At 34.1% G+C, this 72089-nt stretch overlaps 2 protein-coding genes across 2 annotated transcripts in view; one reads left to right on the top strand and one right to left on the bottom strand.

The window, feature by feature from the left end:
• The window catches only part of LOC129220615 (importin-4-like), a 53855-nt gene extending 42986 nt beyond the window's left edge, over window positions 1-10869 (top strand). The window contains exons 16-18 of the mRNA XM_054855045.1: window positions 2821-2925; window positions 8137-8206; window positions 10700-10869. Coding sequence (XP_054711020.1) covers window positions 2821-2925; window positions 8137-8206; window positions 10700-10827 — 303 coding nt within the window. The 3' untranslated portion in view covers window positions 10828-10869. The remainder of the gene's footprint in view (window positions 1-2820; window positions 2926-8136; window positions 8207-10699) is intronic.
• Window positions 10870-15711: 4842 nt separating this feature from the next.
• LOC129219823 (synaptic vesicle membrane protein VAT-1 homolog-like) lies at window positions 15712-44691 on the bottom strand. Its single transcript, XM_054854128.1, has 10 exons — window positions 44442-44691; window positions 37898-38027; window positions 32681-32896; window positions 32120-32262; window positions 30213-30316; window positions 24217-24272; window positions 21960-22154; window positions 20007-20090; window positions 19816-19903; window positions 15712-17809 (listed from the first exon to the last, which is right to left on the bottom strand). Coding segments are annotated over exons 1-10 (1218 nt in total). The 5' UTR covers window positions 44642-44691; the 3' UTR covers window positions 15712-17807.
• Window positions 44692-72089: the final 27398 nt, after the last annotated feature.

The raw sequence follows: 72089 nt of genomic DNA, 5'->3' as shown, positions 1-72089 counted from the left end.
AAAATATAGATGGCTTTACTTGTAACTTTTAACTTGTTTTCAATAAATTCTTTTTCTTTTAATGAGTTTACTTTGAAATTTTAATAGTATAACATGTTAGCTTTAAGTGTACTGCTGTAAAGATTTTTAAAGCTTTTCATTTTGTCACATATAATCTTACATGTAGTTCAAATGACCGATTGTAGTTCAAACGTTTGTTTTTGAAAATGCCCTGTACAGATTTTGGTACCAATTCAACTTTGAGTACTTCAAATTTTTCAAAGCTTGTAGCTTGCTGATAAAATGCAACTATCTTTATGAAATAAGTGTGATTTTATAGGATTTTGTCTGTTGTTTTAAAATATATATCCATAGAAAAACATTTCAATATTTTTCCATTTTGTGTGTAGGTTTTCCAAAAATTTCAAAAAACCGTCCTCATCTCAGAAAAATTTTTTCGGCTCATTTTTTTCTATCTACTCGGTTACGGTTACAAATTGCATAGGATAATGGATGGTTCTATGCTCCACTTGGGCTTTTCGAACATCCCTTTCGTTTTGGCAGATTAGGTCAAATTCAAACTTGATACATGTGTATACATATATTTATACACACGCATTAACTGCAAGTTATGGATAATGTCATTAGAGTGAGCGACAGGTAATTGCATCGACCACTTTAATGAATCAATTTCTCAAAAAAGAAATGAAATCCAGTTTTAACTTTTGAAAATTGCAGAATATTTGAATCAAACACACCGCTTAAATGAAACAAGCGTGTGAGACTGACCATTTCTCTTTCTCTCCGAGAAAAGTGATGCATTAGAGCAGTCTTTTTTCTTTGACTTTGTTTGGTAAAATAAGTTTTTTTTTGTTTTTCTGTAAATAGTGAAACAAAGGGGAGGCAGAGTATTGCACACTTTTTGTAACGATTGTCTCGAGACATGGAGTCGACGGGACTTTTCATCGTTAGTGTTAGCATTGAAACGATGAGGTACCAATACCAAAGACTACGGGTAGATTGATGACATTGAAAAAAGAATGTTTAAATTAATTATTACCTAGTTTTAGCAACCAAAAAGAGATGCATTTTTCGAAGCACATAAGTTAAAATCTAAACTTTGTATTTGCTTTTTCATACTGTTTTGTGATTAAATTCTTAAAATAATCAGAGAATGGATATTTTGGGTGTGAGGTATACTTCTGATGACACCTCGTAAGTTCTCTGAAATTGTATGTAGAATTCCATGTTTAAAAAAAAAAAAAAAAAACATGCACAATTTTGCTTAATTGAATTAAAATTGTCTTAAACAAACATGATTCATTTTAGCGACGGTGCATACAAAAATTCATTTGCTCTCACATCTGTGACTCATGCAAAATAGAATTATATTGATACTGGCGCTCTGTGTTTTTATACAGTGCTCCAAACATATTTGATGCTACACTTTTTCGAAATTCCTATATATTTTTCTTCAAAACTCCTATATTTTTCCTTTTAAACTCCTATATTTTTTCATTTTAAACTCATATATTTTGCTATCAAACTCCTATATTTTTCCTTTCAAACTCCTATTTATTTTTTCCCACTTGCTATGAGCCCTGCTTCAGTGACTAAATATTGTACTTTTGACTGATGGAAACAACCCCATTAGATTGGTGTGTATCTTTCATGATTTGAGAATTCTAACTAATTTTGTGTTTCGATAGATAGAGAGAAAGATAGCATTGAGAACAAAAGCAAGAAAATTTAATCTTCCCTGAAAATTTATTAAGTCAGTTTAAAATTCAAATAAAAACTATAAAACCTTAATAATTCGAAACTTTAAAAAAAAATCTACATGAATCTGGGAGAAATTGAAAAAATGCTGATTTGCCCCTTTGTTTTAACCCCTCCCAAGAAAAACTCCTGAGTGTGCCACTGTTCTACTCTCATATTTTCATTTTCTGTTTAATTGCATTATTACGTTTACAAATTTACCAAAGTCCAAAAAATTTCTTCCATCTCTTTCTTTCCTTCTTGGTGTGGTAAATATGCACACACATTGGGCAAAAGCTGCAGCTACTTTGTGGTCCATTTTGTAAACAAAGTGGATTTGGCATTGACAGTTGAAAAGTGCGGGAATGCTCGTGACGCCTTTGCGCCCAAAACACTCGCCCGAGAGTATGTACGCCTCTCTTATTCTGTGCTCCCCTCTCCAATCTCTCGGCCGTAAGAAAAACCTCTCGTGCTCTTGAGGGAGAATGTGGAGCTGGCCTAATAAGTTGCAAATATATGGTAAGCCCAAAGTGGCTTTGAAATCTGTAAAAGAATACATTTTTGAAGTGAAATTTTTTTCTAGATTTAATGTTTATATCTTGCTATGGTACAATATAAAACTACTTAATTTTTAACTTAGGAGATGTAGTGCTGTCAAAATGTTGGTGCTCTGGGTCCCTGCCTCATGTGCCCATGTCTTAGCAGTCATGTGTCCCCAGTTTGCAAAATTTCGTTTCAACGGTTGATGGAAGAGTTATGACGTCAATCCGAATCGGAGGGATTACATGCAGAAACTCAAAAAATCCTCTTAATTTGGCCCTACTTATGGATGAAAAAATTGCTTCTGTTAAATCTTTTCACCTACAAAATCGTTGCATTGAGAAAAAGTTTTCCATGTGTTCCTGACTCGCATGTTTTCAATTTTTATTGCTACTTGTGCATAAACTGTGTAATGTCTTAGAATTAAGTGCATTATAAAAGCAATATTTGAATTTCTTAAAATCATTTTTTTCTGTTCATAAGAAACATTCACAGACCAAAATGGATTTATTTCTCATTTTCCCTTTTTTGTGCAATCTATAGGTGTTTCCAGCGTTGATCCACTCTCTTCCCCTGCAGGAAGATTTAGAAGAAAATTCTACAGTTTTTGAATGTTTGTCATTTTTGCATAGCATAAGAGCAGAAGAAGTAAGTTTATAATTTTGTGTGAATCTTTTGAATGCACTCTTTTAATGATTTGATGCTGTTATTTTAAGCAACCTTAAGAAAATTTTTCATTGAAAATTTGATTTAATACTGCATGTGTTAAAAATGACAGCTTATCCCTTTGGGAACCCATAAGCTCTGAAGAAGAATATTAAAGTTTGCAGTGTTTTCTATTTTTTCAAAAAGCAGTTAGTGTATCACATTTTGTATCTCATTTTCCTGCTTAAATGACAGCTGAAGGTTTAATTTACCTTAAAAAGTAGCATTCTTCTCAAATTTAAGAAGAATAAATAAATTGGGATAACACAGGGTTAACCAATATATATTGTCACCTCAGAGCAATAGTAAGACATTTCAATCACAGGAATAACAGTAAGGTATCCTATTGTTGCTTTGAGGGGAAGATAAAGTATTGCCCATACAATGACGAGGATTATATGAAAATAACCAAAAACTTGTCAAGATTTGGAATTATGATGCTAATACAATTGCATTATTTTTTAAATGGTGACAAAACAAAGAAAGCTGTTTGGAGGGGGGGGGGGGGGGGTCTTGATATTGTTTAGGACGGATTTCCCTCTTGACAAAATTGCCGAGATTAAGAACAGAACTAAAAGGAAATTTGATGATCTTCCATCAGTTTTTGCTTTGGAGAAGTGAACGAAATAAGAAAAAGAGGTGTTCGAAAATATGTTTTAATCATTCTCCCATTCCTTAACCATGCATTTACATCTTCCCTTACTCTCCCACAAGCTCTAAGCTTTCCGCCCCAACCATACTCTTTTTTTTTTTCGTAGCTCGGTTACTGCCAACTAAATGATTGATTATAGGCCTCAAAGTTCGTTACTATTTTCATGAGTTTTGGAATTTGTCCCGGTTTGTCTTTATTTGAAAACTTAGTATTTTTTCTAGCATTTTAAATCATTAACTTTTTTCATGCTTTATTTATTTTTTATTTTATTTATCAATTTATTCAAAAAAAAAAAAAAAAACATCTTACTAAGGTTATCTGAAGAAGAAACTCTTAAAATAATTGTACAAAATAATCACCATCCTTTCATATATCCAAAGAAGGGATTCTAACAAATATCTTCAATAAAAAAATGAGCCTAGTTTTTTGAGCAATCACGATTGCTTATTGTTCTCATTTGACCGTTTTTGGTGTCCGTGCCTTTTTCAACTTGGACCAGAAGCCTATGAAGCACCACCGCCCACCGTCCTCTGCTGGCGGGCGGTGCGGCTGCTCCGGTTTTGAGCTATCCGCTTCTCCTGGTCGGAGGCGTCCATGTCCTACACACACGCACATTCACACACATACACACACACGACTTCACACACATACGCCAACGTGCATACACGCAGGTCTACGCACACACACAACTAATGCACACGTAACCGCCCAGGAGGAGAGGCAAGCTTGGGGGTGGGGGGACAGGTGCCGTTTCTAGAAACAATAACTCCAATGAGTAGGGTCCTGCCTCAGTTTGTGATTGAGAAAAACAAAATTTGAATTCAAAATTTCAGAATTCAAATTAATTTTTTTTTTTATAGCAATCATGATTGCTTATTGTTCTCATTTGACCGTTTTTGGTGTCCGTGCCTTTTTCAACTTGGACCAGAAGCCTATGAAGCACCACCGCCCACCGTCCTCTGCTGGCGGGCGGCGCGGCTGCTCCGGTTTTGAGCTATCCGCTTCTCCTGGTCGGAGGCGTCCATGTCCTACACACACGCACGTTCACACACATACGCCAACGTGCATACACGCAGGTCTACGCACACACACAACTAATGCACACGTAACCGCCCAGGAGGAGAGGCAAGCTTGGGGGGGGGGGGGGGACAGGAGCCGTTTCTAGAAACAATAACTCCAATGAGTAGTGTCCTGCCTCAGTTTGTGATTGAGAAAAACAAAATTTGAATTCAAAATTTCAGAATTCAAATTAATTTTTTTTTTTTTTTATAGCAATCATGATTGCTTATTGTTCTCATTTGACCGTTTTTGGTGTCCGTGCCTTTTTCAACTTGGACCAGGAGCCTATGAAGCACCACCGCCCACCGTCCTCTGCTGGCGGGCGGCGCGGCTGCTCTGGTTTTGAACTACCCGTTTCTCCTGGTCGGAGGCGTCCATGTCCTACACACACGCACGTTCACACACATACACACACACGACTTCACGCACATAAGCCAACGTGCATACACGCAGGTCTACGCACACACACAACTAATGCACACGTAACCGCCCAGGAGGAGAGGCAAGCTTGGGGGGGGGGGGGGGACAGGAGCCGTTTCTAGAAACAATAACTCCAATGAGTAGGGTCCCCCTACTTCGCCCAAATTCTATGCTTTAGAAATCCCTAAAATAAGAAAATTTTGTGGAATTTGAAAAGTTAATTTTACATATATTCAGTCAGTATCGATATGTAAAGGAATTGATGAAAAGTGTTGCTATATTAATAAATTTTAAAGACATGTTTTGGATTTTTCTGATTGTAATGATTTTCAAACAAATACTGTTTTTCCTTGATTTTGTTCATTAAAAGCAGTGAGTGTCTTATATCACGACTGCATATTAAATTTTAATGAATTTCATCAAAATCATGTTATGTGTTAAAAAGCTTGTCCAATATTTTATTCACTTGAACCAATGCTGAAATTTTCATTCTTTGATTGATGTTACACACTTCATCGTTTTTTACTAGAAAACAATTTCATTGTTTTTTTTTAACCCCCGACACCCAAAGGAAAAGGGGATAAGTTTGACGTGTGTGTATCTGTGTGTCTGTCTATGGCACTCTAGCGCCTAAACAGATGGACCGATTTTGAAAAAATAAAATTTATTCAAAAGTAGAGTTGAGAGTGTTCTTAGCTAGCAGGGTTCGTACGCTCCGGGAAAACCTGGAATTGTCAGGGAAAATGAAAGTTAAAAATGTCAGGGAATTTTTCAAATTTGCCCCCCAATTTTTTTTTTTTTTTTTTTTCCAATTTTTTCCCAGGGAATTTTGTTTCATGAGATCTATAGTTCCTTTTTATCTATTTTTCCTAAATTGTAAAAATTTTGAGGCAAAATGAAACTGGCAATTAAAAAAGTGCGACCCAAAATAAACTTTCGCAGCTGCCATTTTTGACCCTCAAGAAAATAATTCCTCGGGTGAATAAGAATTATGCACAAACTCAACAGGGAAGTGGACAATTTACTGCTTCGGAAGCACAAGCCTGAAAATGGGGGTGGATGATCTGGGAAAATCATTTTTTTAAATCAGGGTCTTCTAAGTTACGTATGAAACGTAAGGCACGATCCTTAAGTGCCAAAGTTTCCAAAAGCAAAGCATAATTGGATGTTTTCTTTAACTGCAAATTAATGAAAGTATCACAAAATGTGCTGAAAACCGTTTTTTTATTATTATTTTAAATAATTTTCTTGAGAAATGAAAAATTTTGTTCTTAAAACTTAATTTTATCTTCATTTCATTGGATGCAATTTGTGGTAAAAACCTTTCAACTGAATTGTAGTTTCATGAAGATTTATTATTTTTAATTTGTTTTCATGCTATAAATTCAAAAAATTACTTCTTATTTTTGGGCGCAGTCGCCATATTTGGTCATTCCCAAGATGGAAGTACACAAGACTTTTTAAGTGCTGAAGTTCCCGAAAAAGGCATTGGATGTTTATTGCTATGCAAACTATTGAAAACAATGCAAAATGTGCCCTTTTTTCGGATAATTTATAATTATTTTCTTGAAAAATGTGAAAATTTATCTTCAGAACATTTTTTTTTATTCTAATTGAGACCCTTATGGGCTAAAAACTAACTATTTTGACTTAACTGTAGTTTTTTAAGGATTTATAATTACTTTTATGCTACAAATTCAAAAATCTACTTATTATCTTAAGTTTTTCACTTACTCGCCATATTTGGTCGTTTGCATGATGGAAGTAGACATAAACTTCCAAAAACAGAATTGGATGTTCATCTCTAGGTAAACTATTGAAAGTAACATAAAATGTGCAGCAAATTATGAATTTTTAAAAATTAATTATTTTCTAGAAAAGAAAAATTTTAATGGAAGCATTCTTTAATTAGCAAAAGAGAAAAAAAAGATTATTGGCATTGGCCTATAATCGGCGGATGTTGATTTTTGTTATTATGCATTTTCTGGTATGGCGATCAATGCAACAAGTTAATCATATTTATACTGGAAAATAGCTTTGTATTTTGCTCAATATGTTTTGTGTTACATGCTAATAAGAAAATTAAAACAATTTTGAACAAAGTGTTTAAAAAAAATTAATTTGGGAAAGAAAAAAAAAAGATTTTTTTTTTTTTAATCTAAGGAGAAAAATTTCAGTTCTTCCGCATTGCTACTTTTAACAATTTTAATTATTTTGAAAATATTGCTATTTAAACTTAATTTTGAATGGAGCGAGTAACCTGGAATATTTTAATAAACAACCTGGAAAAGTCAGGGTATTTTTTTTAACCACAAGTGTATGAACCCTGGCTAGGTTGCATCTTTGGATGACATTAATTAATGAATATATTAATTAAAAACCTCTAAAAAGTTTTTTTTTTTTTTTTGCAGTGAAAACCTAGTTAAAAATTTTTAAATTTAATTAAAAAAATTCTGCGTCAGATAGATTGTGTTTGTAACTTCCATGTTTCATAGAATTCGAAGTATAACGTTTTTTCAAAGCCGATTTCAATAACGGCTAAGCCTTTATTCACACGATTGATAACCAAATTAATTGTTGGCCGACAAGAAAATAAAACGCAATGATTTACAATTTTTATCTGTTGCCAGTTTCTATTTAATAGCAAATAAAATACCTGATATTGATTTTTAATAATATAAGGCTTTTAAACGGATTTTCAATTTTCCATCTTGATTCTACAGTTGCAACTCAGTCGGGGGTTTTTTAATTTTATTGTTGCTTGTTATTTATCTGTTGCTTGGTTTTGATGATTATCAATGAAATGATTGTTACTGAAGCATAACAGGTAGACTCATTTATAATGTATGTTTTTATCAAATAGTTGAGATTCATATTTCATTCTTCTTCTTCAACTGCTCTATAGATTTCAAACTTGAATATTTTGGATCAAATGCATTAGAATTATTTATATTTTAATTTCTTTTGATAATTGCTAAGTTACAAATTCTGTACGTTTATTTCTTAATTTATTTTTATTCTAGTTCTTTCAAAATTTACCTCATGTTGTGAAAGTTTTATGTGAAGCTTTAAGTAGCAGTAAACTTAATGAAAGTAAGTTTTTGTTGAAAATTGGTATTTTGGTTATATTTTAATTGTTAGCTTTTGTTTATATCTATTTTATTGTCACAAAAAAAAGAGCCATGTTCTATATCTTCTTCGTTAATGTTATCAGAGTTACTGTATTTAACATGCTGACTGGAAACTAAAAATGTTAAGCTAAAATTGTCATCCATTTAAATTGAAACTAATTTGTTCAAAACTAATATTTGCAGCTGTAAATTGAAAAGTATCCATTGAAGGAAAATGTTTGCATTTGTGGGTGTTTCAAGGCAATCTGTCGAATTATTATTGATAGTTTTAGAAAATTAAGGAAACATCTTACATATAAATACATAGAAAAAGTTGCATTATTTTCCCTCTCTTCTGTGCAATTTTTTTTATTCATATTTTTTGTAGACCCTCGTTTTATGCTGTTTTGATTGTACACAGTTTAAGATTTAACACCCCTTATTTTATTTTACGCGGATGAGTTTTGTTTTTGCGTGATGCGGCAATACAAATAGATAAACATTTTCCCCTCTCTCAAATTCCAAACTCCATAGATTGCAGATTACTCGGAATAAACTGCATTTTGGCATGCTAATAATCGAGCTGGGGATACTGGAGATATTTATTGTAATTGGTTCCAGAGCTCTTTCCAGAAGTTTTTTTCCCAATGGCTGGCAGCAAGAAAAAGCGACAAAGAACGAAATAGCAATAACAAACACAATGCACAGAACAAGGAACAATACAGTGAAATATCAGTTGCCAATACGCTCTCTTGCCTCCCGATGATGTTCGAATAGTCTGTCTGGAACGCTGTGTGCAGGTGGTGAATGTCCATTTCTTGATTTGATTTACAAAGAGGACAATTGGGACTCTCGACAATCGTGAAGATGCTTTGACAAATAGTCATGGCCAGTTAAAAGTCAAACCATGTACATGCAAGTCTATGGGTGCTACAAGTTTATGCAGTACCCATATGGTATTTTCAGAAGTTAAGTTATTAAACTTACACACATCAGAACTCACTGGAAGAAGAGCTTTTAGGAGTGACAAAGGAAAAAAAACCAACAAGGATACTAACATTGATGACACACTACCAAAATGTTCACATTGAAAATTTGAGCCATTCCTTGACAATAGCAAATGATCTTTCTGATTTGTTAGGGAAGGAATGGAAATGATGCAAGGGATCATGGGAAAGACTGTCATAGCCAGCTCCCAGATTATTAACACTAAATTAATTTATGTTTTCTTTATACATGTTGTGCATATATTGTCGCCTCAGAACAACAGTAGGATATCTTTCTATTGTTTGAAAGCAGATGTCTTAGGGTTGCTCTGAGACGATGATATATCAAAATAAGTACACATTAAACTTATTATAAATTTAGTCATGACTAGAATTTTCCGTGGAACGTAACCCCCACGTAAAACGAGGATTTACTTGACTGCAAAAAATAATTTACCTGCTTAAAATTAATCATTGCATTGACATTCAGTTGTAACATTATGTATTATATTCTTGAAGATATAAATTGTTTCTCTAAGAAAAAGAAAAAATATTTTCATATCATTACATAATAGATTTGATTGCTGAACGTTTGACTATATGATGTAATGAAAAGGGGCCATTCTCTGGAAAAAGAGGGATGTATGTCCCACACTAAACAGCTATATTTTAATTTCAAACAACATGAAATGCTGCTGTCATAAATGCCTTCTTTGTGAAAGATAGTCAAACCACAGCAAAACGGAGAGGAAGTAACTGATGAATTAAGTCTACTAGCTCAATATTATTTCATGTTAAAGATGTACTAAAAGTTAAATATTATTATTTTTTAGTTTTATTAATTTGTTTTATTTATTTTTTAATATCGATATTCACAAATTGTGCATGATCTGCTTGAGGATAAATTAACTCATTGATGTTAATAGTAACTAGCAAAAAAAAATTGTACATGTTTCCATTTTAACAGTTTTTAGTAGAATTGGTTTGTACTTGCCAATGGAAATGCAAAAGAGTTGAACCAATGTCAAATATCATAAAAATGCAAATAAAGTCCTATATGTTTCCAGATGCAAAAAGCTTTTATGGTGTATTCGTCAAATAACCCTAAAAACACTAAAAAAATAATTACTTTTCTTGAAAGATGAAATATAAAAGCATCTGTTAAATTCAGTAACTGAAATGTCACTTGAAGCCATGTTAAATTTTAACTGTAAAAAACCTTTTTTCTTCATTTAAACTAAATTCAGCTTCAAAACAATTTTAGTAAGTCAAAAAAAAAAATTAACAATTTCAAGGTTGCTGTTAAAACCAAAAAAAAAAAAAACTATTGCACTCGAAAACATTGCTTTAATCGTTCAATATGGTTAAAGATTATAATTGTATGTTGTTGGTCAAGTACATTGACTTAAATGCGAAATTATTTTTTAATTCAAAAAAGGAAAAATGAGTTTATTTCAAATAATTTTGTATAACATATTTTTATTGTGTAGGTACAGTTCATACAGCAACATCTTTACTGAAAAACTTATGCTCTGAATTTCCTCAACAAATGGACTCTTTAAAAAGCTCTTTCCCTCAAGAAAGTATTGAAATTATTGAAAAAGTTAAATCCATATAGCATTTATGTAAAAAGATATTAAATAAATTCTTCATTTCATAATGTCTTGCTTTTCTTGAAAATCTGAGATTTGTCTTGTATATAAAATATCTAGAACAGCGGTTCCCAACCCATGGGCACCCCTGCTAGGCACTGTAGCGCTGCAGGGAGTGGGTAACAGAGCGTGTAAATTGGAGAAGAAATGAATGGAGCAATATTCTTTTTTCTGACGATTCCCGTTCTTCTCTTCATCCTGATAGTGGCGTATTTCATCTAGAGGGAACGTGGCACTAGAAACAATCCAGCGTTCTTGCATGAAAGTGTCTGATTTGGTGGTGGTGGTGAGATGGTACATGCTGGCATCTCCAATGATAGGCGCACCGCTCTGCTCGTCATTCTACGAATGCCCCCCCCCCCCCCGGTCATCAAACTAGAGGTGAGATCCTCAGACCTATTGTACTCCCTTACCCTGCAGCAATTGGAAGCTACTTCATGTTAATGGACAACAACTGCAGACCATATCATTCTAACGATGAGCGATTTTCTTTTGGAGGATGGAATCTACGAATGGAATGGCCAACGTGTTCTCCAGATATGAACCCAATAGAACATGTTTGGGACATTCTAGGCGATGAGTTACTGGACGTCTACCACCTATACAAACTCTCGGAAAACTGGAAAGAGCTCTTCAGGAGGAGTGGAGCAGAATACCCCAGCCCCTCATTAATAGCCTCATTGATTCCATGCCTCAGAGGTGTTTTACACTGCTGACTGTCCAGGGTTACCATAACCCCTACTAGAAGCGATTTTCATTTAAGGAAACCCCAGTTTTTATTTGTTTTTCTCATATGACAAAGTAAGTTTTTTTTCCTTTTGTTCCCAAAAGTTTTTTTTTTTTTTTTTTTGTAATTTTTCTGCCAAACGAATGTAATTTTTGTCTCACATAGTTTACTACATCTGTTGATAACGTATCAAGTTTACTACATCTGTTGATCATTGTTGCCAGATGGTCAAATCCAGATTTCCCCAATTCCCTTCCAACTTTTCCCCAAAAAAGGATGTTTTCTATCAAAATTCCCCAAATTCAAAAATTATTTCCCCACTAATATTTTCATAAAATGAATAGACTTCCTCCGATATTTTTGTCTCTTAAAAAAAATGTTTTTTCCCCAAATAGCCAAATTTTCTTATAAAATTCCCCACTTTTTTTTTTCTTCCCATTTTCGTTTTTTTTTTTTTTTTTTAATCTTTTTTTTTACCTTTACTATTGATAAAGCTGAAAGTCTCTGTCCAGGATTCTTCCTCTGTCAGAATCTATGTCAGGATCTCTGTGACGTGCATAGCACCTAGACCATTCGACCGATTTTCATGAAATTTGGCAAAGAATTAGCTTGTAGCATGGGGATGTGCACCTTTAAGCGATTTTTTGAAAATTCGATTTTGTTCTTTTGCTATTCCAATTTTAAGAACATTTTCCCAAGCAAAATTAATAAGATGGACAACTAAATTACCAGGTTATCATAATGTGGAACCGTAACGTGGGCAAGCCAATTGGCGAGAAATTCATCATGCATTATTTGTAAATATGCAGGTGAACCAAAATACCTCTTAATTTTCTACTACGGGCAAAGCCGTGCGGGTGCCACTAGTCATAAATACAAGTGCCTGACCGAGAGATAAGAAATAACCAAATATTTTTTTTCTGCTCGCATTTACTACTCTGCTTCTGTATGTACATTTAAACTATGATTTTTGTATGTATATTTATCCAAGAACATTCTTTATCACACTTATTTTTGCCTGTTTCACGTGTCAATTAGTTTCACACGCAGAACTATTAATGAGAATTCCGTAGCGTAATATTCCACATAATGCGAAATGCGAATTCCATAAAGTTGAGCAAAGCTAAACCAACGCTGTTTGATACAAACAATGTAACTACTAGATGTCAAGATGCGAATTTAAATACGAAAAGAAAAACCCCAGGTTCCCCCCGCCCCCAAGAAAAAAATTTTCCCCCAAAGAATTCCCCTCAAAACCCATTTCCCGAGAGAGCACCAGATTTCCCCAAAATGGGGAAATTTCCCCCAATCTGGCAACACTGCTGTTGATAACGTATCAATCATCCAAAAAGTTCTCCAGGTGCAAGATCAACCCAAAACCTCAATATCCTTTAATTGCTTTGAGCAGTATATATGAATGCCTCAATTGCCAAACTGATTAATTCCACTTTTTGAAAAATTCCTCATTTCTGCTTTAATAGTGCTTTATCAATGCTTAACATGTGAATTTATAATAAAGTTTTGGTTCAATACATTTCTACCATCTTCATAACTATTCTCTTTTTGTTCAATGGATTTTAAGTCGATTTAGTGAGGCATTCATATAGTACTAAATACTACATTCTTCACGCAGGTGGTGACAACTCTGCATAAGGGAATATCCGGCTCAAAATGGAAAGAGGCGGAGGGTATTATGTAAAATTACAAATTATACCTCCAACGTTGTTTTGGGGAGTTGAAACACAATTGTTCACTTTTCATATTATCAAACAATTAAATGAGCAATTTGGCTTCCCACCATGAATTTCATTAAATATTTCTCATCATTCCAGTAACAAGTTCAATTCATTTATACAACTTTGTAAAGCGAACCAACAAGCCCTGGGTATGTTGGTCTTCATTACAAAAATTACAATTTTAACGAAAAATATTATCCAAAATTGTTACTAACATTGTTTTGTGCTTACAATTAAACCAAATTAAAAGATTAATGTAGCATTAAATTAAACCAAATATTAAATCAACCAACTGAACCATCTGCATTTTCTCAAGAATCAATACAACTTTCAACTTCACTGTTGCTAACTCTAGAATATTGTTGTTATCTAATAAGTTTTTTTTTTTTTTTTTTTTTTTTTTTTTTTTTTTTTGTGGGTTTTCTAAAAGTGGACTAACGTACCCAGTTTCTTGGTCTGAAAAAATGCTATATTTTTTCTCTTGACTTCAAAAAATTAAAGAACTAAAAAAAAGCTTACTTCAGGAAAAGAAATTCAAATACTGCTACATTCATGAAAACCATTTTAAAAAAATAAGTTGAATACTTATGAAAGTGCTATATAACTGTACAATGCCATTTCATTATAGACTTAGTAGGACTACAGTTGCTATTTATTGATAACAGTATCAAATGGTCCACTGAGCCCTGAATGCCCCTACTCAACTGCTTTCTGCATTTTAAACTTTTCCAGTTTAGGTATGATATTCTTCGGCTTTTCGAAACTAATTAAGTTAAAATTGTAAAAAAACTACAAGCCCTCAAAGATCACAAGCGACAAAAAAGAAAATAAACTTATAAAAATTGCAACTGATCTTATTTTTAGTTACTACGGGGCTCTGCTTCTGCAGGACACCAACCCAGAAAAATTGCTTTGCAATTTTTTTCAGTTCTAAGATTTAAAGTGCCTGTTAAGAAAAATCAGATTAAGATACAGTGAAGCACCGTTTATATGTTTCTCTTTTATACGTTTTATCAATTACACGTTTTTTAAATTGGTCCCTGCAGAGTCTAATACACATTAACGTACACCTATTATACATTTTTTCATTTATACGCTTTTTTTATACGGTCCCTTCAAAAACGTAGAAACGGTGCTTCACTGTATATATTAATATTTTGGAACAAAATAAAAAATCTCTTCCCTTCCCCCCTAGAAAATAGAATTTCATCAAAGAGCTCAGTATAATTATTAAAGATTAAGATCACACTCCAACTCAAAGACAAAGCTTAAAAAATATGCATAACGAAGTTGTTTGTAAAAAAAACCCTCCAAGGTCCAAAGTAACTTGTGCTAACTTTTACAGCTATTGGTGCTAAGGGACTAATGAGCGTAGCAAAATGGCAGTTTTGTTAGTTTGAAAAGTTGTGGTCTCTAGTAACATTTTGCTTTTTAGCTCTGGGGGTGAATTGAGTTGACGCAAGACTTTAGAAACCCATACAGCTGCTGTTCTAAAGAATTCAGAAAATTGGAACAAACTGAATCTGATGCAGAAAAGGAGCCCTTTCAAATGAGATCAGGGGTCGGAATTAATTGTATATTGAGTTTGCTTTGTGGGCACTTCAAAAAAATTTTCTTAGAAATAGAGCTTTCACAAAACTACATTTATAAAAACGTTTTTTTATTACTACTGAGCTCAGTGTGTCTGAAAGCAAAACATCAGTAAAAAAGAAAAAAAATCTTTCAAGCCATTCCCAGTGAAGTCTTTTAGGCCAAAGAAATTTTTTACATGATTTGTGATAGTTAAATATGCTCTTTTACACAAAAGATAAAAGTACACTTTTTTCACAAAATAAGGACCTAAAAATAAAAACCTCAGTTCCATACAAGAACTCTTTGCTTGTTCTTAAGTACCTCGAAACCTAAAGAATCCCCAAGTTATCTTGTACCGTTCATAATATGGATTGATTTACCTGTATGATTCCTATAACCAGGGTATGCAAAGGAATTTAGACAAGTGAAAGACATGGCCAAAAGAATTCACTAATCCATTAAGAAACATTTGTTAGATTATCATAAATGTAAGTTTAATGTAGCATATTCAAAAATGTTATATATTGATAAAGATTTGTTTTTTGGTTGATGTATCAATACCAACAATGCTTCAACTCTACTGAAAACACATTCTAAAACTGAAAAATTAAAAAAAAACTTTATTACAATGATTTTTGTATACTAATTAGAAGAGACTTTGTATGGGGGGGGGGGGGCGAGCTTCCTCATAGTTTCCGAAAAATTCACCATCTTCAGAAAATTTTACTTGATTCATCATCACCCGAGATGGCTGTCAAGGGAGGTTCACTGTACTCAATTGAGTCAATGTATTTAAAAAATAAAGACACTTGAGTCACAGAAATTTAATTAGCATATAATTTAATACATTGACAAAACAAGCAACATTTAACAAATATCCATCACAAAAATACATAATTTTTCGATATGTTTTTCATTCCTGAAAATATTGAAAAATTTGCAAGCTGCAGAAAGCCTGTAAAGTAGATTTAGCAAAAGCATATATATACTTATATGTTTTAGACTTATCAAAGTTTAATACGCTCATTTCAAAAATTTAGCCTAATTTATTACAAAGTCACAAATTTGCTAAATACAAAGCAATGCTTCAAAAATATAAGAACATTCAATGCAGGATTTGACAATGCTTTATTGACAAATTATTTTTCTCATATTTAAATTTCTTGGTAAATTTTCGCATCATAAAAATAATTTAAATGTAAATTTCACAAGCATTCAAATTCCTCAAGACTTTTAAGCTGAGAAAATGGCTTCATGCTCAGTTCATAAGTGAATAATCAGGAATTTCAAATTAACTTTGTTCTCTGCATGGAAAATCATTTTAGCAATGTTGTAGGGGAGTTCAATAACAAAGTCCTCAGCAAAATCTAAGGTTAAACTTTTAAGTTATCTAAAGATTCATAGATCAAAATAAGGAATTGCAGGCATAACCAGTGTTTTGTCAAACTTTTTAACAGTACTAAATACAAGTTTATAGTTCTACATATTCGATTTTAAAGACAAAATAGAATAATGATGCTTCTAAGCAAAATTTATTTTGCCACATAGATTACATCTTTCATAATCGAAAGAAAGATTTCCAGTATCAAGCAAAAACATTGAATGGAAAAAGACTTCAGTGGATTTGATGCTATTCTACTAATTTGGAATTAGAGACATAAGTTTTTTTTCCCCCTTCTTTAATGATCGGTTTATGTCTATAATCTGCTTTATTATACTAAACTGCAAATTATGATTTTAACCTGTTGATATAAAATGCTTTTTTTTTTAATTGATAGAAAAACATAAGTGGATAAAGTTGGTTTTTGTACTAGTAGGCTTTTAAAAGAATATTTTAATTAAGCAAAGAATTTTCTCAATTGTTTTCCTCTTACAATACAATAAAATAACAAGTGCAAGCCAGAAAAGAATGAGATTCAGCGTTTTTGATCAGATTAGCAACAAAAGTGAGGTTTTCTTCGGTGAAATTTTCTTTAGTAAAATAATTTTAAGATAAATATTTTAGATTGAGAGAGACAATTAAACATAAATATAAAAATTGTAATACAGCTAAATAATTAGCATCTGCAATTAGCTAACATTACTTACAATTTGAACAGCATGTCGGATGACAATAGTTTTCTATTTTAATACAGAAGTACTGACATTTCAAATGCATTTTTAAAAGCACTTTCTTTTAAATTTCTTCTTTTGTATCAAGAAGTTTTACTACCACCACTTAAATGATTTAGTTGTGAATCATCATAAATCGTGGATTACCAATCAACACTTTTTAAGTATAGTTTTAATTTTAAAAAATATAACTGATTTTATAACTGTGCATGATTTCTCCATACTTTTTTAGATAAGATTTCTTTTACTATTGTAATGTGCATTTTAATATTTCAAGAACATTAAAAACTTTTTTTATACATTGCAGTTTTTGCTAAAGAATTTGCACAACTTTTTAAATGCTTGCCCTAAATCATTTACAGCAAGGTAACTTCTGGAAAAGATTCAGATTGGTTTAAGCATGTAAAACATTTTTACATCAACTATTTGAAAAATTAATTTTTGTAATGAATTAAATATTTAAAAGGACATAAACATCTATTAAACATGACTAGATATTTTGTGAAGACAAAATAAATATATAACTACTCAAAAATATCAACATTTCAAAGAAATAATCTAGGATAAATAAAATTTGGGACGCTTTGGTTGTGCCTATTTATATAGATGCACCTCCAAAGTAACAATAAATCAAGCATCTCTAACATTAACTGCAATTTTGGAAAGAAAAAACACCTGCCAAGCATCCACACATTGAAACAGTATCAAGCCGAATTTATCATGAAAAAACATGTCCAACGAGATTTCCATTCATTCAAAGATGAAGACTAATATTAACTACAGGAATAATCTGTCACATTCCTGAAAGAAAGAAAAAAGGTTTTTAAACATTGGTGCTCAAAGTATAAACCTTAAGAACTGAAGATGAATGCAAATATCCTAACTCCTTTTCGGCACTACTTCATGTATGTTTAGCAAAAAATTCAGATACTCCTAGTCTTGCTGAAGAGAGCTATACTGTCAAGGGCAGTAACTGCAAGTTTTTCTTTTCCTTACATTTGTCATCTATTGTATGTTAGCTTTATTGTACAAGCTTGCTTGTTTGGTTTCCGCTGAAAAAAAGCACCAAAAAAATGTCTAACAGTTTCTTCAAATACCTCGAAAACTCATTCCTACAGATACTGCAGTTTACCTTCCCATGGCAGTATATGGTAATGATAGGGATAATTGCAATTCTTTGCTTTAGAAAAAAAAAGTATTGATGCATGCAGGATTTTTCAAGCAATCATAATAGCTTATTGTTTTCAGTTGGCTATTGAGTGAATTCCTATCCATTTTGAGAGCTCTACTGGCCTCCTTGTACGATGATTTTTCAGGCTTCTCATCCATCCGCTCGGAACAGACTTTACTCAATCTTCGACAAAAACCACATCCAGCCCCTGGCATTACCGAGTTTTGACATCTGGAATTAAAATTACTTTTTTGCTGTTTAATTGCAATAGGAGCCATTTGTAGCAGGGTCGGTATGAAGTTCTTTTTTACATTGGGGGGGGGGGGGGGGGGGGGGGGGAGGATGAAATTAAAAAAAAAATTTTGAAAAAACTACTTGGTTTAAACCAAACAACCTAATTTGAATTCAAGATGCCTGAATTCAAATTAGTGCCAGGTGCTGGATGCTAGATAAGATGTTTCTATTGTAATTTTGCATATATAATACACACCCAATGGGTTCATATAGATTGTCTTCTCCCACCAGGAAAGCTCTAAAATAATAGACTTGACCTTCACAAAAAGTGCATACTGTTGGGAAAATAATTTTGAGCATCTAATAAGAATTCAAACCACATGCAGAAGTTATCCTACCTGTAGGTTATTAGAATTTGCTGACAGGGCATGGTATGAATTATCCATTTTTTAAATTTTATGTTATTCTGTTTCAGTTTCTCTATTCCCCTTAGCTACACTAGGATAAAATATTAAGGCTACTTTTTTGTTTTAATATTTATATGCGCACCTAAAAAAGATTTCTGATGATATCCTAATCAATTATGAATCAAACATGAAATTTTTTGGAAAGGAGCGGCGGAGCGTTAGAATGGGCTTTGTCGACACTAAATATTGGTTTCATGAATGGACTTTCGTAATTTAGCATCACTGAAAGCGGAAGTTCACACACTGTGTTAGTTTAGCCTTGTTTTAATTTTATACAAATAACCGCTCTGATTCTTAACGTTTTTTTCCTTCTACAAATGAACGTTGATAAAACAGAATAACTCCCAAACAAGCACTTTCATCTTAATAGTGAAGCTCGCAGAGTAGTGTGAGCAAAATATAAACATCATGAAAAGGGAAATGAGGCCAGGAATAGGGGTGTTCCCACACTGCATAAACCATCATCTTCGTGATTTTAAAAATTATAATTGAAATTACGATATCTACTGTTCAGTGCTATTATAAAACAGTAATGTACTTAATGTAAGTACCGTTCTGTTTAAGTACATGTATCTTATTGATCATAGATTTCATGCTTTATAACAGTAATCGTGTTAAATAGTAACGCTTTTTCTAAAATACAGTAAAAAGTCAGTTCTTTATAAAAGATACGGTAATATATAGTTAAGAAATGGTTTGAAACAATTTGAGGGTTGTTAACACATGTATGAACTAATTGGGTATGCTTATAAAAATTTTCATAACATAAGTTGTTCCACAACGCGAAATTCGGATTTGCGCGAGGGGTCTTGGAACGCATCCCTCGCATAAGTCGCGATCCGACTGTAAGTGAAAACTCTTAATTTTGAATTTAAGTTAAATTTCAAGTTGAGAGATAACTCAATCTTGAAACTTCCAATTTAGAAATTACTCACATGGCGGAGGTGTTTGTTCATCTTTCACATCTTTTTCTGTGTCAGTACTTTCTCCACTAGTAATGGTTTTGCCATCTTTGGCTTTAGTCTGAAAAAAGTCAAATGCATGTGTGGTAAATACACAAAATTTACACAATTTTGATATTAGTACAACATTTAAATTGTTACTGGAAATGAGTTAAAACGTTTACCGGAGGCTTTGGCTCCATGTCTGGAATTAAAGTAATTTTGCCAATATTTTTTCTGTCGTGCATTTTCTGCATTGCTTCCGCGACCTGTTGATTAAAATATTTATAAATTTCATACTCAAATGCAGGAACATCAAGCATCAAAATATGCAGGTTTTCCTGAAAATAAAGCATCCTCAAACCCCAAATGGAGAAAAAACACAACTAATAATACATCTGTGCTCCATTACGAAAAGTTAAATTGTATGTATATAAATGGCCACTTTGGATGAATAAATTGAGCTCGTTGTTTTTAATATTTGTTTAGAAACTAATTTTCATCATCATGGTTACAAATCATCTTCATTCATTCACGCAGACTTTACAATAAGGGTGAGAGGGGGTAAAATTTAGGTTTTTCAGGAAAAATACCTATAAGCATGAACTTAAAAAGCAAAACTTCATCTTAATATAAAATTTCCAGATTATTAATTCATACCATTTAAGATTGATCAGAAATAAAAGTATAACCAGGGACGGATTAACATCTATTTAAGCCCTAGGCCAAACTTTGAGATTACGCCCCATCTCTCATATCCGAACTCTGTCAAAATAGTACCCCCCCCCCCTCCCGCAGCCATTACCAGAGACATAGTAGCGTCCAGTGACAGTTTAAGATTTCGTGCTTCCCCCTGTATAAGAAAATGAGGGATGGATTACTTTCTTTTTGTTTACCTTCGATGATGTTCAAAAGAGGGGAGTTTGGGGGTGCTTTCCCGGGAATTTTTTGAAATTGAAGCATTAGAAATGCATGTTTAGGCAGTCAAAAGCTATTTAACGGGAAGTGATAGCATTCGGAACTTGCACAGGAAAGTTTTCGTACCTGAAGTCCTACATAGGTAATTGTATGTTATCATTGATGATGTTGAAGAAAGTGACGAGTTAAATCGGGGTTTGACTTATATATATAACATGGTTTAACAAGAATACGCATCTCTGTGTTAAAACTCAATTTTGAAAAAAAAATTACAATCAAAGGTATGTAAAAATTGTAATGTCACAAAACTTTCATTTTTGTGTCACTGATTTACAGCAACATTCAGTTATACATCCATATAATTTTAACACCTCTTTTTCTTATTTATTGCTGTTTTTGAAATTAATTTTGTAGAAAATGTTGATTAGCTTAGTGCACAAACGTCTAAAAATGAATTATGCTTTAGTGCATAAAAAATTGTTCAAAATAATGTGAATTATTTTAAGTTATGTGGAAAAACAATATAACATTTTTCATTTTTGAAACATTTAGAAAAATTAACAAGCATGTAAGTTTTGTAAATTTTATTTCAACTTGAATCCTGGTGACATTATCTTCACTGGCAAATTTCTTCATTAAAATGAAGCTTTTATTTTTACACTTGTTCTTATGTTTATCTTTAATCTTAATTTGAACCTTAAATAGAGTTGAAGTTTGTTGATAGTTGTCACTTTTTTTTTTGTCAGTTTCTTGTGCTTATACATAACAATAATGCAATCAGGCCTGATAACTGAAGGATTGAGAGGATATAATTGTCATCCTGGCTTTTAGAAGCATAATATTAGAAATGTTTGTAAGTATTTCATTGTTTTTCCCCCATATAATATGCATTGACCATATATCCTTTGCAATTAGAAAACGTGACAAGTGACTTTATTCTCAATGAAATTTTTTTTTGTAAATTTAACATTTGCATTTCACGTGACAGAGAAAGCAGAACAAGAATCTGAAACTTGTGGCGAAAAATAAGCAAAAATCTGTTTCCATTTACTGTATCTTACAACAGGTAACATGCTAATAAGTTAAATAGATCAGTGTCCATAACAGATCATATGTACAGTACACAACTGATATTAAATCCTATACTGTTAAAAAAATTTTAAGTAATTTATTCACCGCAAAATACTTAAGACAGAGAAGCCAAAAAGCAAAAAACTCACGTCTTCAAAGGCCCATCCTGAGTCAATGATAATTTTGATTTTCTGAGTCTCCCAGAGTTTGAGCACTTTCTCGACAACTCCACGCACATAGTCGTGACATCCCTGCTGATAGAGAAGGTGGCGCAGGTGGAACCCAGCCAGAATCTTGTTTTCGTCAAAGAGCTTGATTGGGCTTACTTTGTCCACTTGCCACCACTAAAAAGGATTAAATAGTTACATAAAATGAAATAGGAATTCACATACCTGATATTTTAGTAGCAGAATTTTATCTGAAAAGAATAAAAGGTTAACAGCTAAAAAGTGAAAATTGTTTTATACCAGATGGTGTGAAAATAATTAGTTCTGACAAAACTTTTGATTTAAATGTTATTTAAAGTTACATTATATTTCATGGAATTTACATTTAAAAAATTACTAAAATCAAAACATTTGTCGAAAAGTTTTTTTTTTTTTTTTTTATTTTATTTATTTCTCTTATTTATGGTTTAAATTCAACATTCATTATACTTGCATAACTGAGTTTCTTGTATTATTACATTGAAATTTTATTTCAGTTTGTACCAAAAATTAAATATTGAATTTATTTATCCTTTTTTATTTATTTATTCTTTTTTTGAGTACATTTAATCGCATAAACACTAAGCCCAGTGCCCTACTATAGCTGGATCTATCCCTGGGTTTAGGCAACCGCTTTGCCCTTTCTAAACATTTAACCATATAGTGTCACATTAATGTGCTTGCCATTCATAAAATAACTGAACTCGACAGTAAAAGAATCAAGCATGCTTTTATGCCATGTTCGGAGTGCAGCGCACAAGAAAAAGGTTAGTTCATGCACATTTCATGATGTGTTTTTCCTCACTGAGCAGCATTTTGTGAATCATATACTACAAAATAACTTTTCACTTAATTTTACTAAAGTTTACAAACATTAAATTAATTCAATAATAAACTTTTAATTTGTATAGAAATAAATTGAAATAAAATGTTCTTCACAAATATAAATCTATTTTAAAAGTTTCAACACTTTTCTTAAAAACATTATTCATTAATAATTTTTTTTAACGAGAAATAACATTAATTTACCTAGAGAAAGTACATCTAAAATACTTATCACTTGATTGTGATCAATGCAGATAGCTAAGTGTTAACACATACCTGCAAGTTTCAATTTTTGCTTAGGACAACTCAGGATTATTTAAATCCTATGTATAGTTTAGATAATTATAGATTTCAGGTTAGAACGATATATATATCAAATTTTGTGACCATTCACTAAGACTTACAAAGGTTCATTGTCATAAAATTGACAAGCTACTATACGATAATATTAAGAGTTTCATTTCAATATATTTATATTGCACTTGAAGCTCAAGGACTTGACCGCAGTGCTTTTCAATCTCAAGCCATGTGTTATCAGAAGACCGAATCCACAAAATGCAGTAGACAATCAGGATAATTTTGTGATTCAATTTCTCTGCTTTAAATAATCCCACTCATATTTCAATAATGCTTTTGTACAAGTTGGCATAAAATAGAAGAAACGCTCCTAAATCTTGTATAGTTATCAAAACATTTAGAAAGCAATTAAATCTAATGAAAAGAAATTAGACTTAAGCCACGTCAGAAACGAGATGCAAAATTAATAGTTTTTAAAATAGCAGTGAATTTTGACTAAGCAAGATAAAATTTCTGGAATGCTTAAAAACTCCATTTGTATTTTACTACACTACAAGACTTTTTTCATTTATAATATGGCATAGAATTTTAACATGTAGGAAGAACACTTGCAACAACTTTAAAAATAGCTTCCAAAGATTCATTTCAGAATTATTGGATATGCAATGAGTTGTGCAAAATATTTCCAACTTTTTTTTTTCTTTTGTAAAATAAAGAGTGTAAAACCTATTTCCTAACATTACCTGGAGAGTACAGTATTGTATAAAGTATACTAAAAGATTCTTTAAGAAATATATAAAAATTGAGGAGACGCAAAGTAAACTGGTAGGTTCTAAGTTTATCCTACAAAACTTTATACTTTCGATTCTTAAAGTTTTATCATACCAATAAAATCCCTTTCAGCTATGATAACTTTACAATAACCGTAACTCTTTAAAATTTAATGATGTCAAAGAGATTAGTGATGACACAAAATGAATGACACCAAGGAGACATTGCATTTGTGCTACTATTAACTGATATCTATGATATCATTACATGTCATGGGATCACTATTTCAACAGAACTGGTTACTTACTGACTTTGCGAAACTGAAAAAGCTTTTTGTTTCTCCAGAAACAATGCTAGAGGTACCTGGAAACAAAATGGAGATTTAGGAAGTATAGGCAGAAATTATATTTTATTGTTAATAATTCAGGAAATAAACGTACACATAAAGTTAATGTCTTTAGTTGGAAATATAACAAGTACATATAGTTAAAAATAACACCTTAAGTAAATTCCTGAACTAAATGAACATTATTTTCTATCAGATTACTTATATATCTTAAAGCCCACAACTTATTATGCAGGGTGTTCCATTTTAACCTGCAAGACCTTTATTTTCGCAAAACGTTAGTTCTAGGTGCATACTTCCAATTGCAAATATGTTCAAAATCAGATGCAGAGTTAGGATATTGAAAGTTTGAAGCAAAACCAAAAATGAGTCAAAAAATAAAAAAGTTAACTTTTTATATGGGCTCCAGGTCCTCTAATTTATATTTAGGGAAATAATCTTCATTGAAAGATATTACTAAAACAAAAAACTTGACATTTTCACGATCAAAACTTGGGGAGATATTCCAGTTTAAAGTTTTAAGGGGCCATACAAAAAATGAAATTTTATCTTACAGCCCTTTCAGAAGAATGACAGGTTATAAAAGTAAGAAAAACAAGGTATTTATATTTTTCATTGCTATTCAAAAATAAATGCAAATGTTATGCCGTGATACGCAAAAACACACGACAAAACCTCGAACAATTTGAAAAACCACACTATGTACACTTATAATTTTAAACACATGTTAACTACTATATTTTCCCCCAAAAGGCGTTATTGACGGTGAGTGAAAAGTGGTGTAAGTGGAATTGTTTTTCCCAATGGAGATTATTTCCTTAAATATGAGTTAGGGGATATGGGGCCCGTACAAAAAGTTAAATTTTATATTTTTTGATTCATTTTTATTTTTACTTCAAACTATCAATATCTTAACTCTGCATCTGATTTTGAACATTTTTGCAACTGGAAGTATAAATCTAGGACTAACGGTTGCGAAAATAAAAGGTCTTGTAGGTTAAAACGGAACACCCAGTATAGATAGGATTCCTTATAATTTCCAAGACCTGTAGCTTCAAATTCTTTTTGCACATTTATACTCTAAAATGTTTTTTTAACATTCTTTTGGGAAAAAAGTAAACTTCCCTTTCAAAGGAATTCTTTAAAACTTAATTGAGCTTGGTGTGAAAAAAAAGATTTAACAGACAAACTATAGTTAAGGAAAACCTTAACCTGGCAAACAATGTGCCTAAACTTCAGTAAGGTTTCGCCTCACTGAAATAGTTCCTCAGTAAATCATAACAGCACTTTTAAAAACTTCATTTCCATACAAAAAATTACAAATATATTTTCGAAATGAGAAACCGAAGTCATGAATATTCAGTTAAAGCATCATATTTAGCGTTTTTAAAGAACAATTATAACAAGCTTTTTTTTACATCATGTTATTTTCTGACCATTAAAACAATTCAGCTTTAATGCCAATTATAACATTGCGTTTCCGTCCGGAGAGCAATGGAGGGATGTGCAGGAAATCATTGGCAAGCACATGAAATCTGGTTTACAGATGGTTCCAAGACAGCATCTGGAACTGGTTCTGGTGCATACTGCAGCTGTAACTACACTAATCTGTGCTTTTTGCTAGGGAAGCTTGTTATTGTCTACCAGGTGGAAACTTTAGCCATTTCGGCATGTGCAAATAACTGCCTAGAATGAGGCATAAGCGGCGAGGTTATTAGATTCTCTGATAGCTAAGCTGTGTTAAAAGCTCTCAATCAAGACTGCTTCACTACCAAGACTGTTAGGTAGTGCCATAATGCACTGGTGAGAGTAGCTAGCAGTAATAAAGTTTCCCCATACTGGGAACCTGGTAACAGTGACATTGTGGGCAATGAATTGGCAGATCAATTAGCTAAGCAGGGTTCCAATTTACCATTTGTGGGACCCGAACCTGCCCTCTGTCTGCCTTACAATGCAGTAAGGATTACTGCAAAGAACCTAGTTATGGGTGAATCTTATGATTGGTGGCTTCAGCCTGACTCTCAAAGACAGGCCAAAACTCCTCAACCAGCAACCTCCCTGGTTTAGATCCAGGGAACTGCTTAATTTGAGTAGAAATGAGATCAAAAAGTCTGTTGGGTTGCTAACTGGACACTGCTCTCTTAATAGGGATCTTAATGTGATGGGTGTTACTGACAATCTATCAGGTAGAGGATGCTATATGGCAGATAAAAGCTCAATTCATGTACTGTGTAACTACTGCTCTGTGCAGAGATTTAAACACTTAGGATATCACTACGTGGATCCCTGGGAACTGCCTAAAATATTGGTTAGGCAACTGCTGCAATTTGTTTCTGTTATTGGACTCGAATAATGGTCAAAGCGGGGACAGTACAATAGAGTAGTGGTCTCAGTGCTGGTGCTCACTTCAAGCATCCCTTTTTTACTTCATATTTTCTGACCAGTAAGATTTTATGTTTGCTTGGCGAGAATTGGGCCATTTTAATTTCTCTGCAACTCTTGTATCCTCTACTGTGAAGGAAACTGCTTGGATAACAAAAGACAATTTTAAATTAATTTGTTGGTGACTCATAGGCAATCAATTCTACTTTGATATATTAGATTTTACATTTTAATGGAGTTTTTAATGTCTTATTTTGCTGGCAGGTTATTTTAATCGAGCTTTCCACTTTATTTTACGACTTATTTTCTTACAATGTGGATTATTTTGCATTTTAACGGTTTATTTTAATTACTTGGAAAATTATTTTTCATTTTAATGGAACTCTTAGTCTTGTTCATATCTTGTTTTATTAAAAGGTTCAATAAAAAGACAAAGTAACATATGGTACCTCCAAACAAGTAATGGCAACAATGAAAAAATAAAAAAAAATTTGCCCAATTAAAAATGCACTACATCAGGCATCTGTAGCGGGAAAGCATCAAAGCAGTCTTTATATACAGATTCTTCTTTGTAGTGTAAAAAATTTCAACTATGTAATCTCATGAACTTTGCAGTAGTCTAACTTCTTGTTTGCTTGGATAGCAAAGTTTTTAAATCTGTCTTGTCTAGAAAAAGAACAAAAGTTTTAGCGTTTCTCGTTGAATGTAAATTTTCCCATGGTTGAGCGGATAATCACCAATCATGACAACTAGAGAAAGAGTAGAGCAGTGATAAATTAGAAAGAGTGTGATAAAGCGCCTGTTACCCCCTTACACAATGCTTTGCCCCAACTAAATAAGAGGGGGGGAAAACTAGACCTAAACAATTTAGCAATCACAACCGAGCAAATATACTAGACCCTCGTTTTACGTAGGGGTTATGTTCCACGGAAATGCCGCGTAAATCAAGACTTAATATAGTAGTGTTAAATTAGGAGTTAGGTTCCGTAGGTAAAAAAACTACTTTATTCTAGCAGGTGTCTGTCCAGGATTTGTCACAAGGTCCGTTTTTTGTGAAAAATAAAATAATTTTGTGAAAAGTGAATTAGTTTTGTGAAAAATCAAAAATTTCGCAAAAATTTTTTTTTTCTTTTTTAATTGTTAAGTCGAAATTTTAGAATTTAGAGTGGGCACAAACTGCATCATTTAAACTTAAAGTAGAGTGTTTTTCTCTTCTATGTTGAGAATATCATTCTGGATTGTTTTTCTAGTATTTGGCGGGGGGGGGGGGGGGGGGGCAGCATCGCTCCCTCAAGTAGCAATATTTATCTACCATTCTACATTGTTAAATTATACTAAAAATATTTCTGTACAGCATTTAAAATAATAACAAAAAAAAAAATTAATAAATAAATAAAATTCAGACAAGGATTCAGCATTTTACTTTTTGACCCAAGACACTCTTAAAAAAGCACAGAATTTCGTTTAAAACTTATAAATTCTGTGAATTTAACGAAAATAAAAAGAGATTTAATTTGTTTACTTCTTAACAAAACAGACTAAACATCAAAAATTCGAAAAATTGGAATTCCATAGCGGATGCAAAGAGATCCCAATTCTCTAAGCGAAGGCATCGAAGGTTTAAAAACGGCTTGTAAAAGAAATATTTTTGATTAAATAATTTTTAAATTGCATTTTAGAGTCTAATGATAAACATATCATTAATATCTGTGGACACAGTTAAAACAAAAATAAAATTAAACCATCGATTTAGCATTTTAATTTTTGACTCATAAAAGAAAATGGAATTTTGGTTTAAAAACTTGAAATGCGTGTTCTAACAAAAATAGAGAGACTTATTTGCATCCTAATAAACGAAGTTAGCTTGAAAAAAGAACAAAACATGATTCTTATATCGGATGTTACAAGATAGTATTTTTCAAAATGTAGACATTTAAGAAAAAAAAAGGCAAGTAATACAGTTTATTTAAAGTTAATCATCCTTGTTAGCATCGAAAAATCAAACCCATATAATTTTCTCCCAAAATAACATCGTACAGCACCATAAAAACACAAATATTGACAAGCTGGTGAAATGATGAGAATATTTTCTAATCAAGTCATTATAAAGGTTTAACGCCAGACGCTAAATGGGGATAATTTTGAAGTTGGTAACCCTATCTGAAGAGATCATATTTTTTCCCCACCCTTACTATCCCTTTGCAGTTCTAAGTTCATTTCGCTGATATATATTATTATTGTTTATTAAACCATCAGTGGCGGCGGCGGCCAGAAAAGTGCTTAGCTTACCAACGCTTTTTCAGAAAAGTTTACAACACCACTGCTAATTAGCTGTGATAAAACAAACAAAATTATTTAAAACTAAACTTATTTTCAGCTGTTAATTTCTTTCCAAGAAACAAATAACAAGCATTATATTTATTTGGCAGTAGCAATTTATCGCTTGCAGGAGTATCACAAGAGTGCCGATTTTTTTTCTCTTTGCAAAATTATCAGATTTTGTATAAAGCTGATCCCTCTAATTTGATTTTATAAAAGGTTTCAAAAATTATCGCTTTAATATGCGTTATTTTGCTTTCAGATTTGCTCTTTCAATAAACAATTTGTGAAAGATCCGTTCTTGTTTATCAGAATTTTGTGAAGGGTCCGTTTTGGTTGATCGGGATTTTGTGAAAGGTCCGTTTTGGTTGATCAGATTTTTGTGAAGGGTCCATTAACGGACCCAAATATCCTCTGGCCAGACCCCTGTCTAGTGATGACTGATTGTATAATAAGTTTAACGTCTACTTATATCTATTTTTAGGCACTTCATGCATAAAGAAAACAAACTAATTTCGTGTTATGTTTATAAAGAGGAGCTGCTGGCTATGATAGTCTTTTGTCAGTCATTAAAAATTCTCCTCTGTAGTTCTTTGCAAAGCATTAATGCATCCATGATCACTTGCGTCATTTCCATGATAGAATCTTCTTTCACGAACAAATCAGAAAGAGCCATTTCTATTGTCTAGGAATGGCTCAAAATTTTCAATATGAACAGTTTTGGTTGTGTGAAACTGATGTCGGTATCCTCGTTGGTTTTGGCCGCCTTTGTCACTCCTAAAAGCTCTTCTTCCAGTGAGTTCGAACTGTGTGAGTTTAGTAAATTTACTTCCGGAAAGAGCTTTGGAACCAATTACATAAAATGTCTCCGGTGGCCCAAGCTCGATTATTATTAGCATGCCAAAATGTAGTTTATTACGTGTAATCTGCAACCTTTAGGAGTTTGGATTTTGAAAGAGGGGAATATTTTATCTGTTTGCATTGCTGCATTCGCGTAAAATCGAAACTCATCCACGTAAAATAAAATAAAGGTGTCAAATCTTAAACCAGGTAAAATAAACCAGCGTAAAACGAGGGTCTACTGTATTTTCAAAAATGCTGCTGCAAAAAAAAAAGTCATTTCAACATTTATGTCTATTGAACAGTTGAAAAGGCCAGAATTTCTTGATGGTATGACCTAGCAATTCGTATAAATATCACTATAAGCAAGTTTAACCATAAATGTTTAGGTACATATAAAACAAATAGGTAATTACCATACAAAACATATCTTCCAAGTGGTTTCAAAAGGCTGTATCCTTTGTTTGCATCTTCTCCACATAGGCAGTCAAGGGCAAGATCAACGCCATCAGGTAATAACCTAACAAAATAAAGAATTTACTGTTGTTGATAAGACAGCTGCAAGTTAAGATTCATGATCTTAAAATTCAAGAAAAACGAGCCCAAAATAACAGATCCTATATAAACTAATAATTGATAAGTTGCCTGTAAACTATAAACTTCAAGAAGAAAATAATACTGCATGAACTTGACCGAGAAAGATATAGAAGGAAAACATACTGAATGTAAGTTTCCATGCATTTATTACTTGAAAATTTTAAATGCAATAAAGGGAAATTGTTACTTAACAGTTGACTTTAAAATAAAAACTTAAGAAAAATATGCTGCCATAGGAAGGTAAAGCAAAGGTGCCCACCCCCCTAAGACCAAGGGGGAACCCCCTTAAATATCGAAAAGACCCCCCCCCCATGTGAAAAATACCCATCAAAAAAAATTTTCAATGCTGCAGCCTGTTCCATGACCCTCTCCCCCCCCCCCCCTAGTGGGTACCTCTGGGTAAAGGACAGTATCTGCAGAAATGTGTTTTTGAAATATTTGAAGATAAATTAAGGAATAATTTTAATTCCATACTAACAATACAGAAATTGTATAATTAAGACTTTTTTCATTTATTTTCAGTGAAACCAAATAAGCGAGAATGCACAATAAAGCTCAAGTACAGTTGGTGACAAAAATGCAAAAACACATTGCCTTTTACCCTTCAAAGGGCAGTATAATGTAGTGGCTCAATGCTGCCCGTAGTGGGTGAAAATTGATGATTTTATCTCTGGACTGCCTCGATTTCAGGCCTTTATCTCCGGCTCTTAAAATTTTATTGGAGTGAGACAGGGTGGAATGGCTTTCCCTTAGGTGTCCCTTATCTAACGATAACAGTATTGATTTGGTCAACATTATCAGTCTGGAGGAGGTAGGGTTACAGACACATAGACGTGTACTACAGCATTTTAATAGTATAGATCATAGGTCCCAAACTTTTTTGTATCTGTAAGCACATTCAAAATATTGGTCAGATGACAGTTGCCAATTTTTTTTCAAGGTGAATTATAAACTGGACAATTTAACTTACTATACAAAATGTTTTGCTAATATTCTTGTCTAAAATGAATAGTTACTGAATTCTCACAAGATATACAATGCACAAAGTATATGAGTCTCAAACTAAATAGGACTTTTGTCATTCCATTTTATTGACTATTGCTTTGTAATCAGAAGGCATAATGATATTTCTGCTAGTCAACCATCATCAATGCATGCATCTTAGAGTCCCAATACCTGGTTTAATTTTATTCATTGTTGAAAACAATTATTCACATCAGCAAGTGGAGCTGAAACACAATTTTATATATGTGATGCTCTTTTCAAGTAAGGAAATTTAGACTTCTTTCAATTATATTCCAGAACTTCTCTCAGATACAAAAGGAAAAGGAGATTGGTCGAATTTCCATTTGTGCTTTTGTCAGTGTTTGACGACATTTTTACCTTTGTGTAGCTAATAACTAAAAAGGAGATCTTTTAAACAGCAGTATTTTAGAATATCCACCTTTTATAATCATCATAAAGCGGCGGGCATAAGTAAATTGATGTGCAAACACAATGGTGTCCACGGGCTTTGGGTTGGGAAATCCTGGTACAGATAATTACATCATACACACAAAAAATAATCAGTTGAATCACAAACAAGTGAGAAATTGGATGCTGCTGAAATAACAAAGAAAAAAGCTAAATTTAGATCTCCAGAAAAAAAATGCGGATTTATATTTGTGCTTTGGACATTTAAATATATAAATGTGTACGAAATATAATAGCAAAGGGTATTACTTACTTTTTAATCTCTTGGACATAATCTGTGCCATGATCGAACAAATGTGTAAAGTATTCGGAAATGCTATCGTGCTTGTGCTTGGAAGCTGTTCCGATGAGCGTGACGTCTGAAATAGTTTTACACAAGGAAGCTACAGCTAATCCCTAAAAAGAAAAACCTGTTTCAGTGAGTTTAATGTATTTGTACATTATTTTCAATATGCTATTACGTTAAATTTAGTTTGAAATTGCAACAACTTTAGTTTGCTAATTAAGTTACAATATTCCCAACTGCTTTGCAAAAAAAAATGAAAAAACTTGGCTGACTAGATGAAAAACCAACACTTGAATCAAATAACACAACTGAAAAAATAATAAGATGCAAAGAATTATTTCTTGAAGCTGAAAAATTTAGTATTTGATTTAACTGCTTTTTGAAATAAAAGATTTAAGGTTCACTGTAATACTTTTGCTGGAGTTTCCCCCCCCCCCCAGGTCATAAAATTTATCCCTCCCCCCCTTTTGAGAGCAGTCTAAACAGCTATATATACCAATACACTAAAAATACATTCAAATTACTCACAACACTTCCACCAGCTGAATGGACTAATACTTTCTGTCCTTTCTGTAAATTTCCAATGTCAAACAGCAAACAGTAGGCCACCACATAGTTCATGAGCATGGACACTGCTTCTTGATGTCCCATTCCAGATGGCAGCGAATACACATACTTGGCAGGAACAGAAACCAGTTCGGCCCAAGCTTTATACTCTGTGAGAGCTGCCACCGAGTCATTTACCTGCAATAAAATATCAGTTACTATAGGGGCATTTCACAGTTGCAGGCTCTATACTTCATGAGGATTATCAGGGTTTATACTCTATCTGAATGAAATAATTCCATGATTTTTCAAAGACTTTTTCATGACTTCAATGAAAATTTTCATGGCCTCATTACACGAAGAGAATAGCACTATTTAATCTCAAAGTTGCTAATTTTATGGAAATGAGCATTAGCAAAACGACTACATGAACGAAACAGCCTCATTGAAGCACTTACTCGTAATGGAAAAATGTAAGTATACACTTAAAAAACTAAACTATTCTTATTTGTCTTAATCATATAAATTTAGGTAAAGTAAAAATGCAGTGAAACAAACATGATGCTTAAATGTCTGTTTTTTTTTTTTTATAAACAGGCAGAATGATATTGAAGGTTGAATGAGTCATCACTAAGTTTCAATAAATTTGCTTCAAAAGTTGCCTTTTAATGTCAACAGTGCATTTAATCATCCACATAACTTGACAGTAAGTTCTTTAAAATAAAGCCACATAGTTTTAGTTTATGTTCCTAAACCAAATCTCTTCTGAAAAAAACCATTCAGTAATGAATCAATCTTCTGATTCAAAAATATACTTGTTTTGTTTAATTATTTGCACATTTTCAAATGTATATAAATTAATAGGTTCAATTCCAGAACATGTTTGATTCCCCGACATTGAATGTAGCAGTGGGTCACATCAATTAGTTTTGCGGGTCGTATGATGGGCACTAATGTTATAGAATATTTGAATTCCTCTTTTTCTGTATTCTATGGCCTGACTAAAGATCGTTATTTTCTAAAACCTTCAACAAATTAAGATAAACTCTGATAAATTTAATAATAAAGTTCTCACGAGTGATGAAATCGAACTCTGACGAAATTGATTTGTTTTTTTTTTTTTTTTTTTTTTGAGTGGGTGTGGCAAAACTAAAAACGTGAAATTTGCTACTACAGAATATGAAACATAAGAAGTGTTGAAAATAACAGTAAATTCAAAATAAGTGATTTCCAAACAGTAAAATCACATCACAAAAAAATTATAATAGTTTTAATGTGCTATACTGTTAAATCACTCAAGATTTCTAATGCTCCTTTAGTTAATTTACTTTCTCTTTGTCAAAGACATTTTTCCACGACTTGAAATAAATTTCCATGACTTTCAATGAAAATTTCAATTTTCCATGACTTTTTCAGGTCTGAAATTTGCTTAATTTTTTCCATGACTTTCCAGGATTTCCATGACCCGTACGAACCCTGGATGTTTTAGTATCCTACTCATGATTAGTCATGATTAGTACAAAGATCAGGGTCGCATCTAAGGGGTGGGGTTTTAAGGTTCAAATCCCCTCAATTTTTTCAAACCTATAGCAAAATATGTCTTTTTTGCTAAAAAAATTATAGAAAACGGCAGATCGAAAATTCCCAAATAAACTAAACGCAACCCTCCATAAATACAAATGAAATCTTTGATTATCTTCTGCTGGTAGTACAAAAAAATAAATCACCAAATAATCAAAATATTTTTACCTGAAAACAAAAACAAAATTTTATATAGTACAGCCGAGAAATAAAAAGTGGCAACCTTCTGAATGGTATTATTCCAGCTAATTTAAAATGAGATTGCGCAAACGATTAATTTCCGACATGAAAATGCTGTTCCATTAGGCTTAAAAATGCTTTTAAATTTTTTCCGGGGATTTAAAGCCTTGGTTTTTTTTTTTTTTTAATTCAAAGAAAGTAAATCAATTTTAAGGGTATTTTTCACGAGTTTTCAAATGGGACCTAAAGCAGAAAAATTTGATAATTATTTTGGGCAGAAAGAGCCATTTAATGCCAGTTTTGGGTCTTAAAATTAAGAGTTGAATGGTTTGGTTCTTTTTTTTTTGGCAATTCAAATCCTTCCTACTCTTCTTCTCCGGTGCCCAAGTACCTCCCTGCCAACTTTGGTCGAGATCCAACATAAAATGGATTTGTATAGGGAACATACGTACACACGTATATTCTTTATTTATATAGATTTCTCAATTTTACTTGAAAAATCAAATTATTGAACAATTATACAAACTCAGAGCTTGATCTGCAGTATTTATTTTTACTGTCATGATTATGAACATTCTTACTAGGGATGTGACGTTCATGAACTAGTGGGTCTAAAAGAACGAATCTTTAAAATGAACTGGTCAAAATGATCTAAAAAATGAATAACCATTCTTTTGAACCATGAATAGTTTGGAACATTGTATTGATGCACTTTTGATAAAAATCTTTTTTAAAAAATTTGAAGATACATACTTGTTATTTTTAACTCTCAATCCTTTTTGAAAATCATACTCTGCCACTACCCTGGACTGTTTTTCAGCATCCCCACTGATTTTTAAAAACCTGGCACCACTGCTGTGCATAATACAGACTGATGATAAATACAGAGATTCTTTGCTTGGTTTAATTTAGTCAACTAGTCATTTGGTCAACTAGTTTATAAATAGCCTCTGGTCACCGGCTTTCGAACAACACCTTCCTTGATTCAATGTGTGCTTTAACCTCAGAGGAGATAGGAGCGCAAGGTCGCATAAACAAACACACAGACAAATAAGCGTTTACAGGATTTAATAAAATGGACAACATAGTTAATATACTAATTTCCGAAATACAAGGCAAGATGATGAGCTCGTCATCTTGCCCCGGACTGCCTGTTAGAAAGGATTCTTCTCCATTGCCATAAAAGAAGGCGATTAATTGACATTTATTCATGGTAATAGGTAGTATTTAAACTAAGTTACTCATAAATACTAAAGAGACACGATATAACTTATCTGTATCTGTAGCAGAGCTTATTTACAAATGCACAAAAGTTAGAGCGTGGTAACTGTGAACAATCAAAGCTTCAGAACTAACACAAATATGGCGAGTTTAGCGTCTCTATACTATTGCTGAATGAACAGCAGATAGGAGACCTTATAGTATGCAGTAGATGCTGTTAACTGGGGGGAAACGGAAAAAATAAGGAATTCGTCATCTTGCCCGGCTCGTCATCTTGCCCCGGTCTCCCCTACTACTTTTCATTTAAAATGACGGAAGAAGGGTTGTCAAAGGCCAATCGGATGACTTGCCAAAGTTGGATAGCTGGCTGTACTGTTTTTTTTTTTTTTTTTGGCACAAGACGACCTAATTTTATATTGGAGGAAATGAAAAGGAGTTAAAGCAATAAGTTGAGTCAAAAGTTTATACATTCGTAAAAGGAGCTATTTTTCGTCTGATAAGTAATTTAAAAACCAAAAAATAGTAATCTAAGAACTAAATTTTGTTAGTTTTAATGTCCTTCAAGTGTGCAAAAAAAAATTTATGCCATGCTGTGCTTGATTTTATCATTATATAATAAGGTAAATGATTAGTTACAGGCATAGTTAAGCTTTTTTTTTCAAAGTATAGATTGTTGCTGAAATGTGATGTTGCAGTTCTAGTTCATGAAAAAACTAATTCTCACGGTGCTATAACTCAGAAATTGTATTTTAATAACTGAAAAATTTATTAATTTTCAACTATTGATACTATTTTTAACCCCGACACACAAAGGAAGGGGGTTATAAGTTTAACGTATCTGTGTGTCTATATATGGCACTCTAGCACCTAAACGGATGGACCAATTTTGAAGAAAAAAAAATTTTGTTCGAAAAGCGAGTTGATGGAGAGTGTTTTTTAGCTAGGTTATGTTTTCAGGTGACATTAATTAACAGAGATATTAACTAAAAACCTCTAAAAAATTTGCGATTTTTGCAGTGAAAGCATATTTAAAAATTTAGTACCAAAATAAAGTTTTTTTTCCTGCCTCCGATAGAATGTTTGGAACTTCGGTGTTATGTAGAATTTAAATTATAACCTTTTTATAAAGCAGATTTTAAATACGGTTAAGCCTTTAATCATGTGATCGGTGACCGAAGTCATTATTGGCTGACAAGGAAAGAAAATGCAATGATTTAAAATGTTTACCAGTTTCCAGTTTATATTTGTTAACAAATAAGATATTTGCAATTGATTTTTATTATAAAAGGCTTTTAAAAGGATCTTCATATTTCCCCCTTGATTCTACATTTGCTACTCAGGTGGTCTGTTTTTTTTTTAAATTTTAGTAATTACATTCAACAATATTATAACGCTTATTTTATAAAACAAAATATAAATTTCTACTGATGAGTCTTATTAAACTTTAGTCACAATCCTCAAGAACATCAGAATTACGTTGTATTTTGAAATGACAACATTCTTAAATTGTAAAAAGCCAAAACTATTCAAAACCACATTCTTACATCACAAAAAACTCCATTCAATATCAATATTTGTCGTTGATTACGATTCATTTATAAAAATGTCTTCTATTTTACATTTTTCCCCTACTCAAAAAAAATGGGAGGGGGCCTAAATTTTGCCTTAAAGTATAAAAGCTTTACCTGTTAAATGCTTTTAAAATGAGCACTCTTTCATAACTATAAAAATCCCTATTAGAGGGGGAAAAAACAATACATAATAAAGCCTAATGACTTGTGAAGCCCTTATAACCTCTGAACGTGTTCAACCTATGCCTTAAAACTTGTGTTTGGAATGCATTGATTTCCGTGTTCTCGAACTCCGCCACTGCATTGTAAAGCCAACCAGAAATGTGCGCAGGGGGAAAAGTGTTTATTGACGTCACAAGCTCTTTCTGCCCGATAGTTTCGCTTTTGTGGGGGCGTAGCCTAATCGCTTTTAAAACTCTTTTTAATTACATTTAAAATTGTTTAATTGAGGTGTTATTGATATTTTTCTACATAGTTTTTCATGATCTTTCGTTTACAAATGAGTTTGAAAATCATGCAAGTTCCCTATTTTCAGCCTTGTTAATCTTCAAAGAATTATTGGGGGGAATAGAGGTTGACCCACTCCACAAAGTCGGGAAAAATCAGCACTAATGCAGATTAAAACATACATTGACATGTAACTTACTTTAAATTCCGTGACCCCTTCTCCTACGGCTTCAACCACTCCTGCACATTCAAATCCCATTATGAATGGAGTTTTGGGAGGATTATCAATCGCACCCTGACGAACCATTAGATCAAGAAAATTAAGTCCACTGAAAAGAAGGAAAGGTCAAAAAAGCCCTACATACAATTAAAACATAATAGTTTCAAAACATCAAAATTTTCCAAATAAATTACAGGATTTTTCTAAAATATACTTAAAGCAAATACAAAATGTCAAATAAAGAAACTTCCACAAATAAATTAGAAAATATCAATTTATATATTTAATCAACATGAATGCATAAAACCCCTTAAGAAATAAATGCCTTGCAATTATGTTTCTTTTGTACTGAATTATTCTCAATGCGATTATGCTGCATCAGATTGATTATTTTTTTTAAATAAGATTTTATAAACTACTTTTTCCAATACAATGCTCCTTAGAAGAAAGTTGCTCAGAATTTGATTAGTTAAATAGTAGAAAACCATAAAAACTACAGTAGAGTTGCGAAAATCCGAGGTAATTGGGGCTCACCTCACCTCGGATTACTGAAAACTCCGATTTTTTACCTGGAAAATTCTTCTAGATTAAAAATTTACACCATTCGGATATTCGGACAACATAAGGAGAAGCATCCTTGTATACCCTTTTTACATTCTTGTATAAAGAAAGGGATCTATTGTCTTCATGAAAATGTATCACTAAAATTTCCCCTTTAATTGCATCTAAACAAATCTCGACTTCAGTTTTTTTCGATATTTGTTCCTATTTATGTGTACAAAGCAAAACATGCATTTTCATTTTTCCCTAACTATTTTGATGGGTATTGTCATGACGTCTGTATCAATGCGTCTGCATGCGTATGTATCTTGGATTACACAAAATCGGTTAGTTGTTGGGAGTTATAAATTTCTTATCTGCCACTCATGTGGCATCAAGTTGTGCACCTCTTTTCTTTATTACAGTGGAAGATTCCTAAAGAGCTGTTAACATGTTCTTTTGCGGCAAATCAATGTCAATTTTACATTTCTCTTAATTCATATCTTGTAGTCAATGAATATTTCATGCCACCAAAGGAGTGTTGTTGAAACCAACCTCACGTTTTTTTTTTATTTACTATACGTAATTAAAAATTTTTACAGTGGCAAAAGATTTCTATTTTCAGATTTTAATGAAAATTCATTTTTTTAGCTGCTAAAAAATCAATTTAAAATATAAATGAAGTACCTCGGATTAAGCAGAACCTTGAATTTTAAGACTCTACTGTAGTAAGAAATTCAATAAAATTATGATTTAATAATGTGAAACAGGTTTTCATATAATTACTATTTGGTTCTTTCATGGCAATATGATTGTTTCATTAAAATGAATACAACCTTTTTATGCATATAAATTTAGATTTTTTGACCCCTTATTACAAAGATTCCCATTAGGGAAGTTATTGAAAGATATATGCATCATTGAAAATTCTTCAGCATACCTTCCTCGGGGATCAGGGCCTGATCAAGCTAAAATGATGCCGAGGTCCCGATAAAATTTGGCGCAATTCTTACAAGAAAATCTAGTTTTAAAAAAATGAAAGTAATATACCCTATTTTGCTGTGCCAAAAATTATGGTGCACAGGTCATGTATACCCACAGGAACATGTGTTCCTCAGGTTCTGACCATCCTACCAACAAGTAAAGCCCTGGTTTCCTAGGAGCAAATCGCTGATCTTCCACGTCCCTCCTCGCCATGACGCTGAAATCAAAGTCATATGGATTTCGGCATGGCCATTCACGACATCGATTTAGCTCGGGCGCGCATGTGCAGAAGAATCAAGTTTTCACCACGGCGAAGAGGGACGCCAATGATCAGCGTTCGCTCCTTGGAAACCAAGGCTTCACTAGCATAAAGGTTAAGCTGTCTATTAAATTCCAAGGTTTGATAAAACGATACAAATTATTTTCTAAATCTCATCCTCCGCAGTAATAATTCAACCTGGTGCATGACAAGAAACAAGTGATTCTCAGTTTTTTAAGCTTAGTATGACAGTAGGAAAGCTAATTAATTTCTTCAGACTAATAAAGTATTTTCCCCAAACATTTTTTGGAGGGCACTGTGCCCTGCCCCCTTTTAGGCAACCTTCAATGTACACCAGTGGCATAGAAAAGGGGTGTTCCCTGGTTCCAGACCCCACTCCTTGAAACTCAAAATTAAGCTGCCAAAAATTTAAATTATTCCACTCCACTTAAAATACTTTTTCTTCATCTAATCAATTTAACGTATTTAATATTGCATGCGTAGGTTAAAATCTAATTATCTCTACTTTAATTATTGCTTCCAAGCAGGCCCGGATCTATAAATTTCGGGCCCCCTGCAAAAAATCAGCAGGGCCTTCTAACTGACAGCTGGATTTCTACAGCACTGAGAGCCATGGGACCCTTGAGTACAGTGAGCCGTCTCCCTTCCCCCCCCCTCACACTGCAGGGTCTGCGGGTACTTACATCTGGGCGTATTTCCAAATATAAGAATTGGCAGATTTTAGGCAGGACACCCCCCTTGAGAAAATTCTAGCTATGCCACTGATGTGCTCTGCACTCTTTATTTGCATTGTCCAATGGGTCTTCCAATCCCATTCAAGGTTTATCAATATGTGATCACAAAAACAAATTTTCTTTCTTGAAAGGTAAAAATACACTCGAGTATGGCTTTGAAATTTAACCTTGTCCACTAAAATGGGTGTGGGAAGATTATACTGCAAACCTTTGAACTTTTATACTGTAAAGTTCTTTTGATGAAGTGTCATGTTCATGGGCGTCGCGGCCGGGGGGGGGGGAGGGATCCAAGGGGTCCGGACCCCCCCCCCCCCCAATATTTGAGAACCGGACCTCCTCAATAATTGTCAAGATGAAATTCATTATGTTGGGGGAAATTATTATTGTTTTGTCAAAAAAAAGACTTTAAACACTTGCATAATACATTATTTACAATGTTTAATTCATATCAAACAAAACAAAATGAACATCGAAAAAAGGAAAAAAAAAGAAAAAAGAACTGTAAATAATAACAAAATAGGCGATGTGTATAGTGAACAGAAAGTGAAATCCAATGACAAACCATTGCTCTGCTCTGCGCATAGCTTTAGTGGAAGATGCAAGAAAGGCGACACTTTCTTCCGAGTGCAATGTCAACCATTCACAGAGTAGAGATGTGTTAGAGGGGTGACAAATTGTTAACAGGGGGATCCCTTAACCATGGCAGGAAGCCATGCCTTAACTCACAAAAAGTATCCTATGTCCGGTCCCGTATTGAAAACACAAGTCGTGTCCTCGGCGCTCCCAGCTTGAAAAGTATTCCAGCGTATTTGTTGTTATTTGAGGTAAACAACTGGACAACTTTGAGATACTGAAATCAGATGGACAATTCCCCTCCCACCCCTTTTTTTGTCTCTCGCGCGCTTAAAGCACAAAATAAGTCAGCAGAGGACGGGGATCTGAGTTTCGGCTACTTTCTTTCTTATCTCGTTTCTCGGCGCTTGCAAGGTTCTGTTTCCAGTTTTGCAGTGTTTGTTTCTCCAATTCGATTCAATTTATATCGACCCCAATGTTACCCAAACAAAATGAGACACCAGACCTCTTAGGCGGTTTTTTGCAGCTGGCAAGAACATCATGGCCAAAGGATGCTAAGAAATTTAGAAGACCACTTTGCTGGTCAAAGGTTAAATTTAGGGTAGAAAGGGAAAGGACTCTTCATGTGTCTATTCACCACGTGGCTTCAAAGTACCTTACCGAAGCGAGGTTTCTTAAATGTCTTTGCAGCATCTCAAATTTGACCGAAAAAGAGTTACGTTACAGGAAAAAAAGGGGAGGAGCCTAAAAATTAAAGAGTAATTTCAAAAGCAAATCGTAAGTCAGCAGAACGATGGATACTGTGATGTCACTTCCAATTGACCAACAAAAAAAGAAGCTCAAGATGACCAGAAAAAAAAGACAGAAATAGAATAAGATTTCCCTGTTGGGAAACGTTTCGACAAAAATGAAGATAATTTCATGTGATCTTTTGATTTCCTTGAGAGCAGGTGACCTGAAGAGAGCTCCTATTTTGGTTATTATACTTTTTTTACACATTCGACATTACAACTATGGAGAGGTGGCTTAAAACGGGAAAATGTAGCAAACCTTCTACATCAAATGAACCTGAACAATTTTTATCTACTGAATCACCATCATCATCCAGGTGCCACTATCAACATCCCACGGAATCGTCTTCAAAAAGACAATGATTGGTAAGTACCATTCTGTTAAGTGCCTACAGGGGCGCCCTGATTTTATACCATTTGGATGGGGTTACCTTTTCAACTTTCCGAATGAAATTCCTAAACAGTGGCTCCCAAAAGTGTTCACACACTTACGATTTTCAATGAAATACGCCCCTATCCATTGGTTAAAATTAATATTTTGGAATAGGTATTAAATAATAAGATCTATGATCTATTTTCAACAAAACTGCATGAAAATTTTTAATAACATAATAAAACTTGATTTTTAAGAAATCAATAATCAAAAAGTGCCAGAAACTTTATCTCACAAAAGTCTTCGTACACACAAAAGTCTTCGTACACTTTGAAAAAATATTTACATATTAGAAAAATAATCTAACTTTTTACTAAGTTCGTGCAGTATACCAACAACACATTTTAAACATTTGGGAATAGATTTCATTGTTCTTCCTTTCTTTTTTTGTGCAATTTCTGAGTAAGTGTTCAACCGCACTTCGAGTCTTACTGTTTCCAGTTCGCTTTTCGTTTCAATGCCGTATTTTCGTAATCTAGACACCAAATATCTCTAAATATGCTACAATAAGTTTAAATCTGGGGAATGAGAAGATATTTCTAAGATTAAGGACAATTTTTGAGGCACCAGATGCAAACGTTTAATTCCGGTGAAGAATTCTACCGTCAGCAGTACTATGAAATGATAGATACTGCAACTAATGGCTTCAAGAACCGAATTTTGGATCAACCAGGGGTTAAGAGACAGCTTTTGCTTGAAAATATCCTTTTGAAAGTAGAGGACATAGAACAGTTAGCTCCCTATCCTGAAATCAACATAGCTGCTTTAGAAACTGAACTTCAACTATTCCATAAAAACTTTAAAGTTAACTGCTTAGATAAAGCAAAGAAAGCTTTGTCGTCAGCCGTTAAAGAAGTTAAGGGTCTGTTTCAGTATGTTGAAAATTTGGTGCGGCTACTTTTGGTGTGCCCCGCTTCGTCGTGTAAAGCTGAAAGAAGCTTTAGTGCTCTGAGAAAGCTCGAAATGTGTCTAAGGTCGACTATGACACAAAAGCGGTTAAATCATGTTGCTTTATGTTACGTTCACAAAAATATTTTGGATGAAACTGATCGCAAAAAATAGCACGGATATTCGTATCCCATGTGCAGTCTAGAAAAAATGTATTTGTGAAATTTAATTTTTTTTTCTTATTGTGTAAATATGTAAATCAAGATGTACCTGTTTAAAAATTTTGTCTTAAATGTAAACCCATTTCTATTTGATGTCAAGTTTTTATCTCATATACTATATATATATATGCACGCACTTTTCTTGATACAATTTGAAAATGACATTGTCAGAATGTCCCCCCCCCCCCCCCAATAAATTTCAGCTGACGACGCCAATGGTTAATTGAAAAAGCGCCCTTTTTTCTGGAAGCACCCTGCCCTTTTAGATCTAAGGGAAACACTGTAATTCATAATATGGAAGTTAATTAATTTTCCCTGCATATTAATGCATATAGTGTCAATCATAAATGACATTTAAAACATCCTGTAAAATAAGACTATTTGGAGAAATGAAATTAAGATTAATACAAGTTGTGTATTTAATCAAAATCTTTAACTTATGAAATCTGTTATTTAACCAATCTTTAACAGTAGCAAAAATAAAATGATCTCATACAACAAAGGCAAACCATAATACAGGCTGACATAAGAAAAAAAAAAAAGCATTTTCATGAAAGCATCATTTTTAGTTCAACTAACAAATGGTTTCTGAAAGGGTTTAATTTTTAATGAAAGACAATGAGAGCCCTGTCTTCCTCTGAATTTTTTCATATACTGAATAAATGTTTGACTTTTATGCATTTGCATATGACTAAAAAAAAACAGAGGAGCTGAGCTCCCATGCACATTACACCCTGGATTCTGCCCACACTTATAAAGTAAAGTAATACATTTTGAGAACCAAATGTACATACAGTGTGAAAATTAAATTTTAATTATTCTGTCTCATTGTTGCATACTCGGCTCTTGTGAATGCAAATTACTTTCCTATTTCCTCTCCATAGCTTCCATTTAATATTCATTCCTGCAAACCACCGAAGTGGCTCACGCGCTTTGCTAACAGATGGTTGTCTGCAAGAAAAGGTACAGACACTTTACGGATCCAATACACCCACAAACTAGGGCGAATGAAAGCATAGTTCCCGCCCAAGAAGACAAAACACGTCAATTTTAACGAATTTAAACATTTCAAGAAATACCATGCTTTTACTCTAATGAGCACTTCGCCTTCGCTCGGTGTCGGCTCCGGCTTTTTCATCACTTTCACGGCTTTGAGGCCTCCGAAACCTGTTAGCACGATGGCCCGCATTTCGTTGGGGGCCGGGCTCGCCGGTTCCTCGGCATTTTGAGTCGTTTTATTATCGGCTGCCTTGCTGTCATCTGTTTTCGAATCACCCATGATGGAACTCCGGTTGTGTGATATGCCGCGCTCCTCGTTTGACAGCTGGTTGCCGATGCCTCAGGACCGCATCGCCGCTGGAACTGCGAGGTTGCTTTCTCGTTTCGATTCCGTCGCCAAATCTGGCGAGAGGTTTGATATGTTCCATGGGGTGGGAGCGGAAAGTTTGCATATGGGTGATTCCAATACGGGAAAGTTTGAAGTGCGTTAGTTCTGAAAAAAAAAATTAATTTGAATTTTTGGCATCTTGAATTCAAATTATGTTTTTCGCAATCACGAGCGTGTGTGTATGAATACGCGTGTGTGTTTGTGTAGGCGCATGTGTGTGGGTGCGTGTGTATGTGTGTATGTATGCATTTGTATGCGTGTTGTGTATGCAGTGCTGTGTGTGTACGTGCGTGTGTGTGTGTGTAGGCGAGCGTGTGTGTATGTAGGCATATGTGTTTGTGTCTGTGTGTGTACGTGCGTGTGTGTGTGTGTAGGCGAGCGTGTGTGTATGTAGGCATATGTGTTTGTGTCTGTGTGCAGACATGAGTGTGTGTATGTGTGCGTGTAGGAGTGTGAGTTTGTGTCTGTGCGCAGGCATGAGTGTGTGTTTGTGTCTGTGCGCAGGCATGAGTGTGTGTTTGTGTCTGTGCGCAGGCTTGAGTGCGTGTATGTGTGTGTAGGCGTGTGTGTGTGTAGGATATGAACGCAACCTGGAGACGGTTTTTGCAAGAGGAGCAGCATCGTGAGTCCGGTCGACGCGGCGGTGGTGCTGGTGGGAAAATAAAATGATAGGAATTCAAAACAGTCAAATGAAAACTATAAGCAATCGTGATTGCTCAAAAATCAAACAGGCAGAAAAAGGTTAAGATTTTTCTAAAGCAGTCGGTCATTTGGAGAATCAAAGCGGTCGATAACCCCCCCCCCCCCGAGGAATTTAGAAACATGATATAATGTTTGCACTCAGGCTAGTCATTTGGACAGGGGCATGCAGTCCGTGCAGCCGCACAGGGCCCCGCGCCGACTTGTATTAAAAATCTTTTTTTTCTTTTTTTGTTTCGATTTTTTTTTTCTTTTTTACGCAATCACATTGCTTATTGTTCTCATTTGACAGTATTGATGTTCGTATGCGATTTTATTTTAGCCCCGCCTCCCTCTGCAGCACCACCGTCGACCGCCCCCTCCAGATGCTGCTGCTCTAGCGGAAACCGCCTCCATTTTGCGTCCATATATCCTACACACAGGCCCGCGCTAAGCCTGATCCGCGCCGTCGTGCAAATGACTTTTGAGCGTCTTTATGCAGTAACATTTGAGCAAAATATAGTTACCACCTGAGTTGAGGTTTTTTCAGACAAATGTAAAATGGAAAAAAAAAAAAAAATACGTTTGCCATTAATTTATCGAAAACCAATCTGTAAATTTTTAGTTTTCGAACACAGTGTACGTTTTTACTTCATGTCTCGAAGTAATTATGGGTGCAGATGTAAGAGAGGGACGATCGAAATTGACTTTGGAAATATGACTTTTTTTTGGGGGGGAACCTTGCATTGAGCTGCTCTTAAAAAAGAGATGGCCAGTAATCAAAGCATTTTACCCTAACATTTTTTTTTTAATCTTGGAATTTGATCGAAATAATTATTGCGTATTTTAGTCTAACAAGTGTAGGTAAACTTAAAAAAAGGGCGAAACCAATATGATGTAGCTTAAATTTCTAATATTTCATATACTGTCCAGAAAGCATGATGTCTATTTCTGGACTTCGTATTGATTAATATTTAGTTTATTTCTGAAGAAAATGTTTCAAAATGTAGAAAATTCTGAAAGCCCCTCTTTACCGAGATAGTGGGTTTTTTCAAGTATGCCTGCCTGACGCTAATATTTTCTTTTCCCAAAAAACGCTAATGCGTTTTTAGAAAAAGAAAATATTTTAAATATCAAAGTTAACGCCGCTCTATGTCTCTTTAATCTCTAATTGATAAATAATTATTCAAAGTTTCGTGCCTGTCAAAATATGACAACAGAGCACTGATGATATTTCTAAATTGAAATAGAGGATAGTCCCCTTAAAATCTGAAACTGAAATCATTTCTGGTAAAATCAAAAATTCTTAAATATAGAACCATTACAGAAGGCATTAAATTTTAGATCCAAAACAAATACATAGTCTCCAATTATAGACGTACCGAAATAACATTCATGGCTCCACATTAAGATTAATTAAAGCCACTTGTTTTCGTGTAAAAGATGGCGCTTTTGAATGCCATGTTTAGGCACAACAAGCCAATAATTTTTCCGTTTGGATTCTCAGCGAGACGAATTAATTGTTTCAATGAACAGTATAATTTCACTGCCACCATTAGATACAAAGAATTCCATTTTACTTTTTGGTTAGAGTTTTTTTTCCCCTTCATTTGGAGCATTTTTGATCGGTAGAGCCCGGCGCCTTTTTGGCTCTGGCGACGTCGTGCTTCGCACGTTCTTGCACATAGGGACGGCGCGGCCCTACACACACACGCATACACACACATACCCACACATACACACACTAGTGATTGCGAAAAACATAATTTGAATTCCAGACGTCAAAATTCAAATTATTTTTTAAGCAATCACGAATTACTTTTTGTTTTCATTTGACTGTTGAATGGCGTCCGTGCTTTTTATTTTCCCCCGCTTTCCTCTGCAGCACCACCGTCAACCGGCCCCTCCCGATGCCACTCCTCTGGCGAGCACCGTCTCCAGGTTGCGTCCCTATCCTAAACACATGCGTACATACACACACGCACGTCAACATACACACGAAAAGGTCAATCCTAAATGTATATACAGTAAGCGCCGCTTAATGTGATCACGGTTAATGTTATCATTCGCTTAATGTTGTCAGAATCACGAAGTCCCGGAACTATTGGATATTAACATGTGCTAAAAAAGGTCGGATATTGTGATCAGTGTCTTCGTTTATTGTTATCACCTTTTCATAAACTTTGAATTTTTTCCCTCATTTTGTTCCTCAATCAACAGAAATATAAAGGCAAACACTGACAAGTAGCTTCCGGGAAAATAATTTTCCTTCTTACCAGTAAAGCAGAAGAAATTTTTCCCCTGACCAACAATACAAAAAAAAATCCAATCTAAACGGTCAAGCATTTTAGCCATGGAGAAAAAGTGCAATGATTTAACAATTTAATTTTTACAGATTTAAAACACTTAAAACACTTTTAAACTTAAAACACTTTGACAAATTAATCATGATGAGTCAAAGCAGTACAACTAAAGATTTATCAGCATTACTTCGTAAGTTACAAAGAAAAAAATCGTGACGAGATTGAAAATCAAGTGAAGCTACTGAAGCTTACTGAATTGAAGAAATCTTCAATTTGTGCGTCCTGGATTCTTTTCGGCTATTGTTATCAATCGGTTATTGTTATCAAATCGAATTTGTCCCAAAGTGATCACATTAAGCGGCGCCTACTGTATGTGGGAATTGTATCGAGAAAAAGATGCTGCGTTAATTTTAAGTGGGTATAATTCGGATTAAATAAAATTAATATAGATTCGTTTTATTTATAAATTAACAGAGGGTGGGGACACTAGGCAGGAAGAATAGCTAAAGCAGAGTGTTTGAAATCTTTAAGGGGCTGTTTCTTTAGGGATATTTTCCCACTTTTTTGAGGGCGGGGACATCACTCTTGCGATGGATATCCCTAAAAGAATACAATCATTAATATTGTTTACTTGGGGGACACCGCAATAAGCCTTTGCCCAGGGTCCCACAAACCTTGGACCGCCAGGCTCCATACCCGTGAAAAAATTCGAACTGTCAAAACTGTTTTCATTGGTGTTTCTCAATGTAAAACGGTATATTTTGAACCCTCTCCGCCTTCCCGCTTCTCCTCAGAAGCCTTTGAAGCGACGGGAGTGTTTTGAAGGCAATTAAAATATGACTTCAGCAGAGCTTATTTTAACTTTTGATCAGTGTGTATTTCACAGGTCATGTGAATGACATTTTCGATATGTTAGTGACATAATTGACACGTTGGTTACATTTTGGAATTGGAAAAGCGATTTATAACAAATGTCCAATTATGACAATTACATTAAGTAATAGAAATATTTATCCTTTATTTCATTTTGCATCATTCAACATATTTCATCCCTGAAATAGAACGCAGGATACAAGAATACATAGAATCGCTGATGACCTTTGCAAGCATGGCATTTCAACTCCATTATCAATCATCATGAACAAGATTAAAGGTAATAATCGACCACAAATAAACTTCTTTTAATCTGTTGTTGTTGTAAACTTCTTTTAATCGCTTGCTCTTTTTACATGTTCACATGGCTCGATGCGAAATAGATCGTGGATGTGACATACAATCCACTAATAAAATGAAAATCGCAATTTTCGGACTGCTAGTCTGGCTCTTAGGTACAGAGCTGCAAACTCATTTCTTGTAACATTAATTTACCTACAGTTACCATAAAGCCCGGCTATGGGGCTACTGAAAAGACATTTTTTCTTTCTTAATATGCTTTCCATTGTTTATCACTTTTGTATTTTAAAAGTATCGAAATACTTTTAGTCAAATTAGTTTACATCAGTTATACTCAAACTTGTGGCTCACAGGATACATGCAGCTAGCTGGACTTTCCTGAACGGTCTGGTCAAGGGCGTATCCAGCTCAAAACGAGGGGGGGGGGAGGCAGGCCCGTCACTTGGGCGATGAGGAGGGGGGATTGCTCCCTTCCCGGGTTGGGAAACAATTTAATTATGCATGTGTGTATGTTGTTGGTTTTCCCTTTCAACTGAATTTCGAGTAAAAATATTCCCTCCTTCTTCCCCCCAGAAAATTCTGAAATTCTGGGGGAGGAACGTTTTGAAATTTAATTTTTTTTACGCTGCATGAAGAGGGTTCGTGCGTAAAAAAGAAGGTTTTTTTTTTTGGAAAAGGCAAGTGTTGTTGCGTTGTATCACTTTGCGTTAGCTTCATAGCGTTATTACGACGGTAACGCCACTAAACACCAACAACTTTTCCCCTTTACAAAGAGTTTCCAAAGGAGAAATATACACTTTCAAATTCAGGAAAAAAAGTTACTACTGCAGAACTGATCGACAAATCTAGAAACTGAAACAACCGTAAATTATTATTATTATTTGACTTTTTTTCCTTTTTTTTTTTTTGGTTTTATTTCAAACTAGTGGTACCCGCACGGTTTTGCCCGCAATTGAAAATTAAAAGGTCTTTTGGTTCGCCTGTATATTTACAAATAATGTATGGTGAATTTTCTCGCCAATTGGCTTGTGCCAATGTTACGGTTCCACGTTATGATAATTTCGTAATTTACTCGTCCATCTTATGATAATTTTGTTCTTAAAATTGGAATAGAAAAAGAACCACATCGAATTTTCAAAAAATCACTTCGAAGTGCACACCACCATGCTACAAACTAACTTTGTGCCAAATTTCATGAAAATCGGCCGAACGGTCTAGGCGCTATGTGCGTCACAGAGATCCTGACAGAGAGAGAGACTTTCAGCTTTATTATTAGTAAAGATATTTTTTACATTGAAAGGTGGGGCAGCTATCCTTCGTTGCTTCCCTCTGGATACGCCCATGGGCCTGGTCAAGTCCTCCAAAAATCTTGACACAACGTGATAAACTATTTTTGAGCAAGCACATAAATTTGGTACACCCTAAAAAAAAACCTTATTCTTTTTCAAGCAATTGCAGACTAGTTTAGAAAGAAAAAGACTTATTGCAATAAATTCAGCGACATTATCAAAAAAAAAAAAAAAACAAATTGATTATCAATAATATTTGGTTATTTTCCATAGTTGTCACATTTGTATGTGACCTGAGTGAAATGAAGGTTGAATATCATTTGTATACACCCCCTATTGTACTGCAGCCTATAGCGTTTAACAGTGCATTCCACATTTTTTTTTTTTTTTTTTTGAGCAATCACGATTGCTTATTGTTCTCATTTGACAGTCCTTGACGTTGGGATTATTTTTCAGCTTGGACCAGCAGCACCACCGCCCACCGGCGCGGCGGCGGCACGGCTGCTCTGTTCCTGAGCACTGTCCCCCGGAATCCACTTCTGCTGGGTGGTGGCGTCCATGTCCTTCACACGCATGCTCATACACACTCGCCAACGCGTGAGCGCCTTTACACACATACACAGGCCTACGTGCACACACTTAAGCCTGCACACACACAACTATACACACATAACCACCCAGGAGGAGGGACATGCTTGGGGGGGGGGAGCCATTTCTAGACACAATAACTCTAATAAGTAGAGTCTTGTCGCAACTCGTGATTGCGAAAAACATAATTTGAATTCAAAGTTTCAGAATTCAAATTAGATTTTTTTTTTTTTTTTGACTGCTTTATAAATTTTGTTTCTTGAATCTTTGTTTTGTCTGCTAAATAACTTCGTTTTTTGAATCCATACAATACCTTGGTGCTGAAAAGTAACATAAGAAATAACAGCGCTAAAGATTACAAATTGCAGACACATGTTTCAACGTTATAAGGAACGCCTTTTTCTATGCAAAAGAAATGAGCTTGTGGATGAAAAGTCACCCGTCAAAAGATTTTGTTTTTTGAAACTTCATTTTGACTATTTGTTTATATATTTATCTTATTTTATTCATTTATGGTACTATCACTATTTTGATAACTTTATAATTTCGTTCCTTGAATTCAAATTTCATAAAGTTAACTGCTTTATGATTTAGTTTTTCCAAATTATTTTTGTCTGTTTTTCAGTTTTGTGTCGAGTCATGCCGTAGAAACTCAGTTGTTTGAAAATGGGGTTGTTTCCTTCAGTCAAAAGTACTACTTTTAGTCACTGAAATTAATAGAATGAGTAAAAATAATAACACGGACCCAGAAAATACTTTCATTTTTCCCAACAGTTATTTTTAATTAATTTTTTTAAATGTCCGATTTTTCAAACAAGGCGTGGTCTTTATGACGTCGCAAATGATGCAATTTGTCGCATCTTTCTACTACGTTTCCACGTTATGATAATCAAGCAGCGAATTAAAATTGTGCTCTACGCTTGCTACCAACCATATCGTTGAGAATACACGTGAGTAAAGATGCGAATTAAATATTTTTCTCCGCGAATGGCAACACTGAATGTCATTTCATCATTGGTGATGTCACACGACAGAAACGTAAACAATGAAAGCTCACCGATTTAAGTAATTTTAAAAAAAAAATAAACTTGAAAAAATTACTTAAAAAATGGTCAGATCCTATATTTTTAAGCAAGATCTTTCAAAAAAAAAATACTTTTAAAATTTTGGAAGCGACCCCATTACTGCAAAAACTCGACGTTTCCTCGAAACAGAAACTAAGCGCTTCGTTCATCTCGGTCTATTGAATTGGCCAATCACGTGATCGCACTCCCGTGACTTTCATTAATCACTGATGACAGAATCCAAAAGCAGCCAAAAGAGCGCTATGTCCCCGAAGTGGCGTCCCGTATCGATCCAGCGGCATACAGGTGGCTCATGAATACGCCGGGTATCCTTCCGCGATTCGTAGCTTTTTCGCGTGAAACACAGGGCTTCTGCCTTCTGCCTTAGCCCTGGCTGTAGGGCAGTAACTTACTGAAAATATTTCAAGTACAGGATCCATGAGTTCCTCGGCCGGGCGGAGGAAGGGGGTACCGAATGGACCATATGGGCAATTCCATGTCAGATCAATCACCTTCTTGACCTCACCATATCCGATTTTAACGAAATTTAGTCTTAGTGTGAGGGACACATATGGCAAGATAAGTAATCCCGTTAAATTTTAGAATTCTCCTTGAAAAAATTTTACAAAATACAGGGCTGTTAAAAAACTGAAAAAGACGAAAAGTTGCGACACACAAATGACTGTAACTTCTCTCCTAATTATAGTAGAATAAAAAAATCAAAAACCATTGTAAAGCTAAAGAATAGAACTTTTTATTGATATATAACATGACTTTCTTCTGACAGCTCTAAGTTTTCAAGGTCATTCACCGTGACTTTTGACCTTGAATATCTCAAAACATGCCCCCCAAGAACTCCTTTAAAAATATATATATTTCATAGCTCTTCCACTATTCTACTACATCAAAACTTAGACTGGGATCGCAATGGCAAGGTACTGAAAAAAAATCAGGAATGTTCACATGTTTTACATTGTGAAGTTCCATACGTCAGGTCAGTCACCTTTTTAAACTCCTCACTATTTCCGATTTTAATGAAATTTCGTGTGAAGGACACATATAACGAGATAAGTAATCCTGTCAATTTTCAGAATTCTACTTGAAAAAGTTATGATTTGTATAAAATGTTTGAATTTATATATTTTGAAAAGTTTGAATTCATATAAAATGTACATAAAAGTACGTCAAAATTCAATCTTCCAAAGAAAAAAAAGATAAGAAAATAAGAATGGAAAACTTCGTTACTTCCATTTACCCCATAGTACAGCATTTATGGGGTAAATGTATGCACCTAAATTGCGCGTAAAAAATAGCTGGGAAGGTGAAATTCATAACTTAATGTTTTAGTAATCTTCTACGTAACAGGTAAAACTAATTTTCCCATCTTCTTCTTTTTTTTTTTTTTTTCTTGCATTTTGGGGAGTCAGAAATTCTCACTTTTCTCGAATGGAGCTCCAAATTTTGCCGAATGATGATAATTTTACCGAATAGAACTCCAATTTTGGCCAAATAATGATAATTTTGTGAATCTTCAGAAAAAATTTGCCGGATAAGGAAAATTTTTGGGAGCTCACAGTGACCTCCTATCGGGGCATCGCTGACCGCATGTTTGCTTTTACCCTAACTGACCCTTGGGAAAAGATAACCTTCATCAAATATATTATATTCATTATAAACAGCAATATATCAAGTGCATATGTGTAAACAGTATCAGATGTATGTGTATAAAAAGCATTAGATATACGTGTGAGAAAAGCATTAGATGATGAAAGAGAATATTCTCAGAGCTTTTCCCTTCTCCATTATATGAGGCAGTGAGAAGCAAAGGAATGTAAGTGGCAAAATTAAAAATTTGGAGATAACCAGTACACGTGGTAGGTGAACCTCTTCTGAGATGGTACTAGTAACCCTGGTATAGGTGCTGCTATACATCATGATTTAGAAAAAAAATTCAATGAATGTCTACCCAGGATTTCATCTTTAAACGCGTTTTACTTAAAACTTGAAAATGTCCACTTACATCCCTTTGCTTCTCCCTGCCTCATATGGTCTGTTAATTTTTCGGGCTCCTGTCCCAAAGCTAAGACGGGGGTCTAAGCTGGGCTCATTGGGCCGAGTGATAAGCCAGGCTCTGCTGAGGAAGGGTTGGTTATAACAATCCTTACTACAGTTGTGTTCCGTCCAGTCATTTCAAAGTTTTCCGGTAGGTGGGGGGGGGGGGGTGAGCGAAGGGTTGAATTCAATGCACTTTAACGGAAAACAGCATCTGAGTCCAAACAAATGTACATAAGCACATTATGCTTACAAAAACCTATGGGGGGGGGGGGGGTCAAGTGACCCCCTCTGATTGCCCAAATGACGAGCCTGCTACAGTCACACCTGTTTATAGCGAAGTCGATGGAACCAAATAAAAACTTCATCATAGAAATTAAATAATACACAGTTACGTTATGGCCCTTATTTTTAGTTACTATACGTATACGGCTTTGCAAAAAAGGAAAGGGTGCGGCCGTACTATCGTACTAGTGGTTTGGTTACTACTACAGCTTAAGACCAGCGTTTCTGGACGATTTAACGTCCAATCCTTCCTTTTGCTGTCTATGTATAAATATTTATGTGTGTGTGTGTTTGTGTTTCCGAAATTTCTTGAAATGAGGAGGGGGCAATTAAATGGGTCGACTGGAACAACGTTGATTTTTTTTTAATTGGTTTTCTGCTGCTTTTCAAATTTAGTTGTACTCTCAGAAAAAACGCTCTCCTGCAAAAAATTTGTGTTTTGCAACATCCAACGTTGTTCCAGTCGACCATATCAATTCCCCCCTACCCTTCTTCCTCCAGGGGCGCCCCAAAATTTTTGGGAGGACAAAAATTGTCAATTTGCCGAATGGAACCCCAAATTTTGCCGAATGACGATGATTTTGCCGAATCGTCGGACAAAAATTTGCCAAAGAAGAAAATTGTTGGGAGGTCGCAGTGACCTCCCATCGGGGCGCCCCCTGCTCCCTCCCTCCCCAAAGTATGGGTCTAGTTCTTGTTGCCGGTCCTTAGCTATAGCAAATAATATCCCAGCATCTCGATAATTTTCGCATACTTTCTCTATTCTGAGCACTGATGGGATCAAACAAATTTGTTCAAATAATGGGGGTGTTCATTATAGAGGGAGACTGGGTAATGCTTATGTATTCGTTGGGACCATAAATTTTTGTTCAGAATGTAGGGGTGTTCACATTAGGGAGTGTTTAGATAGAGAGAAAAATCCACTGTATATGAAAAAAGAAACGTTTCCGAGTTGCGACACACCGGATGAGGGGACAAAAATCAGAACGTTTTTTAACGATGATTTATTTAAACGCGCGGTTGTATATTTATTTGGACCGAGCAGACGATACGATGTGCTCCATCTTTACGAGTAGAGAGGGGTTTAACGGTTGGAAATCACGCGAAAGACACATTTAACAGACGATGACAAATGTTCATCCACGCAGGTAACTATAAACCACCTGTCGGAATGAAAGGCGATGGAGGTGAGGGAGGTCAATGACATCGCGGGCGAAGAATCTCCCTCCCCCTCATGAAAGGATCATTTACCTAAACAGATGCCTAATTTTTTAGCCAACAAACCGTTCGTAAATTGATTACACCAACACGTGCTTGTTTTAAGAATTTCCTTCATTAAAGCTCTCATTTTTCATAAGATGTGTGACGAGGTTCGTATCTTAATGTGTTTTAAAGGGTCAGGAGGGAGAATCAACTCCCTCCTCTCTCATAGTTTTGATAAATTAATATATATACTCTAAGTGGGCGTAGTTTTTGTTGCTTTTTGATATAAATTGTATTGAGTTTGTACTTTCTGCCTCCCATGTAGTGATGTTACGGACAGGGCCGTCCGAAGAGCTGACGGCGCCCGGGGGCGAAAGTTTCCTGGCGCCCCCCCCTCCCCTATATACACAGAAAAATCAAGTTAGTTATAACACCAGCGCATAATACATACATGATTTTTTTTTTTTTTTTTTTACATATTGATAAACAGAACAACCAAAGGGCTATGCATCATACAAATTAAAACTCAAGCAATGAATCTGTTTTTAATAGTGAAACATTAATGCCCCAAATACATTTCGAAAAATAGAAATGTTAAAAATCCAAATATTTATCTAGTAAAATGTTATCCCACTAGATAAAAAACAAACAATTAAAACTGACTTGGTTATTCATATTGTTCAAACTAAAAACACGAATAAATAATTTGCTGATTATAAATAGAAAATGTATTTATCGGAGTAAATTACATCAAAAATAAATTTCGATCTGGACTCATCCAATGATTCTTTTCAAGAGTTTTTTTTTTGGTTTTAGTTGTACCAATTTAATATCAGCTTTCTTTATATGTTATAAACAAAGATATTCTTTTGCATCAAATATTTGTAAGTTTTAAGGAGAAGCCCCCAACAACACCGAAAATCGCTCAGAATTGCATCATTTTTGGAGCTGTAATTTCGAAAAAGCACTGTTCTAATATTACATAATATGGCGTTACAAATTGCTTTTAAGACTTGAGTTTAAGAAAATATTCGCGTAAGGGTCCCCATGCCGCCTTTCTTTAATATCACAAGCAATGCGTTTTTCAAACGACACTCACAAAAAATTTAAGTGGGATAGCCCCTGAAAGTAAAAAACTGCTGAAATTTTTTGATCCATAGTTTTGAAAATTTTTAATGGGAAATGCTCCAGATCCTCCTATTTATAAAATCTTCAAAGTTTGTCAAAAGTTGCGTTTTTGAAACTTCAAATTCGAAAACTTGCAGGAATTGATTTCAATCTATTAAAAAAAAAATCAATCGGAAACAGTGTCTGAGCTCCCTCTCTCTTACCCTAACGTCAATAAACACGGCCTATAATCGCCTTTTAAGGCTAAAATTGCGTTTTTAAAACTAAAAGTTTCAAAATTTTGACCGGACACCTTTTGACCTTTTTTTCCTATCGGATCAATATTTTTTTTTTTTTTAAATGTGTCCTCTTTAAAAAAAAATTTTGGTTACGTCACTGCATGCTTGGGCAGAACTCAAGCAAATTTGGTGAGAACTAGACAAACGAGAAGTGCATTTTGTTTGATTCTAAACAGTTATAGTCTTAGATATTGTATCTGTTTCAATGATACAAAGGAAACGAATGTTTTGGAGACTGAGAGACAAGAATATTTTCGTGCCATAGGATAAAATAAAGAATCATTGCAATGATTCTCTATTTTGTGTGTCTATGATACCTGAAATGAGGGGGCGCCGCAAGGCGCCCCTAATTTTATACAATCATTTCGTGTGAGTGTCGTCGTGTTCCGTCGAAACGAGGTGCGCCTTGCGACGTCCCCTCATTTCATGGCGCCCGGGGCGATTGCCCCGCTCGCCCCCCCCCCCCCCCTTTGGGACGGCTCTGGTTCCGGATATCCGTATCCGTATCCGCGGATATCCGAGGGAAAAATAAAGATCTGTATCCGTATCCGCTACTTTTTTGATGGATCTTTTCTATTCGAAAAATTCTTAAATATTTGAATAAAAGACTCTTAAATTCCGTTTAAATTAGGCTTTATTCCCTATTTGAATTATAAGGTATCATTTCAGAAGCCAATTTGTACCCCCCCCCCCCCCCCCCGTTCCAAAAAGAAACGGGTAATAAGTTTTAAAAGTGTATCTGTGTCTATTTGTGGCATCGTAGCCCCTAAACAGATGAACTGATTTTAATTTTTTTTTTTTCGTTCAGAAGGTGACTTGATGAAAGTGTTCTTAGCTTGGTCTCGTTTTTGCAGAGAGAACTTGAATTACCGGATATATTAATAAAAACCTACTTAACGTATTTCAGAATTATGGTAGTAAAAACTTACCCGCACGTTAAAAATATTGTCCCTAAATTCAAAGAACGAAGTTTTCTGCGTTTGATATTTGTTTGGAACTTCCAAGTTATATACAGTAAAAGCAATATCGTATTAAGGAAATTTTAAATGCAATTCAAAGCCTTTCTACTCGTGATCGGTAGCTATTTCATAGTCGGATAAGGAGAAAAGCTCAACGATTTAAAATTTTTATCCGCTGTCAGTTCATATTTGCTAACAATGTGTGTTCTGACCCGCAAAATCCATCTCAATATCAGGTCGGCATGCTTTTTTTTTTTTTTTTAATTTTTAGTTTAATATTAGTTTCTGTTATTGATTTGGGGTTTCTATTATTCTTCATTTTGGTTTTTTCTCGGCATTCTTCAAAAAAAGTGAGACTAAATTATCTATTTACTGTTTGTAAAGGTATTCCCGGCTCTGTTATTTTGTCGGTCGGGGGTACGTTGGATGGAATGGGTCAGCGCTGCATTTATGCTGAAATAAAATGCGAAAAATATTTCTAGCCTTTGCAGTAGCAGCTTTGAACTCTTGCTCCTGTATCCTACATCTACCGAGCAAGCTAGAAGTAATTTATCATATTCTATCTAAGCATTAATGCAGCGTTGACCCGTTCCTTCCAACTCTCCCTCAATTTTAACGGAGATTTCTTTAAAGAGTAAATCATAGTCTTGATTATATTTTCGCCGCAGATGACATTTTTTGAAGAAGCAGTGTTGTCATTCTGACGGAAATACCTTCCGTAACAAATTAAACACTTGGATAGTTGAACTGGGTTAAAAAAAAAAAAAAAACAAGAGAGATCCGTATCCGTATCCGCGGATCTTGACACTAATGATCCGGATCCGGATCCGCGGATCTACTTTTTTGACGATCCGGCACATCACTACTCCCATGCCCTGGAAAAATTCGAAATGACGCGTCTGTTTCAGGGGTTAAGAAGGGGTCATACCCAACCACTGGCTTTCAAGGGCGCCCAAATAGGGGGGCAAGGGGGGGGGCCCTTGAAAGTTAGAACTTTTTTGCTTTTAGTACTTTTTTCTTTGCAAAAATATAAAAATATTTCTTCTCCAGCCATTAATGAGTAAATAATTAAAAATGTCAAATTTTAATGACTCGAATCTGTCCTGAAATTTGCTTCCATGGGGAAAATATCCTGCTAAACCATGGTTAAAATTTCTGAGCCCCCCCCCCCTTTACAATTTTGCATATGAGCGCCCATGCTGGCTTTTACAACTTTAAGATGTGTACATTCTTCAGTTACTCGCACATGTGTACATGAATAGATTCAGAATTCGATAGAAAAAAAAAGCTGGTTTTCGAGTAATTCCCTCTCTACAATAAATTTCATATAAAAATGTCACGGAGTATTTTCTCATCTTCAAAATTCATTGATTATGCGTCCAGTTTTTCAGTAACGCAGCTGCCAGTTGATTTCGTTACTTGTACTTGATAAAATTGCTAGCTAACTTTAAAAAATGCAACCTATAGGTTTTCGACTAACTAAATTGTTTTTTGATTTACCTTGTAAAGTTCTTCTTACATTTGTACGTAATTTTTTTGAGGAAATGTTTAATTGTAGAACAGCAGAAGCAAAAACATGTATTCATGTATAATTAATTATTTAGTATTTCATTTAATCGTGATTTGGTCTTATTTAAAATTCAATAATTTGTAGGCAAGAGAAGAAAAAAATTCGAACTCGCCGTTTCATCACGGAGATTTAAGGTAAGATTCGATGTTCTGCTTTTTGCATTGTTTTCATAATAGTCGATACTTTAAAATAAATTAGTATCAGATGTTTAAATAATATGCCTAAACATAAAACTAGTATTTTTCAGGCGGAATGTATGCAGTATTTTATATCTAGTTTGATGAAATTGCGATATGTATAAAACTAGCATCATGGTACTAATAGAATTACTCAACGGATAGAAACTCAGTTTAAAAGATGAATTGAGGCATTGAGAAGCAAAGGGCTGTAATTGTCAAAATAAAAAATTTGGAGACAATTAGCACAAATAGTGGGAGAACTTCTCCTTCTATTTTGGGTAGGAGATAGTACTAGTAGCTCTGGTTAAGCTTGACCACGGAGAGATAGCGAATGACCTTGAAGCAGGAACATCATTTGTATTACAGTAGAACCTCTCAATAAGGGACACTGAGGGGACCAGAAATTTCGTCCCTTAAATAGAGGTGTCCCTTCTTCGGAGGTATATGAAATGATGCATGCAATATAGTAGAACACCGTTATAACGCACTCCTTGGGACCAGAGCTTTTGCGTTATACAGGTTTTTGCGTTATATAGATCATTTCACAAATTTTGAAGCAAATATTCAGAATATATCTATATATTAGCACTTCGGAAGGAGTTTTACCTGCAATGAGTATTAAAGCACCAATATTACAATTAGTTATTCACAAATAAATATAATTCACAATCAAAATCCTGCACTTCTGCTAGCTTCATGGTTTGCATAACAGCTGCATTTTCAAGAGCCATCTGGCATTTTCTGTTTACTATGAGTACTCATTTTCAATTTAAAAGCTTTGAAATAAGATGGAAAGATGAAAACTCTTAAAATTTAATTTGCCTAACCGTTTTAATGTTTGCAAGACAAAACAGAGGGAGTTTTTTAACTTCAAAACTCATTGTGAGCCTACTTGAAAAAAAAAATGCTAAGAGGAGAAAACATACATGCAAATTTTAGCAAGAATTTCACAATACATCCATATTTGTAAACGTTTGTGTCAAACTTTCATCAGTTGAATTTTAGATTCTAAAATTCCAGTAAATTCAATGCTTTGCATGATACATTTATACATTAATTGTTGTTAAGTTTTCTCTGTAACTGTCCCTTAAATAGAATGTCTCTTATTCAGAGGGAAATACATGGGGGTTCCAATTCAAAGGGACTAGGACCAGAAAAAATGTCCCTTAAATAGAGTTGTCTCTTATTTGGGGGTGTCCCTTACAGGAGGTACTACTGTATTTGCAACAGGGTGTTTGTTACAGTTTTGTAATACATAGATCAACAAGATCGCACCCTCTCCTTACTACTCGGCGCTTTCTGGCTGATTCGACCTACTACAAATGATGTTTCTGGTTCAAGGTCATTCGCGATCTTCCCGTGGTCAAGATTTAGTAGCTGCTATGATTTAGGAAAAATTTCAATGAGCGCCTCTCGAGGATCTGAATTTTAAACGCGTTTTATTCGAAACTTTAAAACGTTCACTTACATCCATTTGCTTCTCTGCCTCAATTAAAAAATTCATTTTATCTATTCAATTCTAAAATGAATTCTAGAAAACGATTATTTCATGTCAAATCAACTTGACACTTTGAATTTGTATGTGTAATATTATTTTTAAAAATCTATCACTATCCTAACTGAGGAGTAATTAATTTTTGAAATTCATTCAAAGGCACTTTTTTTTTTAACCTGTCGACAGTGCTTTAAAATGTCATTACTCACGTTCTATGGGAGCTGCTGAGTTGTAAAATGGCTCATCTAAACACAATTTAATAAAATTTAGTTTGATATACAACTTTTCAAACGCCAAAAAAGAACCGAACAGTTCCAATTTAAATTTTAGGACCGAAAAATGGCTTTTTATACCCGAAATAATTATTCGATTTCTTTGATTAGAGTCTCATTCGAAAAACCGCGAAAATATTTGTAACTAATTCAAGCAAGGCTTTTAAAATAACTTTCAATTTTCGCTCTTTGCTTTGCTTTTACAATTCGCAACTCCAACGAACTATAGGGGGCACTGCAGTCACTGTCTAATGGCCGACTTAAAAACTAAAACAAACGCATGTGGTAACGAAGAAAATGCTAAAAGTGTTGTGATTTTTGTACGTATGTATAATATTTTTCGCTTTATTCTTTTTAAATTAATTTTCAAAGTCTTGTGGATATTCTGGCCACGTAGAAAGAAATGAGAATTCAAGAAGCATTACTAAACGTCAAAGATTAATGTAAACTACGTAGTTCGTAGTTCTAAGCAGCTATTTCCACGATGTTGAATTCGATATTTATCAATTCTTGATAAAACTAAATAATAATTGTAGCCTGACAAGAACAACAATTAATGCTAGAAAATTCAATATGACATTACAAATTATTATCGAAAGAAGATGATACTTCTTTGCCTTGCTTGGCTAGCGCTTATTGTTTTGGATTTGTTGCTGAGTTATTTCTCTCGAATTCCCGAATCGGTTAATTTAAAATTTTTCTGTTTCGATTTTTCTAATTTCTGAGTTACGATTTAATTATGTCAAGTTATGCAAATTATCTACAGAATTCTTACGGATATATGGTGGTAGTTTTCTTTTCAGTTGATTGACCATTATTTCTTTTTACTTATCGAATTCTGTAATTCGGAACTCCAGCGCTCGAATACGCTACCTTGCGGTGATTTATAAAACTGCGTCTGCACCTAAAACATTGCCACGTTGCGCATCACGTGTGTCTGTTGACGTAAACGCGGTCAGTTTGTTCTGAGTAACGCATTCAACATGTCTAAGAACGCCTTCAACAACAGAAATTAATTCGTCCCTTAGTAGTATTCTCGAGCTTCTCAAAATAATTTCGAAAGCTTCTAAGCTTCTCAAAAGTATTAAATGGTGGAAGCGTAAACAAGAAAACTCTGGATTAACAAAATTGGATAACGTTATACCAGGTAAAATTTTTTATTGTTTTGTATGAATTTGTAAGAATATGGGGGTTTTTTTAATCTTAAATTAATTAAACTTACCATATTTTACAGCAGCATTTAGTTGGAATGGACAGTATGCAAAATATTTTCTTGAATATATTATCGTAGAACAAAATGAATAACCGAGAAAGAATTTACTTTATTCCTTTTATTCTCAGCTGAAAGGTTTCGCCAAATTTGTTTAGGGTTATTAATTTTTAGTATTGTGCGAGCAAAGTAGCCTTGGCGAGATTTCGCGTTTTTAGTTAAACCATTTTTAATTTTTATCATGAGTGGAATAAAATGGTAGTAAGATTACAGAATTCGATAAGTGAAAGGAAATAATGGTCAATCAACTGAAAAGAAAACTACCACCATATATCCGTGAGAATTTTGTTGATGATTTGCATAACATGACACAATTAAATCGTAACTCAGAAATTAGAAAAATCGAAACAGAAAATTTTTAAATGAACCGATTCGGGAATTCGAGAGAAATAACTCAACTACAAATGGAAAAAAAAATAAGCGCTAGCCAAGCAAGGCAAAAAAGTATCATCTTCTTTCGATAACAATTTGTAATGTCACATTGAATTTTCTAGCATTAATTGTTATTCTTGTCAGGCCACAATTATTATTTAGTTTTATCAAGAATTGATAAATATCGAATTCAACATCGTGGAAATAGCTGCTTAGAACTACGAACTACGTAGTTTGCATGAATCTTTGACGTTTAGTAATGCTTCTTGAATTCTCATTTCTTTCTACGTGGGCCAGAATATCCACAAGACTTTGAAAATTAATTTTAAAAGAATAAAGCGAAAAAATCATACATAACAACAAAAATCACAACACTTTTAGCATTTTCTTCGTTACCATGTGCGTTTGTTGTAGTTTTCAATTCCGCCATTAGACAGTGACTTCAGTGCCCCCTATAGTTCGTTGGAGTTGCGAATCTTACTACCATTTTATTCCACTCATGATAAAAATTAAAAATGGTTTAACTAAAAACGCGAAATCTCGCCAAGGCTACTTTGCTCGCACAATACTAAAACTATAACCCTAAACAAATTTGGCGAAACCTTTCAGCTGAGAATAAAAGGAATAAAGTAATTCTTTCTCAGTGAAACATTTTTCATTTTGTTCTACGATAATATATTCAAGAAAATATTTTGCATACCGTCCATTCCAACTAAATGCTGCTGTAAAAGATGGTTAGTTAAATTAATTTAAGATGAAAAAAAAACTCATATTCTTACAAATTCATACAAAACAATAAAATTTTTTACCTTGTATAACGTTACCCAAGTTTGTTAATCCAGTTTTCGCTTTCACCATTTTCAATCAACTCATATTTTAGAAGGGAATAAGGAAAACCAACATTATTTTGAGAAGCTCGAGAATACTACTGAGGGACGAATTAATTTCTGTAGCTGAAAGCAAACTAAGACTCATCGATTGCGTTAATAAATACTCAGAACAAACTGCCTGTGTTTACGTCAACAGACACACGTGGAACGCAACGTGGCAATGTTTTAATTTCATCGGCAGTTTTGTAAATCACCGCAAGGTAGCGTATTCGAGCGCTGGAGTTCCGAATAAGTTTCATCCACAATCTTCAAATTCCAAAACAAAAAGCCTGTAAAATCACCGGGAACAACATTTAAAACACTTTCAAACCTAATGGAACTCCATTTTCACATCGGAAAAATATCGTTTGCGCGATGTCATTTTAAATTAGCGTGAATTCGCGACTCCAATAAACTATAGGGGGCGCTGCAGCCACTGTCTAATGGCGGAAGAAAAAGGTACAACAAACGCATGCCGTAACTTATAACTTTTAACTTGCTTTGACGCTTAGTGAATGACAGCGATTTTTTATCGTACTTGTGGTAAGCTTTCTTTTCTATTCTTCTGAAATTACATTACACCATAAACTGTCTGAAGCCTGTAATTTACTCCAAAGAAAACACGTGGAATGGAATGTTTTACCTTTTCCCTTTAGTATTAATAATCACTGCAAGGTAGCATATTCGAGCTCTAGAGATGCGAATAAAGTTTTAGAATGGTGCCATTTTTTTCTAGACTGCAACGAAATTAAACTTTGTTTTTGTTTTGAGGTAAAAATTTCTCTTTCTGATTATTATTTGGCGATTTATCTTGTTTCTTTCTTTTTTTTTTCTTCTTTTTTTTTGAGCAATCACGATGGCTTATTGTTTTCACTTGACTGTTTTTGGCGTCTTTTGATTTTTCCCACCGCCACGCTACCCTCCGCACCATCACCGTCGATGGGCTCCTCACGATGCTGCTCCTATAGCGAAAGCCGTCACCAGGTTGCACCCATGTCCTACACACACGCGCATACATACACAACTGCACACGCACACAAACACATACACACACATACACACACGCATACATACTGACATTCACACATACACACAAAAACATACACACACAACTACCCACACATTCATGCCTGCACACAGACACATACACATACCCCCCCCCCACACACACATTCATACACACAACTATCCACACAGGGGCGGCAAAAAGGGGGGTCGAGGGGGTCAGTTGCACTCCCAAATCTTTTGAGAGGAACAATAAAAAATGAGCACATTCAATTTACGTAAATCCCAAATTAATTTTCAAAAAAAAAAAAAAAATATTGCTGGTTCTCCGTAATGGTTGATGAAAACTCGACACATTTCCAGACATGAGCAATTGTTTTCCATTTTTTAAATTATTAGAAATGAATCAAGCCTTTACTGGTCTTTTCAGAACGGAAAAAACTGATGAAGAATCATGGTTAATTTTAACTAAAGACATAATTTTCTCATATATGCTAAATATCTCGTTCTTGTGTGCTCTGTGTAACAATAGCTATGAGAGGCCCGTGCAGTGGTTTGGTTGTATGATTTTCACAGGAAAATGCCTTGTAATTTTACATTCATTGTTATGCTCATATTTTAAGTGTGTCTATTTAATGAGTGTTCATCACTTTCTTCTTGTAGAAACACATTTCAGCTGCTCAATTCATCGTATGCTTTCATAGATACTGTTTAAAAATACATACTATTTTTGAAAAGAATATCTCACATCAGCAAATATCTTTTCTGGGGCTCTTTAACTATACAATTTCCCCCCATATCATGTTTACTTGCTGTTAGCCAATATGTGTTTTGTTCCATACTGAGATAATTCATATTTTAAGAAACTCGACCCCCCAAATAAAATGATGAAATGCCGCCCCTGTACCCACACATTCATGCCTGCACACAGACACAAACACACATGCCTTCACACACATACACATATCTCCTACACACAAACACACATACCCCATACACACAAACACACACGCCTACATACACAAACTCGTGATTGCGAAAAACATAATTTGAATTCAAGATGTCAAAATTCAATTTATTTTTTTTTCCTTTTTCTTTCTTTTCTTTTCTTTTCTTTTCTTTTTTTTTTTTGTACCGCCAGCAGAAGATATTCAGGACAAGTTGCGTTTTAATTTGTTCGGGAATGTTTGATTTGACGTTTTCTTTCTTTAAGAATAATTGTTTGTTCGGGAAATTTTAGTTTTTTTTCCCACCTAATTGAAGCCTGGACAGTTGAACATGCGTCAACTGACGTAACTTTTATTTTCGAGGTGGATCGTGCAAAGCCGGGCATTGCAGCTAGTAAATAAATAAATACGCTTTCGTAACTGTAGAATAACAGTGGTGTAAGTCATTTAAAGTTACTTTAAGGTAATTTACAAGTAACTTTTGGTTAAAGTTGATGCATAAATAAGTTTTTGAGTTTAATTCGCAACTCCAGAACTTGAATACGCAGTGATTAACATTACTGCCGAAAAAGGTAAAACATTCCATTCCACGTGTTTTCTTTGGGGTAAATTACAGGCTTCAGACAGTTTATGGTGTAATGTAATTTCAAAAGAACAGAAAAAAAAGCTTCCCACAAACACGATGAAAAATTATTGTCATTCACTAAGCGTCAAAGCAAGTTATAAGTTTCGGCATTTGTTTGTTTTACCTTTTTCATCCGCCATTTGACAGTAGCTCCTGCGCCCCCAATAGTTTATTGGAGTTGCGAATACAAACTTTCCTTTTAAAGTAAAATTTCACGCAGACTGGACTCTTTTCGCTCAAGTTTTCGCTAAACCTTCAATTACTCGAAATTGAGTAAGGATTATTCACACCACTCACTAAAGCTCAAGGTTAGCGGTCGCCAGTTGCCAACGGGCAACTATTACCTTGCAAATGGCGACCCAAGAATCAACTCCCAGTCGCCAAAAGTGGCGGCTATGGGTTTCTTTATTGTTGAAATATGTTATATCGGGATTTGAATCTTTCTTACAAGTCTCTGTGGTAAGTGTTATCTTGATTTTGTACAGATTTACAGTGGCTCCCAAAAGTGTTCGTACACTTTGAAATATTTTAGTAAAACCAAAATAACCAAAAACTGAATTCGTATATGAAGCCCAATATTTTTTCACATCATTCCTATGTCATTCTAAATAAAACCCTGTAGTTTTTTCAAAATATTGATAGATCTTCTTTTTAAAATGGGTAAAAAAACGAAGAGACAGAGAAATAACGCGCCACAAAAGTTAACCTACACTCAAATATTTTAGAATAAATTCATGATTAAAATTATCATGTGTCTTTTTTTTATTGTTTTTGCATTGTGTTGACCCTTAAAAGTCATTTGGCTTTAATTTTTTGTTTATTTATTCCTTAATATTGTGCTTTTTTAAAATGGCTGGTATTCGTAAAAATCCACAAACACCATTCTAAATTAGAATTTTTTTCCTCACAGTAGCGGTAAATTGGTTTGAAATGTCTCTAAATTAGTTAATTTATTCCGTTCTATAGTAAAGTGCTTGATAAAATGCTTTAAAAAAAAGAACCGGACCTAAAACAAGGTAAGAAAAGGTCAATCGGCAAAGTTGTCAAAGCGTGATCGGATGTTTAAAGTTTAAAAATTATGAAAAATACACATTTGAGTGTTGTAAAAGTTTCTGCAGAATTAAATGAAAATTTTTACATTTAATTTTCACCTAAAATTGTTCACCAAGTTGTCTGATTAGCTGGATTAAGTGGAACCTCTTCCCACACAATATATTTTTGGCCAAGCGAAAAACAGAAAGCTTTTAGTCACAAAATCAATGATAAATAAGCTCAAAACGTTTTGAAATTACGTCTTACTTACAGATAAAAATGAATTCAATATTTTTGGTTAAATTGTTGTATAATCATGAATAGAAGAAAAAATTAGGAATTTAATCTTAAGAACTTAGTTGGACCAGTTAATCAGGATGGTGAAGGTGTTTTTTTGCGAGGGTGCATATCAGCATCAGGACTTTGTAGCGTGGAATTTTTTGATGAAATAATGAGTCATGCTGTTCATTTAAATATTTTAAAAACCAATTTTAAACTCTTAGCGAAAAATTTGGTTTTAGAAAACAACTTTGTTTTTTATCAAGATAAAGCACACGGTTTTCAACGTTTGCGTCTAGTGCCTCAAAAATTGTCCTAAAGTTTAGAAAATACTCCTTCAATCTCCAGATTTGAACTTAATGAACATATTTAGAGATATCTGGTAGCTAGATTACGAAAATACGGCTTTGAAACGAAAATAGAGCTAGAAACAGTAAGACTCGAAGTGAGGTTGAACGCACTTACTCAGAAATTACGCAAAGAAAAAGAAAGAAAAAAGAATGAACTCTTTTCCTAGACGTTTAAAAGATGTTGTTGATACTGTATGATATTCTACTAAATAATAACTTAATAAAAAGTTAGATTATTCTATAATATATAGACATTTTTTAAAGTGTACGAAGACTTTTGTGAGATAAAATTTTTGACACTTTTTGGTTTTTGATTTTTAAAAAATTAAGTTTTAATATATTTTTAAAAATTTCATGTAGTTTTATTGAAAATTGATCATAAATCTTATAATTAAATACCTATTCCGAAATATTAGTTGTAACCAATGGATAGGGTTCTATTTCATTGAAAGTCGTAGGTGTTCGAACCCTTTTGGGAGCTACTGTATATATTTTTTTCGTCGTTCATTTTAAACCGAATATTTCCAATTGAAATAACAAAATCAATGAATCCTGACGTTTTTACAGCTACTCGAATTTCAAAGTGGTTTGTTTTTACGCTCTCGAATATTTTTCTTTTGCAGCCTTTTACAATTCTAAACTCCCTGAAAAAAAATCGCACCTGGAGACAAAAAATTTTCAACTAATAAATAAACCAAAGCCTGTATAAGTTTTCACATTTGATTTCATTTAGTTGAAAGCAAGTGTAAAAAATATTGCCAACATTTCTATTATATTGAAAAATTTGTAAAATACTTCCCTTTGTTGTATGCTTATATCGTTATAATATAAATATATCCAGTTAAATTTTGTTTGTTGTTTTTGTAGAGTATGATAATCTTTTAATTTCTCGTTAATATTACTGATAGTAGTAATATTAACAACACATAACTATGTGTTTGTATTATATGTTCAACTATATGGTAAAGTTACTACTATTCAGATTTTCTTGTCTAGAGTTTTAACACTCTCACTCTAACCATCACTCCATATATGGAGGAATTGAAAGTAAGAGCTCAAGTAGAGGCAAGGAGATTAAACTTTCAGTGTTCGCAAGGAATGAGGAATTCGCACAGAATCAGTTCAGTATTCCAGTAGTTTTTCTGGGGGAGGGGGGGGGGACACCGCCTCCTAAACATCTGGGTTTTTTTAATGTAAAAATAATGAAAGTGTAATGTAAATTGGTTTTAAACCACCTATTCTTTTGGTGAGTCCCCTCCGACAAACTCCAAGTAAGACACTGCATCCCCATCAACTACAGCACTGCCTGGAACTACAGTAAGGTTCAGATTAAGGCATGGGCGCATGAGACGCGGGCCCAGGGCACTAAATCTGTTGGTTCAGTTTCAAATATTGGAGTTAGTTCATAACGCAAATGCAAATATTAAACCATGAAGAAAAAAAAAAGGAAATAAAATTGTTATCTTTTTCGCAAATTGCAAAGCCACTTTTACTTAATACATTTTTTGTTACGTCATAGAAACTTTTGATATTTACGGTTTACTGCAGCCGGGTAAGATTTTTGACATCTTTCATTGTAATGTATGTTTATAAAGTGTATTCGCTTCTTCTCGTAAATATGTACATTGTATTAAAAGATATTGTCAAATCCGTCCTAGTTGTGTTAAACGCAAGTATCAAAATATTTTATCACTTCACTACACAGTATAAGCTATGGGAGGGGGGGGGGGCTAAGTGCCCAAGTATCCTTAAAACTCATAGTTGACACACAGTCGAAGTAGTCACACAGCCGAATTCGAAAACATTCGAATACCTATCGATTCATTATCCTTTTATATTGAGCACTAGAGGACCCGACAGACGTTGTTCTGTTCAAACTTCGTAATTTGAAAAGTTGAAAAACTTCAATGAACAATCAAGTGTCTGAACCGTTTTGTTGAAAAAAATAAGCAAATAGAAAATGTTTTAAGCTGCTTGGTGTCAGAATGCGTATATTTATTACAACTTGATTTATCTAGTGCCCACTGAGCAGTTGCTTCATCATCTATTTTTTCTTGCGTACGTGAAAGATCTTCATAGATTGTATGGTTTGTTTCTTCAGTCATACCCAAAGGGTAAAAATCATCCTCTAATGTTAAGTATAAAAAATTAATTACCCATGAAGATAAAACGGGAAATCCCGCTGCAACGTCCCTCCTATGAAAAAAAAATCGAATGGATATCGTTTAAAAAAATGATAAAGATAAAAACAGTACCCTGAATAAGCGAAAATTCCCCCCCACCCTGATGTAAAATAAAAACGTTCGTCAACTAAAATGACTAAACACTCTTTAAAAACCAAAAACAATTCTTTGCAATTTAAAATATTTCACCAAATGAACAAAAAAAAAAAAATAATAATAATAAATTGCATTAACAATAGTAAACAAATAATCACGCAACTGTATTGCTATGGCCGATGTCTCCAAGCCACCACGTTCCTGTAATCTAGCCAATCAGTGAGCGACGCAAACTCCGACCGATTAGCGATCCCATCTTTTGAACGAAAACTTCTTATATTTGCCTAATTTGTTCTTTCTACCAAAGCTAAAAATCTTTCACTGCACTGATCTTGTGTGTACAGAACTACTCTGTTATAATTTATCTGGACGAAAATAAAAATTGTTTCGTCTTCAGATTCCACCATCTTTTCCTGTACTGATTAGTTTAATAATCTTTAAAGTATTCTTTCCATTGGTGCCAAAACTCAGATGGATTTGAACCGAGAAACAAATGTTGTTATGCACGGTACTATCCGATCATTTGGATAGGAAAACCTAAAGCACCGATCCGGTCACATGGTCTTTGGTTTAACTACGACGAAAAGCGTTTTGCGTGAACCTAGTGAAAGAAACCCGATTTCTTCCAGTACTTTACTTTAAAATATATTCGCAACTCCAACGAACTATAGGGGGCACTGAAGTCACTGTCTAATGGCGGACTTAAAAACCAAAACAAACGCACATGGTAACGAAGAAAATGCTAAAAGTGTTGTGATTTTTGTTCGTACGTATGATTTTTTCGCTTTATTCTTTTTAAATTAATTTTCAAAGTCTTGTGGATATTCTGGCCCACGTAGAAAGAAATGAGAATTCAAGAAGCATTACTAAACGTCAAAGATTAATGCAAACTACGTAGTTCGTAGTTCTAAGCAGCTATTTCCACGATGTTGAATTCGATATTTATCAATTTTTGATAAAACTAAATAATAATTGTGGCCTGACAAGAATAGCAATTAATGCTAGAAAATCAATATGACATTACAAATTGTTATCGAAAGAAGATGATACTTCTTTGCCTTGCTTGGCTAGCACTTATTGTTTTGCATTTGTTGTCTGAGTTATTTCTCTCGAATTCCCGAATCGGTTAATTTAAAAATTTTCTGTTTCGATTTTTCTAATTTCTGAGTTACGATTTAATTGTGTCATGTTATGCAAATCATCAACAAAATTCTCACGGATATATGGTGGTAGTTTTCTTTTCTGTTGATTGACCATTATTTCTTTTCACTTATCGAATTCTGTAATCTTACTACCATTTTATTCCACTCATGATAAAAATTAAAAATGGTTTAACTAAAAACGCGAAATCTCGCCAAGGCTACTTTGCTCGCACTATACTATAGAACTATAACCCTAAACAAATTTGGCGAAACCTTTCAGCTGAGAATAAAAGGAATAAAGTAAATTCTTTCTCGGTTACTCATTTTGTTCTACGATAATATATTCAAGAAAATATTTTGCATACTGTCCATTCCAACTAAATGCTGCTGTAAAATATGGTAAGTTTAATTAATTTAAGATTAAAAAAAACCCATATTCTTACAAATTCATACAAAACAATAAAAAATTTTACCTTGTATAACGTTATCCAAGTTTGTTAATCCAGAATTTTCGCTTTCACCAATTATTAAGGAAATAATGAAAACTAACATTATTTTGAAAAGCTCGAGAATACTACTAAGGGAAGAATTAATTTCTGTAGCTGAAAGCAAACTAAGACACATCGATTGCGTTAATAAATACTCAGAACAAAC

Source organism: Uloborus diversus, chromosome 4, assembly GCF_026930045.1.
Source record: "Uloborus diversus isolate 005 chromosome 4, Udiv.v.3.1, whole genome shotgun sequence".
Lineage (NCBI taxonomy): Eukaryota > Metazoa > Arthropoda > Arachnida > Araneae > Uloboridae > Uloborus > Uloborus diversus.
This window is presented reverse-complemented; position numbering and strand designations above follow the sequence as displayed.

Coding starts and splice junctions, on each gene's coding strand:
- LOC129219823 (XM_054854128.1), bottom strand. CDS start 44,641: ATGGGTGATTCGAAAACAGATGACAGCAAGGCAGCCGATAATAAAACG. Junction 32,263..32,680: donor ATTCAGCTGGTGGAAGTGTT/GTGAGTAATTTG, acceptor TTTTCTTTTTAG/GGATTAGCTGTAGCTTCCTT. Junction 22,155..24,216: donor TTTTCAGTTTCGCAAAGTCA/GTAAGTAACCAG, acceptor AATCCTTTTTAG/TGGTGGCAAGTGGACAAAGT.